Source organism: Garra rufa, chromosome 20 (genome assembly GCF_049309525.1).
Source record: "Garra rufa chromosome 20, GarRuf1.0, whole genome shotgun sequence".
NCBI lineage: Eukaryota > Metazoa > Chordata > Actinopteri > Cypriniformes > Cyprinidae > Garra > Garra rufa.
The window spans coordinates 6,162,034-6,230,925 of NC_133380.1; the positions used below are offsets into that span (position 1 = coordinate 6,162,034).

Consider the following 68,892-nt stretch of genomic DNA (forward strand, 5'->3'; position numbering starts at 1 on the left):
GTCATCCATTAGAAGCTGAACTCAATAGCCCAGGCTGAGCTAAGATAATAGTCCTGGAAGGGATTGCGTCTGTCGGATTCCTCGCATCGTTTACATTGTTCAACCGCTCGATGAGACCGGCGTTACTCACTGACCCCTTTTCCGGTGTAATAGAGGAAACAGTATGACTCAGATGGTTTGCCTAAACACCCACCCACCCGATTCGCCCAGTCTGGTCAGGGAGCTACAGTCATGCAATGTGCAGATGTTGTATATTTTCAACTGCTTTCAAGGAAACGACTCTTGAAAAGTGATATCCCAGTTGGGCTGGTCAAAAATAGACATCCTAATATTGCCTTTCTCCTGCATTTAGGAAGTACTTCACTTGTCAGCCTCAGAAGTTTTATTATAGTCTGGTGGAATAAGATCCATCAGAGTATAATAAGCAAGTATAGCCGTAAGTAGCCACAATTATATGTTTGCCAGCATGAGCAACCCGTGTAAAAAGAGTATATGTTGGCCGTAACCCGTAACTAAACCATCATGCATCTTTTATTCCATCTGAAAGATATGCTTTATGGCTCATTGGCACCAGGCTGTCTGTCCCAGGTACAATCATATCCTGCAGCTTTAAATCAGATGACAACTGCAAGTCACAAGAGATAATCCTGGAACCATGGATCAAGTGTATTTCCTTGCAACAAAAACTTTTTGGAGTTATAAATGAGTGCTGAACTCCAGTCAAGCCAGCTGTGTGTAATTACTGAGATAATTACAGTATTCTGCATTAAAAAAAACTGCAATATTGTCACATGTTTCCTTATGTTTCATGTCTTTTGCCTTTGTGTTTGCACTGTTGTGATTTGGTTTCTCCCTCTGTCTTCCCCCGTCCGTTTGTAATCATTTGGTTTAGTCCTTGTTAAGTTATTATCGTTTTCACCTGTGTGTAATCATCTAAAGCCGGTGCTCACCACATGCCTCATCAACGGCTCAGACCACCTGCCACGCCCCGAGCGCCCTGTCACTATCCAAAGCTCCGTGGCCTTCCTCAGCACTATACAGCTGGCCACCGTTCCTGATCTCCCGGTCGAGATGACCGCAGTTCCGGATTTCCCGGCCAGGATGGCCGATGTTCCTGATATTCCTGTCAAGATGGCCAAAGTTCCTGATTCCCCGGCCAAGAAGGCCGTCAAGCCTGAATCCCTGGCCAAGATGGCCGTTGTTCCTGAGTCCCTGGCCAAGCCTGAGTCCCAGGCCAAGATGGCCGCCAAGCCTGAATCTGCACCCAAGATGGCTACCGTCAAGTCAGAATCTCCGCTGGTTCCGCCCAGTCTCCCAGAGTTTTCGCTGGTTCCGCCCAGCCCTCCAGTGACTGCGCCGCCAGAACGCCCTCCAGTGACTGCGCCGCCAGAGCGCCCTCCAGTGGTCCCGTCCTATCGTCCAGAGCCTCAGCTGGTCCCGTCCGGCCGTCCAGAACCTCCGCCGGTCCCGTCCGGCCGTCCAGAACCTCAGCTGATCCCGTCCGACCGTCCAGAACCTCCGCTGGTCCAGCCCAGCCTTCCAGAGCCTCCGCTGGTCCAGCCCAGCCTTCCAGAGCCTCCGCTGGCCCAGCCCAGCCTTCCAGAGCCTTCGCTGGTCCTGTCCAGCCTTACAGAGCCCACTCTGCCAAACGGTCCTTCCAAACCCCTGAATTCCCCAAAGAAAATTTTGGGGGTGCGCTATATACCCCTAGCCAACGTGGCCGGGCCGAGGACTGAGGCCAAGGCCACGGGGGCTGCCCAGCCATGGCCACCTGAACTGCCTGTCCGGCCATGGCCTCCTGACCCACCATGGCCACCTGAACTGCCTGTCCAGCCGTGGCCGCCTCACCCGCCATGGCCACTCGAACTGCCTGTCCGGCCGTGTCCGCCTGACCCGCCATGGCTTCCTGTTCCGCCCTGGAGGCCTTCCCAACCCAGCAAGGTCCTGCCCCGTAACGGCCTCCAGGGCGCCCGCCCCACCTCCCTGGTGTTTCCATCACGGCGCGAGACGCGCCTACCGGGGAGATAATGTCACATGTTTCCTTATGTTTCATGTCTTTTTGTCTTTTGTGATTTGGTTTCTCCCTCTGTCTTCCCTCGTCCGTTTGTAATCATTTGGTCATCTCCCGTCTCATCAACCAGCACTACACCGTGACAAATATGCACTTATTTCTTTCATTAAGTTGCTAAGTTTGGAAGCTTGTTTCTGTCACTGAATAATAAAAAAAATGTATGATATAAACTGGCAATTCTGACTTTTTTTCTCAAAATTATCATATAAAATCGCAATTGTGAGTTATAAAATCAGTCACAACTGCATGTTAGAAATTCAGAATTGCGAGACATAAACTAGCAATTATAAGAAATAATATATAAGAATATATAAGATAAAACTTTTTCCTCACAATTGCATGATATAAACTCACAATTCAGACCTTTTCCTCACAATTGCATGATATAAACTCATAATTCAGACTTTTTTCCTCAAAACTGCATGATATAAACTTGCAATTCTGAGAAATAGTCAGAATTGCAAGACATAAACCCCCAAATCTGACTTATTTCTTAGAATTGCAAGATATAAACTGACAATTCTGACGTTTTTCTTAGAATTGTGAAATATAAACTCGCAATTCTAAGAAATAAAGTCAGAACTGCATGATATAAACTCACAATTTTGACTTTTTTCCTCATAATTGCATGATATAAACTTGCAATTCTGACTTATTTCTTAGAATAGCAAGACATAAACTCCCAAATCTCACTTATTAGAATTGCAAGATATAAACTCACAATTCTGACGTTTTTCTTAGAATTGCTATAAATAAACTCACAATTCAGACTTTTTCCTCATAACTGCATGACAAAACTCGCAATTCTAAGAAATGAAGTAAGAATTGCATGATATAAACTCACAATTTTGACTTTTTTCCTCACAATTGCATGAAATAAACTCGCAATTCTAAGGAATAAAGTCAGAATTGTAAGACAAAATTCGCAATTCTGACTTATTTCTTAGAACTGCAAGACATAAACTCCCAAATCTTATTTCTTAGAATTACTATATATAAACTCGCAATTCTGACTTATTTCTTAGAATTGTGAGATATAAACTCACAATTCTAGGAAATAAAGTCAGAATTGCATGCTATAAACTTGCAATTCTGAGCAATAGTCAGAAAAACTCACAATTCTGATTTATTTCTTAGAATTGCATGATATAAACTCGCTATTTTGACTTATTTCTTAGAATTGCATGATATAAACTCGCTATTTTGACTTATTTCTTAGAATTGCAAGATAAAACTCACAATTCTGATTTATTTCTTAGAATTGTGAGATATAAACTCGCTATTTTGACTTATTTCTTAGAACTTCAAGATATAAACTCACAATTCTAAAAAAAAATAGTCAGAATTGCAAGACAAAACTCACAATTCTGATTTATTTTTTTAGAATTGTGAGATATAAACCTCGAATTCTATGAAATAAGTCAGAGTTGCAAGATATAAACTTACAATTCAAATTTTTTTTCCTCACAACTGCATGATATAAACTCGCAATTCTAAGAAATGAAGTAAGAATTGCATGATATAAACTCACAATTTTGACTTTTTTCCTCACAATTGCATGAAATAAACTCGCAATTCTAAGGAATAAAGTCAGAATTGTAAGACAAAATTCGCAATTCTGACTTATTTCTTAGAACTGCAAGACATAAACTCCCAAATCTGACTTATTTCTTAGAATTACTATATATAAACTCGCAATTCTGACTCATTTCTTAGAATTGTGAGATATAAACTCACAATTCTAGGAAATAAAGTCAGAATTGCATGTTATAAACTCACAATTTTGACTTTTTTCCTCATAATTGCAAGATATAAACTTGAAATTCTGAGCAATAGTCAGAAAAACTCACAATTCTGATTTATTTCTTAGAATTGCATGATATAAACTCGCAATTCTGACTTATTTTTTAGAATTGCAAGATATAAACTCGCAATTCTGACTTATTTCTTAGAATTGTGAGATATAAACTTGCAATTCTGAGAAATAGTCAGAATTGCAAGATAAAACTCACAATTCTGATTTATTTCTTAGAATTGCACAATATAAACTCACTATTTTGACTTATTTCTTAGAACTTCAAGATATAAACTCACAATTCTAAAAAAAAATAGTCAGAATTGCAAGACAAAACTCACAATTCTGATTTATTTTTTTAGAATTGTGAGATATAAACCTCGAATTCTATATAAATATATATAAACTTACAATTCAGATTTTTTTCCTCACAATTGCATGATATAAACTTGCAATTCTGAGAAATAGTCAGTTTTAGAATTTAGAATTTACATCACAATTCTGAGAAAAAAAATGGGAGTTTTATGTTGCAATTCTGAGAAATAGTCAGAATTGCAAGATAAAACTCGCAATTTTTTCTCAGAATTGTGATGTAAATTCACAATTGCAAGTTATCAAGTCAGAACAGCATGATATAAAATCAGAATTTCAAGGTGTACACTTTAAATGATAAAAAATAAAGTCAGAATTGCAAGATATAAACTTTCAATTCTGACTTTTTCCTCACAATTGCATGATATAAACTTGCAATTCTGAGAAATGAAGTCAGAATTGCAAAATGAAACTCGCAATTCTGACTTATTTCTTAGAATTGTGAGATATAAACTTGCAATTCTATGAAATAGGTCAGAATGGCAAGATATAAACTCGCCATTCGGACTTTTTGCGAGTTTATATGTTGCAATTCTGACTTATTTCTTAGAATTGCATGTTTATATCTTGCTATTGTGACTTTTTTCTCACAATTGCATGTTTATGTCTTGCAATTCTGAAAAAAAGGCAGAATAATAAAGTCAGTATGGTAAGGTATAAACTCGCAATTTTAAGAAAATATTATATTTTTCCTCAGAATTGGACTTCATTACTCATAGTGGCGTCTAGTGGATATCTCAATTCTGAGAAAAGTCATAAGAATTGTGAGAAATAAAGTCCAATTTCTGAGAAAAATGCCGAAATTAGTTTCCATATTTATCTCCCTAACCTAACAAAAGTACTTAAATGCATATTCCTGAATAATAATGAAAGACATCCTGACATAATTTTACCTAGCTATGCCTTTACCAACCTCTCCAAACATTAAGACAAAACTACTAAAAAATACATGCATTGCACTTCTGCAATAGATGTGTTTTCAACAGCACAGTAAGAAGGTGCGTAAATCTCAAGCCTCGGAAGCTAAGGGCAATTCTAGAGGCTTGTCCTTGTGCACTTGCAGAACCAGCTCTGTCGGATATGTCAGTGTCCTTTCCCCTGTCGCTGTGGGTGAGGTTTGATTGAACCTTGGCTGTTGTTGCAAAAATGGTTTTCGCAGGATAGTCATCAATTGCAATACACCAGATATCACAGTTGCTTTACATAACTCTAGAACTTCCAGCACACCGCATAGAGCCAACACTTTCTGACGGCTGGCAAAACTGTCCGTGCTACATACATACGTAAATCATCATGCTCTGATTCATGGCTAATTTATCACCAAGTTGATTAGCGTAAAAACTTAATGTTCCTGACTAAGTCTGTGCTTCAATGAGTTTTCTTCCTGTAACATTTGTGGAGAAGTTAATATTTAGCTTTGCATGTTGCAAGCGCTGTTAAGTTCTGTTCTTAAGTGTGTTCACCTCTAGACGTATGTGTGTGTATCTCTTTGGGTGTGTGTTTGCATGTGTCTTCTATCCTGTGTTGTGTGTTTTTTGTAGGTTTACACATTTAAGTGGCTGCTTGTGATTGCAATGTGTGTGTGTCTGTGTGTACGTGTGTGTGTTTATGCTATTATCCACTCCTGTTTGAACAGATTAAGCCCTTCTTATCCAGGTTATCCATTTCTCTCCATATGTCAGAATCAAGGTCATGACATGTTTTAATGTTGCCAAAAGAGAGATAGATAGATGACAGATAGATAGAAAGAAAGAGAGAGAGACAAAAAGAAATGGTCAAACTGGAAAGTCAGGATTTATGAAAGCGAGAAAAAATGCACGACTGCAAGGATCTGATGAGAGACGAACATGACGTACCCTTCCTGCAACCTAAAACTAGAATCGGTGTCACTCTTCGTGAAGGTAACAGTATATTGAATAACTATTATCGAACGTTTCCTGTTACGGTGCCATTTACTATCACCCGTTTGGCCTCCCTGCTGTCCGTGTGGACGTCTCCAGGCAGGCTTCAAGGGTCAAGAGGTCACATTCCTAAAACCTCTTAGCATTCTTCCACGGGGATGTGCTCTGTGTGTGTACAGCAGAGTTTTGCACATGGCGTGTTGCATGTATGAGAACGTGTTAAAAGAACAACATTCCTGCAGAACAGTGCAAACATGATGCATGTGCTATAGTTATACTTTTATTTGCACGTCTGCTTGGAATACTTCATTCTGATTGGTCGGTTAAAGAATTCTGCTGTGCAATTTCTAAATTGCCTAAAATATCCAGGTTTTGACTTGCTTAAGGTAAAGACAGAAAAGTCGTTTGACCAATAGCATGCAGGTAATGTACATATTCGACCAATGGTGGTGTCTGAGAAGGTGGGATCTACATAGAACTGTCAAAACAATGCAAATAAGCTTAATACCCATACAAATTTAGGTTATTATATACACTGACATGTTCAGTTTTCTTGTCGTGATTATAATGATATTTAAAGGTTACAAAAACATTTCTAATAACATTCTATTGCCTTTATGTTTACCCAAAATAAAATGCTATTTGAATGCTTTTTTTTATATTCCAAGAATGTTAAAACGCCATTTACATCAGTATTAGAACAATATTTAAAGTTTACTTGTGTCTTACAACATTCTACTAACTTTATTTTCACTCAAAATAAACATTGTTTAAATGTTCTGAGAAAGTTTTCTCTGTTCAAATACAAAAATAACAACATAAGGATGTTCCCAAGAATGTTGTTCTGAGAACATTTTCTCTCAGTGTTATAGAAACTTGTATATTAAATATTAATAAAGTTATCATAACATCTTAAACATTACTTCAAGAACATTTTGTTCTAATATTTAAAACATTAGTAAAAGTTGTGAGAATGTTTCCTGTTATTTGGGTATAATGCATGAGGACTAGAGCATGTCAATAGGAAAATAAAGCCAAAACAGGCCAGGACGTATTGTCACCCTAACAATGCCAAACCATTTACAGTTGAGGTCAAAAGTTTACATACACCTTGCAGAATCTGCAAAATGTTAATAATTTTACAAAACATAAGAGGGATCAAACAAAATGCATGTTATTTTTTTTATTTAGTACTGACCTGAATAAGATATTTCACATAAAATACATTTACATATAGTCCACAAGAGAAAATAATAGTTGAATTCATAAAAATGACCCTGTTCAAAAGTTTACATATGCTTGATTCTTAATACTGTGTTGTTACCTGAATGATCCACAGCTTTTAGTTTAGTGATAGTTGTTCATTAATCCATTGTTTGTCCTGAACAGTTAAACTGCCTGCTGTTCTTCAGAAAAACCCTTTAGGTCCCACAAATGATTTGGTTTTTCAGCATTTTTGCGTATTTGAACCCTTTCCAACAATGACTGTATGATTTTGAGATCCATCTTTTCACACTGAGGACAACTGAGGGACTCATATGCAACTATTACAAAAGGGTGAAACGCTCGCTGATGCTTCAGAAGGAAACACAATGCATTAGAAGCCGGGGGTGAAAACTTTTGACATTTTTCTTATTTTGCCTAAATATCATATTTTTTTCATTCAGTACTGCCCTTCACAAGCTACAGAAGATACTTAACGTTTTCCAGAAGATAAAATAAGTGAAATTTAGCCTGATCTTCAAATTCCAAAATGTTTTACCCCCGGCTCTTAATGCATTGTGTTTGCTTCTGTAATAGTTGCAATCGGTTGTCCTCAGTGTGAAAAGATGGATCTCAAAATCATAGAGTCATTGCTGGAACGGGTTCAAATACACAGAAATGCTGATAAACCAAAGAATTTGTGGGACCTGAAGGATTTTTCTGAAGAACAGCAGGCAGTTTAATGTTCAGGACAAACAAGGGACTCATGAACAACTATCACTAAACAAAAAAACACAGCTGTGAATCATTCAAATAACAACAAAGTATTATGAATCAAGTGTATGTAAACTTTTGAACAGGGTCATTTTTAAAAATTCAACTATTATTTTCTCTTGTGAACTATTTGTAAATGTATTTTATGTGAAATATCTTATTCAGGTCAGTACTAAATAAACAATAACGTGCATTTTGTAAGATCCCTCTTATTTTGGTAAAATAATTGACATTTTGCAGATTCTGCAAGGTGTATGTGAACTTTTGACCTCAACTTTAACTGAAGATTGTCCATTTTTGAGCTTTTACTGTTAGTTCCTTCTACTGTAGAACATACGGTCATTTTTTCCCCACATACAAAGAAACTCAGCTGGGGTCAATGTTGTTTCAAATGCTTCCTTACATTATTATGTTTTTAAGTTATTTACACCATGATATTTACCAAAATATTAGTTTTACTTATATTTTCTTTCACTTTCTTTTCAAGAAAGTGCATTTAAAACTTTCAAAACTCAAATACATGAGTTAAAATTCCAAACTGTCTTAAATGGGTGGAAACAAAGACATTATAATGATGAAAAAATATTCTTTTCGATCAAATCACGTTTGACATCACCAATTAAGCATATATGTGACCCTGGACCACAAAACCAGTCATAAGGTTAAATTTTACAAAACTGAGATATATACATCATATGAAAGCTCAATAAATAAGCTTTCTATTGATATATGGTTTGTTAGTATAGGACAATATTTGGCTGAGATACATCTATTTGAAAATCTGGAATCTGAGGGTGCAAAAAAATCCAAATACTGAGAAAATCACCTTTAAAGTTGTCCAAATTAAGTTCTTAACAATGCATATTACTAATCAAAAATTACATTTTGATAGGTTTACAGTAGGAATTTGACAAAAAATCTTAATGTAACATGATCTTTACCTAATTTCCTAATGATTTTTGACATAAAATAAAAATCAATAATTTTGACCCATACAATGTATTTTTGGCTATTGCTACAAATATACCCCAGCGACTTAAGACTGGTTTTGTGGTCCAGGGTCACATATGTATCAATCGAGCATCTGCTCTGTCATTCCGACACGTCCACAAATCAAAGAATACATCCAAATGTCATTTAGTCATAACTTCTGCATTTGTCACCGAGGTGTAACCATGCTAGGGTGGCTCATTCATATTTTTTAGCAGTGCAATACAGACTTACAATGTGACAAGGAGGAGCTGGCTAATGGGCCTGATGCAGAGATAAAGGGTTTCCCCAGAATTCAGCAGATGAGCCGGTTCTGAATTTTTCAAGGTGGGCCAGGGAGGAGAAGGCCGACTGCCGGTGCTTTTGTGCACGAGTGTTTGTTTTGACAGCACGCTAAGAGACAAGAGGCCTGGCGAGCCAGGTAATCCAGACGCAAACACATAGAAGTACAGGGCGATATGAACACTCTTGCAAACGTACACTACTACGGACGCCACTTTAGACACACCAGGGTGTGGTGCATTAGTACAGTATGTCTCTCACTCGCTCTCCTTGAATGGGCCACTTGGGCACAGCTTATGTCATCATTTCCAACCTCTGCCACCCTGAAAATCAAAATAAACAATGACAAGAAAAGAAGGCTCATTTTAAGATAAACATGACGGGGAGGGTGCTAGACCTTGCTTACTACTCCACAAGATGACTCAGTGTTTAGACTGATGCTCTAATTCAGCACTAAACACGACACTGTTGAGAAACTTTGAAGACCCCCTTCCCGAAATCTCGGGAAACGGTTACCGGAAATCTGACGTAAGGCAACAAGTGACCCCCATTAAGGGGAGGAGTGTATGTGTTAATCTACACATACTGACAGACACATTGAGTCAGCAGTCACATTCCACTGGAGTCAAACAGCAGTATCTTGAAACATACACTCTTGCTGCTGTAATTAGTGGGGTTTGCCAGGACAAGCATCAGTATTACTGTTAGTCATACTTCATAGGGGGTCATAGGGTGCAAAAACCCTCTACGTATTAAAGTATAGTGCATAACAGTCTAAAATCAAGTTGAGGAGAGCATGCATTACTTTTATAAGAAATCAGAGTTGTATCAGCCTAAATTGTTCAAATTTATAATGTACTTAATATAACTGATTAAACTGAAATATGTAACATGAATGACATGGTGCATCAAAAAAAGCTCTCAATGTAAATACATATATATCTTGCTGCTGTAATTAGTGGGGTTTGGCCCCAAAAATGCAAAAAAAAAGAGGTCTCAATAATGCAACCATATAGCACCACACAAAAAACTAAGCTAATACTTTAAGCATTTAGATTTGCATGTTTTATCATCCAAAATTGTTCAAACTAGCAATGTATTTAAATAGACTTATTAAATTGAAATGTAATGAATGAATTAAAATGTTTAAAATATTTAGCACAGATGACATGGCTGCTCAAAAATGCCCCCGTTTTCAGCACTGAATATATATTTAAAGGTTATTGCTCTTTTTTTCACAATTGCGAGTTTATATCACACAATTCTGACTTTATAACATGCAATTGGAAATTAGTACGTCAGAATTGTGAGTATAAAATTACCAATTTAATTTTGAGAACATATCAGTCTTTTTTCCTATCAAAACTGGACTTTATAACTCGCAATTGCAAGTTCATATCACGCCATTCTGAGAAAAAGTCAGAATTGTGAGTTTTTATCTCACAATTCTGACTTTTTTTTCTCAGAATTGTGATATAAACTCGAAATTATGTGATAGAAACTCACAATTCTGACTTTTTCCTTAGAATTACATGCTATAAATGCACAATTGTGAGAAATGAAGTCAGAATTGCGAGATAAACTCACAATTCTGACTTTTTCTCAGAATGGCGTGATATGAACTTGCATTTGCCAGATATAAAGTCCAGTTTTGAGGGGAAAAAGACTGATATGTTCTCAGAATTGTTAGTTTATACTTCACAGTTGACTAATTTCCAATTGCATGTTATAAAGTCAGAATTGTGTGATATAAACTAACAATTCTGACTTTTTCTCAGAATTGCATGATATGAACTCGCAATTGCAAGTTATAAAGTCAGAATTGCGAGATGAACTCACAATTTTGACGTTTTCTCAGAATTGTGGGATATAAATGCACAATTGCAAGAAATGGAGTCAGATTTGCGAGATAGAAACTCGCAATACTGACTTTTTTCTCAGAATTGCATGATATGAACTTGCATTTGCCAGATATAAAGTCCAGTTTTGAGGGGAAAAAGACTGATATGTTCTCAGAATTGTTAGTTTATACTTCACAGTTGACTAATTTCCAATTGCATGTTATAAAGTCATAATTGTGTGATATAAACTCGCAATTCTGACTTTTTCTCAGAATTACATGATATGAACTCGGAATTGCGAGTTATAAAGTCAGTATTGTGAGACAAATGTACAATTCTGACATTTTTCTCAGAATTGCATGCTATAAATGCACAATTGTAAGTAATGAAGTCAGAATTGCAAGATAAACTCAGAATTCAGACTTTTTCTCAGAATGGCGTAATATAAACTCACAATTGTGAGTTATAAAGTCCAGTTTTGAGGGGAAAAAAAGACTGATGTTTCTCAGAATTAGTAGTTTATACTTCACAACTTACTAATTTCTAATTGCATGTTATAAAGTCAGAATTGTGTGATATAAACTAACAATTCTGACTTTTTCTCAGAATTGCATGATATAAACTTGCAATTGCAAGTTATAAAGTTAGAATTGCATGATAAACTCACAATTTTGACGTTTTCTCAGAATTGTGGGATATAAATGCACAATTGCAAGAAATGGAGTCAGATTTGCGAGATAGAAACTCGCAATACTGACTTTTTTCTCAGAATTGCATGATATGAACTCGCAATTGCGAGTTATAAAGTCAGAATTGCATGATAAACTCACAATTTTGACTTTTTCTCACAATTGCGGGATATAAATGCACAATTGTGAGAAATGAAGTCAGAATTATGAGATATAAACTTGCAATTGTGACTTTTTCTCAGAACAGTGTGATATACACTCACAATTGTGAGTTCTAAAGTCAGAATTGCAAGAGTTGCATCATATAATCGCACAACTGTGAGAAATAAAGTCAGAATTGTGAGATAAAAACGTACAATTCTGACTTTTTTTCTCCAAACTGTGAGTTTATATCTCGCAATTTTGTGATTTATTTTTTTTTTTTTACACGCAATTGGGAGCGATTAAGTCAGAATTGTAAGATATAATCTTGCAATTGTGAGTTCTAAAAAGTCCAGTTTTGAGAGGAAAAAAAAGACGTCACAGAATTGTGAGTTTATATTTTACAATTCTGACTTTATTTCTTAGAATTGCAAGTTTATTTCTCAGAATTACACAGAAAAAAAAGTCAGAATTGTGAGTTAATATCATGCAACTGATTTCATTTCTCATTTCAGAATTTCTTACGGACAAAGAAGTCTGAAATGTGACACACAAAGTCGCATTTAGCTTTTTAAAATGTATTTTTCAGTGGCAAAAACAGGCTTCCATAGTCATAGATATATGTATGTAGACCACAGTAAGTTCTGTTGTCCAACTGCCTTGGACCGTTCCACTATGTATATTTATGCAGCAAGCAGTTCTCTGTTTAAGAGATAGTTTACCCAAAATATGAAAACTGTCATCATTTACTCACCCTCATGTCATGATTTTAATTGTAAGTTGCATTTTGCAAATATTTAATCACTTAAAAAATGAATTAGGCACTGAAGTAGGTCATGTTGTGACCGAAATGTTTGCCGTTCCTCAGTAAAGCTGTGGTTTCTATCTTGCGTTTGCATTTTTGATTGTCTTTTTTTCTGAACTATTGTAGCTTTTTAGACTTTTTTAGAATTTTTTGGTGATTTCTTCACGTTACACTTTTCAAAATATCTTCTTTTGTGCTCCACAGAAGAGTCTCACACAGCTTCGGAATGACATGACGGTGAGTAAACGATGACAAAATATCCCTTTAATCTTAGACATCCTGGAGATTTCGAATCCATATCACTACCATTGTCTCAGAGGAAATGTTCGTCAACACGGCACATCGTAACATCTGCTGGAAAAGGCCGCCCTCAGACTAAAAGCCCCCTCTATCATCCAATCACCTTCAGGTCTGGATTAGGGGGTGCCAATGGCTGCACACTAAAGCCAATGGAATCCACATGAGTCACGGATGTGTGGGAAGTGACGTATAAAATGGAGGTATACCATTGCTAATGTGCGACACAACAGAGATCTGAAGTGCATCTCAGGACAAGTGGTTTCCTGTAAGTTTTCCACACTGATTATCAACAGACAACACAGAGAAAGTGGCCGAATCCCAAGAGCCGTAATTTCAAACATATGCGGCTGAAAACGTTGCCCAGACAATTCGATTCTGTTTAGCATCACCGTTTAAAACCAAATCTAATTTCTAAATGATGGAGTGGAACATTTTATTAATCAGAGGCTGCTCATGAGATTGATGGAGTTTTCTGTTTGAGTGAAGTATCAACACTGATTCAGATGTTTCTCCGGAAAAATAAAAACGAGAAGAAACAGGAAGCCACAAGTGAGTCAATAGCTGACATTCAATGAGAATAAAATGCTAATTGGACAGCAGTCAGGATCATTTATAGATTTTATTGATGACAAGCTCGCTTGGCATGCGATGAATCAGGCTGAACACATTGCAGAGACACAAACTGTTTATTCATTGACTCCAAGATGTAGTATTTCCTAGAACGGTTTGTCGTAGTTTTGTTCAGTGATTCAGACGGCTTTGCAAACAACTTAATTTGGAAGTTGAAAAATCGGTTTAGTCTCAAACGCACACTAAAAATCACACTGACAAACACAAACAGGATGTCAATTAGATCTGCGCTGAACCTTAAATGACCTTATTGCGATTTCTCGTTAACCCTTTCTCTTCAAGACCGCATATTTGAAGGATTACATTTCCGTCTCTTACAAACATAACTCGTTTTCCTCTTCGCTGGGCATGTGTGTCTTTCGCATGTATGTGTGTGCGTTTGAAGTCTGTCTCCTGTCTCCTCGAGGTTGCTCGGAGCGGTGGGCGTGGCTTCGGCAGAGGTGTGATTAACTCTGACTGACTCAGGTACAGGTGTTTTGAAAGTAGAGGGACGCACCTGTGACATCCTCCTGCTTATTTTAGTTTCAGACTGACAGTCGGCTCACTCCTTCACACGCAAACCTCTGACATGACCTAAACACACACACACATGCACGAATGGGCGCTGTGACCAAGTATATCGCCATTAGTAATTTTATATTACGGTAACGATATTATATTAGAACATAGTTGTTTAGCTGGAAATTCAACTGAAAATAGTTTATATGTTTATATTTATGTATGCACTGTTTAAGCTCAAATTATGGAATGGAAATACAACTAAATTTCTACTTTGCACAGTATATATACACACAATACCACCCAGCTTGAAAACACATGCACGTGTGCTCTGGCATTTTCAACAACACAAGCGCAGCTGCCGGAATATCTTAACTTTCTGACAGCTCATTTGATGAGCAGACTCCAAACAACTGCTTATAAATGTGTCATTATGCTATATTATCACCAAATATTGGATTCAATCTTTTTGTCAACTTGTTTTCTTTCATTTAGGACAGATTTTGTGTTTCTATTTGCATCTGATTAATCGTATGCCTCATTTATTTGAGAATAGGTACCTCATGTTTTGAGTGGCAAAATTATTTTTTATTAATAATTTTCACAAAATTAAACAAAAAAAATATATATATATAAAAAAGTGCACTGTTTATCACACTAGTGTGATTTGGCAAAATTGCAAAAAGCCACACTTGTGATGTTCCTGGGTCAAAAATGACCGGACTCCAAACAACTGCTTATAAATGTGTCATTATGCTATATTATCACCAAATATTGGATTCAATCTTTTTGTCAACTTGTTTTCTTTCATTTAGGACAGATTTTGTGTTTCTATTTGCATCTGATTAATCGTATGCCTCATTTATCTGAGAGTAGGTACCTCATTTTTTGAGTGGCAAAATTATTTTTTATTAATAATTTTCACAAAATGAAAAAAATATACATTTAAAAAAAAAAGTGCACTGTTTATCACACTAGTGTGATTTGGCAAAATTGCGAAAAGTCACACTTGTGATGTTCCTGGGTCAAAAATGACCGGACTCCAAACAACTGCTTATAAATGTGTCATTATGCTATATTATCACCAAATATTGGATTCAATCTTTTTGTCAACTTGTTTCCTTTCATTTAGGACAGATTTTGTGTTTCTATTTGCATCTGATTAATCGTAGGCCTCATTTATCTGAGAGTAGGTACCTCATTTTTTGAGTGGCAAAATTATTTTTTATTAATAATTTTCACAAAATTAAACAAAAAAATATATTAAAAAAGTGCACTGTTTATCACACTAGTGTGATTAGGCAAAATTGCGAAAAGTCACACTTGTGATGTTCCCGGGTCAAAAATGACCGGACTCCAAACAACTGCTTATAAATGTGTCATTATGCTATATTATCACCAAATATTGGATTCAATCTTTTTGTCAACTTGTTTTCTTTCATTTAGGACAGGTTTTGTGTTTCTATTTGCATCTGATTAATCATATGCCTCATTTATCTGAGAGTAGGTACCTCATTTCTTGAGTGGCAAAATAATTTTTTATTAATAATTTACACAAAATTAAACAAAAAAATATATTTAAAAAAGTGCACTGTTTATCACACTAGTGTGATTTGGCAAAATTGCGAAAAGCCACACTTGTGATGTTCCTGGGTCAAAAATGACCGGACTCCAAACAACTGCTTATAAATGTGTCATTATGCTATATTATCACCAAATATTGGATTCAATCTTTTTGTCAACTTGTTTTCTTTCATTTAGGACAGGTTTTGTGTTTCTATTTGCATCTGATTAATCGTATGCCTCATTTTTCTGAGAGTCGGAACCTCGTTTTTTAAGTGACAAAATTATTTTTTATTAATAATTTTCACAAAATGAAAAAATATATATTTAAAAAAAAATGTGCACTGTTTATCACACTAGTATGATTTGGCAAAATTGCAAAAAGCCACACTTGTGATGTTCCCGGGTCAAAAATGACCGGACTAATTTTTTATGAATCATTTTCACAAAATTAAACAGAAAAATATACAAAAATGTGCACTGTTTGTCACACTAGTGTGACTTAATGTTTAATCAAGAAATTTGCTTTTAAATGCTTTTATTTTGTACAAAATTGCAAAAAAGTCACACTTGTGGTGTTTCTGGTCAAAAATGACCGAACTCCAAACAACTGCTTATAAATCTCTCATGCTATATTATCACCAAATATTGGATTAAATCTTTTTGTTAGCTTGTTTTCTTTGATATAGGACTGGTTTTGTGTTTCTATTTGCATCTGATTAATCATAGGCCTCGTTTATCTGAGAATAGGTATCTAATTTTTGAGTGAAAAAAATCACTTTTTATTAACCTTTTTTACAAAATTAAACAAAAAACTATACAAATTTGCACTGTTTATCACACTAGTGTGCTTTAATGTTTACACAGGAAGTTTGATTTTAAATGCTTTTATTTTGAACAAAATTACAAAAAGTCTTACTTGCGGTGTTCCCGGGTCAATAATGACCGGACTCCAAACAATTGCTTATAAATCTCTCATGCTTTATTATCACCAAATATTGGATTAAATCTTTTTGTTAGCTTGTTTTCTTTGATATAGGACTGGTTTTGTGTTTCTATTTGCATCTGATTAATCGTAGGCCTCATTTATCTGAAAGTAGGTACCTTGTTTTTTGAGGGACACAATAATTTTTTATGAATCATTTTCACAAAATTAAATAGAAAAATATACAAAAATGTGCACTGTTTGTCACACTAGTGTGACTTATTGTTTAATCAAGAAATTTGCTTTTAAATGCTTTTATTTTGTACAAAATTGCAAAAAAGTCACACTTGTGGTGTTTCTGGTCAAAAATGACCGAACTCCAAACAACTGCTTATAAATCTCTCATGCTTTATTATCACCAAATATTGGATTAAATCTTTTTGTTAGCTTGTTTTCTTTGATATAGGGCTGGTTTTGTGTTTCTATTTGCATCTGATTAATCATAGGCCTCATTTATCTGAAAGTAGGTACCTTGTTTTTTGAGTGACAAAAAAAAACAAGGTACCTACTCTCAGATAAATGAGGCCTACGATTAATCAGATGCAAATAGAAACACAAAACCAGTCCTATATCAAAGAAAACAAGTTGACAAGAAGATTGAATCCAATATTTGGTGATAATATAGCATAATGAGAGATTTATAAGTAATTGTTTGGAGTTCGGTCATTTTTAACCGGGAACACCGCAAGTGTGACTTTTTGCAATTTTGTACAAAGTCAAAGCATTTAAAAAAAAAAAACTTCCTGATTAAACATTAAAACACACTAGTGTGATAAACAGTGCACAATTTTGTAAAAAATATTGATAAAAACAGATTTTTTTAGCTCAAAAAATGAGGTACCTACTCTCAGATAAATGAGGTGTAAGATTAATCAGATGCAAATAGAAACACAAAACCAGTCTTAAATGAAAGAAAACAAGTTGACAAAAAGAACAAATTCAGTATTTGGTGATAATATAGCATAATGACACATTTATAAGCAATTGTTTGGAGTTCGGTCATTTTTGACCGGGAACACCACAAGTGTGACTTTCTTTAGCATTTTTTTGTTTAATGTTGTTATTCCTAAAAAATATTTTTTTACTCAAAAAACAAGGTACCTACTTTCAGATAAATGAGGCCTATGATTAATCTGATGCACATAGAAATACAAAACCAGTCCTATATCAAAGAAAACAAGTTAACAAGAAGATTGAATCCAACATTTGGTGATAATATAGCATAATGAGAGATTTATAAGCAATTGTTTGGAGTCTGGTCATTTTTAGGTGAAATAAAACCCACAGAAAAATTACGAAAATGAGAAAAAAATGTGAAGTACTTATACCCTGTGTGAACAAAGTCAGTGAGTTTGAGTCCAATGAAATAATGTTAACTAGTATTTTCCAGAAAAAGAACATCTTCTCCAGGTCAATTTGACCAGAACACAACCAGAGGGTTAAACTGAGGTTTTGGCCTTTGATTTTCACTTTAGTAGAGCAAATGACATTTGTATCAGTTTGGCACAATCTATGTGTGCTATTGTGATCAGCACTCAAGTCATGTGGAATTTCCTGAAAGATGGCCATTGTGACGTAAACCGCCTTGAGAATCAAAAGAGCTGATTGAGTCATCAGGCACTACAAAGTGAAGGGAGGTATACTGGAGGAGATGGACTATTGTTTGAGAAGCGTGCCCAGCTAGTGTGCTTGAAATCATCGCCATCTGAAATCAACCTGATCATTCATTCAGATTTTTGACATACGCACTTGCGTATAAGCACTCGATTTACCATACCTAAATAAGACCAGTTGCAACTGCATACAAACATTGCATCAGGACTGCAGGCAAATCAGATTCTTATTACCTCCTCCACCTTTTCAAATAACAGTATTTAATGTTATGCTGACATGGCAACAAGGCACGAGGTGACAAAACTCATTTTAGCCTTATTTGGAAGTGTTTTTCATGCCATCATAAGCTAAACTGCATGCTTCTGTCACCTTTTGTCCTTTCCTCGCTTGTTCTCAGCTGCCCTTGGCACCATATTGCTAAAAATAATTAAAAACCAGGGAAGACGTCTCTGCTGCTGCTGCTGTTACGCTCTTAATTATAGAGTAGAGAGTGAAATAAAGCAAACTGGGTGTTCTTTACCTTTGTCTGACTACAGTCAGGCTGGGATCTTTTAATGGCGACCGAGTGGAAAACGCTCAAATGCTTGGTTCTTTCATCACTCAGGATACTTAGTGGAGATTTCAGTCATATTTCATTGAAGTATGGATGACTTCTCTGATGTTTGTTCTAAAATACCATATGAAGAATAAAAACAAACACAATTAGGATGATTATTAATGCACACTAAAGAAAATTTGGTGTAGAATTTACTTCAAAAGATTTTTTTTACTCAGAAATTGCTAGTAAATTCCACAAATAATTACAACAAACAGCAAGTAACAATCACTGAATTAAACACAAAATTTTGAAGTATAAAGATCGAAAAAGGATTTTCTTATAGCTAAAATAAATTCCAATAATTCCAAGTAAATCTCATATAGAATTTTCTTGTAGAACATCCATATAACATCCAATCCTACATCCAATAATCTTTTTTTTTTTCACAAATTGCTAGTAAATTATGTGAAAAATTACAAAAAAGGTGAAACAGCAATGAATTAAACATGAAATTCTGAAGTATAAAAGACCAAAAAAGGATTTTCTTATAACATCCAATAATCAATAAATATTTTTTTACTCAGAAATTGCTAGTAAATTCCACAAATTACAAAGGAATGGAAAGTAACACTGAATTAGGCATAACATTTTGAAGAATAACGACCAAAAAAAGATTTCTTTGTAGCTAAAACATACTCCAATAATCTTTATTTTACTGGATTTTTTTAACTCAGAAACTGCTAGTAAATTCCACAAATAATTACAAAGAAACGTAAAGTAACAATGAATTTAACATAAAATTTTAAAGTATAAAGACCAAAAAATTTTGGATTTCTTGTGGCTAAAACATACTCCAATAATCTTTATTTTATTGGATTTTTTTTTCGCTCGTAAATTGCTAGTAAATTTTACAAATAATTACAAAGAAACGGCAAGTGACAATTAATTAAACATGAAATTTTGAAGGACAAAGACCAAAAAGGGATTTTTTTGTATCTGAAACATACTCCAATAATATTTATTTTATTTTAAAAAAACTCACTAAGAAATTGCTAGTAAAATTCACAAATAATAAAAAAAATGGCAAGTAACAATGAATTAAACATTCAATTTTGAAGTATAAAGATACATACTTTAATAATTCATAATTTTATAGTATTTTTTTCACTGGCAAGTAACAAAGAATTAAACAAGAAATTTTGAAGTTTTAGTTCATTTTAGTTTTAGTTTTTTTTTTTTTCACTGAGAAATTGCTAGTAAATTCCACAGATAATTACAAAGAAATGGCAAGTAACGCTGAATTAAACGTGAAATTTTTAAGTATAACAACCAAAAAAAATGTTGTAGCTAAAAGTAAAAATGAATTAAAAACTAAATTTTAAAGTATAAAGACCAAAAAAGGATTTTCTTGTATCTAAATCTCCAATAATATTTTTTTTTACTTTTTTTACTAGTAAATTCAAATAATTAGAAACAAATGTGGCAATTACCAATAAATTAAACATGAAATTTTGAAGTATAACGACCAAAAAAGGAGTAGCTAAAACAAATAATCTTTATTTTACAGTATTTCTCATATAGAAATTGCTAGGAAATTCCACAATTAAGAAACTGCGAGTTACAATGAATTAAAAATTATAAATATAATAATCTTTGTTTTATTGTTTTCCTAGTAAATTTCGCAATAATTACAAATAATTAAATTAATCTTGCTAGTATAGCTCAAACTATTTTGTTTTTAAAAAGAATAAAATATTTATTTCATAGCAAAATCTTGATAAATCTGGTCACAGTTTATGAGGATTTTGTCTGAAACTTTAAAGAAGGCTCGTAAGATTACTGGTATCTTACTCATAGTAAATTCTTAGAAACAATAAAACATATCTAGAAGATGCTACTGAGATATTAAAGTCATCTCACTGGGGAATTCGCTGTGAATAATCCAAAAATTGACCTGTATTTAAAGGGATAGTCCACCCAAAACATCGTCATCATTTACTCGCCCTCATGTGGTTCCAAACCTGTATGCATTTTCTTTTCAAGGACTACAAAATGAGATCTTTTGAAAAAAAATTGGAACAACACTGGAGTGCATTGATTTCCACTGTACGGACATCAAAAACACTGAAACATTTTTCTAAATCTTTTATGTTCCGCAGAAGAAAGAGCGTAATACCGTTTTGGGATGACATGTTGGTGAGTAAATAATGGCAGAAATTTCTAATCCTTTAAGTGCACCAACTATACATTGTTCTCGCAACATTCTTCCCTCATTATAATTTCCACCCCAGGCTATCTTTGCACTGAAATTAGCCCTGTAATAAAATCACACATTTAATGAATGTTCTATTTCTAAATTACCCAATAGCGTGATCTCGATGACAGGAGTTTTATAGTCTCAAAGTCAGATGGTAGCGCAAAATCACACCCACTCTTATCCTACAATTATTTTTCCCTTTAAAACGAGAATATTATTCTCCCGTCTGTTATACAGGATGCGTCTACACATCTGACAGATGACTAACCGCTCACCTGGAGTATAATTAATTCCCTCCGTTCTATTGAGAACGCATGAGGCATAGAGGGTCTTGTGACTCACGACCAGTCAGGTAATATCAGCCCGCCTTGAATGAACAGGACAGTGGCGAAATCAAATCCAGACCTGCACCAAGGAGCTTAAAAAAAGCCTGGGGGGAAAAAAGCAACTAAAAAAAGCTCCACATAAAAAGCGTCCTGTTTCCAGACTCCAGGTGGGAATCTGGGAAAAGTGGTTACGTGAGTCATAAGGGGTGAGAATGTGTCTCGACAGGTGAGAGTTTCAAAATTGAGATTATTCAGTCATCTTATTTAATATGAAAAAGAGGAAAAAAAATGAGAGAAGAAAAGGAGAAAAAACATGAACATACAGTGAGGAAAGCAATTAAGTCCCAGCTGATTTTGTACATTTGCCCACTGACAAAGACATTATCAGTCTATATTTTTAATGGTAGGTTTATTTGAACAGTGAGAGACAGAATAACAAAAAAAAAAATCCAGAATGCATTTCAAAAAAGTTATAAATTGAGCATTTTAATGAGTGAAGTAAGTATTCCTTCGCAAAACATGACTTAGTATTTGGTGGCAAAACCTTTGTTGGTCAGACTTTCAGGATTTTTGTAGTTGACCACTAGGTTTGCACACATCTCAGGAGGGATTTTGTCCCACTGCTCTTTGCAGATCCTCTCCAAGTCTTTAAAGGGATCATCGGATGCCCATTTTTCACAAGTTCATATGATTCTTTAGGGTCTTAATGAAAGTCTCTAATATACTTTGGTTAAAAATTCTCAATAGTAGTGTAAAAAAAAAACACCCTTTTACCTTGTCTAAATCAGCTCATTCTATTGCATGTTCCTTTAAATGCAAATGAGCTCTGCTTGCCCCTCTCTGCTGTGATGAGCCGTATTGTTTACTTTAGCTGCATTTAGCCGCGAAACTTGCCAACAAGCACATTATTAAAAAAGGCTATTTGCAATGATGCATAAAAACCCTTAAGGTGCGTTCACACCGGACGCGAATGAAGCGGCAAGCGCGAGTGATTTACATGTTAAGTCAATGCAAAGACGCGAATAGCCATCCTGCGGCGCGAAACGCGCGAATAGCGCGAATGGCGAGGCGCGCATTGAGCGTTTCAAGCGATTGCCGCGCCATTCGCGCGAGTTCAAAAATCTGAACTTTGGCGAAAATCCGCGCCGCGTTAACCAATCAGGAGCTTGCTCTAGTAGTGACGGAGGCAGAAATCCGAAACAACAATGGCGGACAAAATCACCGTTGCTGTCTGTGGTTCCTCGGAGCTGTACGATACATCTTTGGACTTTTGTAGAAACAGGAATAAAAGGGATCTTGCTAGGAATAAAGTGAGTGAAGAGGTCGGACAATCTGGTTAGTTTTAAAAAACGCTCTTTACTCAATTTGACCTACATATACATACATATTGAGACTACAAGCAAGCTAAAGCTGGCAAATTGAGCTCATTCACCTATTTTACAACTACTTTCCCGCTGACGAGTGGCAGAAGCCCCTCCCTTGACGCGAATTCGCGTCTGTTGTGAAGAAAATGTCACGCGCGAATGACGCGAATTTTACCGCGCGAATGGCGCGAGTAAACTCAAATGTTCAAGCGTTCAACTACGCGCGAATAGCGCGTTTTTTCCGCGCAAGTCGCGTCCGGTGTGAACGCACCATTATACTCACTTCTGCTGTGGGTGAAGTTGCATCACGAATGATTTGCATGAACATTGACCCATATGTAGATCGGGGATCGGCACTGTCCTTTCAAAAATGAAAGTAACGTTAATTCTCTGCGTCTTCAGTGACTCAGCAGCTGAGGACTGCTATGTTCATTATTACGTCCAACAATTAATCAGAGACATTCTTGTCTTCCCCTGCACCTGAGTGAGGGCAGGTCTACGGTAAGGCGCTCATGTCAATCAACTATCGTGGGAGTGGCTTCTGTCGGTGTGTCGTCAACATGTGAAAGTGAGTTTTGTATCCGATGACCCCTTTAAGGTTTTGAGGCTGACGTTTGGCAACTTGAACCTTAAGCTCCCTCTACAGATTTTCTATGGGATTAAGGTCTGGAGACTGGCTAGGCCACTCCAGGACCTTAATTTGCTTCTTCTTGGGCCACTTCTTTGTTGTCTTGGCTGTGTGTTTTGGATCACTGTCATGCTGGAATACCCATCCACGACCCATTTTCAATGCCCTGGCCCTGACGGTACATGGCCCCGTCCATCATCCCTTTGATGCGGTGCAGCTGTCCTGTCCCCTTCGCAGAAAAACACCCCCAAATGTGTTAATGTGCATAATGTTTCTACCTCCATGTTTGATGGTGGGGATGGTGTTCTTGGGGTCATAGGCAGCATTGCTCCTCCCCCAAACACGGCGAGTTGAGTTGATGCCAAAGAGCTCGATTTTGGTCTCATCTGGTCTCACACTTTTACCCAGTTCTCCTCTGAATCATTCAGATGTTCATTGGCAAACTTCAGACGGGCCTGTACATGTGCTTTCTTGAGCAGGGGGACCTTGCGAGCACTGCAGGATTTCAGTCCTTCAGTGTATATTATGGACTATGGTCCCAGCTGCCTTTAGTTTAGATCATTGACAAGATCCTCCTTTGTAGTTCTGGTCTGATTCCTTAACGTTCTCATGATCATTGAAACTTTACGAGATGAGATTTTGCATGGAGCCCCAGATCAAGGGAGATGGACAGTTATTTTGTGTTTCTTCCATTTGCAAATAATTGCACAAACTGTTGTCACCTTCTCACTAAGCTGCTTGGTGATGGTCTTGCAGCCCATTCCAGCCTTGTGTAGGTCTACAATCTTGTCCCTGACATCCTTGGACAGCTCTTCGGTCTTGGCCATGGTGAAGAGTTTGGAATCTGGTTGATTGCATCTGTGGACTGGTCTTTTATAAAGGTAACAAATATAGATTAGTAGGACTCCCTTTAAGAAAGTGCTCTTAATCTCAGTTTGTGACCTGTATAAAAGACTCCTGGGAGCCAGAGATCTTGCTGATTGATAGGGGATGAAATACTTATTTCATTGAAATGCAAATTAATTCATAACTTTTTTTAAATGTGTTTTTCTGGATTTATTTGTTGTTACTTTGTCTCTCACTTTAAAAAAATAAACCTACCATTAAAATTATTGAACTGATCATTTCTTTGTCAGTGGGCAAGCGTACAAAATCAGCAGGGGATCAAAAAAAAATTTCTTTACTATATTCTGTAACACTTTTCTGTTATAAACCACTTAACTAGTGTGCAATGCATTTCCTATTTTAAAAAGTGATGTTGCTGTCTTTAATGTCCTGTTGCTTTTCTTTCTTTCAGACTGGAAAGATCCCCAACACTCACTTTTTAAATTTAATTCTATGCATTAATGTCCCATATGGACCACTGATCTAGAAAAGGACAGAGAACTTGCATTGCATGCCTGACCGCTCTTGGGCCACTTCTACTCTTACATAATCCTAATAATTGCACTTACACATGCACACACACGCTCCTCTTGGCTTCAGCCTGTGGCTACAACACAGGGGTTTGTACAGTTGTCAATTAACCTAGAATGTTTTCACCCCTGCTTCTCCGGTTTACTTAGGGGTGTTCTGTGCTACAAATTTCCAAGAATAACTACCTGGGGAGGTCTATGCAATTATGTCGAACACTAGCCTGCAGAGGTCATTCTTACTGCTTGTCTTAACCCTTAATATGCCTCTCTAGCTGGGTTTTGTGAAAGAATTTGAATGAGTGCATATAAATATTTCTTTTGATTCTGCTGCTGTTAAGGGCATTGAAAGACAAGCATCACTATCATTGTGCAATAAACCCTTTAAAGCTACAGACATGAAACAAAACACCTCAAATTGAGTGTATTGTTATGAAGAGGTGTGCAATTGTTATTTTAAGCAGCTGGATTTATGATGATTGCCTGTCTTTGGATAAAACTGGTGAGAAAAATCTCATAGACAAACAATGGAGGAAGAAGTTGAGCTTAAAATTGCCTTTACAGCTATTGCTACAAATATATCCGTGCTACTTAAGGCTGGTTTTGTGGTCCAGGGTCACAAATCTAAATATAAACCAAACAACCAGAGAGACTTGATGACAGTGTTTGACACAAAACAATAGACGTTAACAATAGGGCTGTGACAATAAATCAATGCATTGCGATTGGTTGATAGATTCTTAGATTTTCAAAATTGAATTGCAACTCTATTTGGAATCGATTCTGAGCTCAGTTTTTAACAACAAATGGTGCTTTAATCTAGTTTTTAACCACACACTTAAATGCTCACAAAGAGGTTTGGCCAAGTGTGTGTAAGAAATTGGAAGCAAGCAGAGTACGGCTGTTTCTAAAGCATGGAGTGCCATCTGCTGTTAAAATGTAGGCTCAGAATTGATTCAAGAGAAAATTGCGATGCATTCAGAATATCTCAGAATCTCAACCTGATCTCTTTACATGTAGGAACTTTTCAGCAAGGCGCAAAATACGTACCGCCATGTACATTTTATGACATATTCGATCTGAATTGTCCACTGAGTAGCACTAAAAGTGTGTTCTTTTTTCTTTCCTGGAACAGATAAACATACATAGAGTACGTTTTATGTGACGCTGGTAGGGCTGCACGATTAATCGCACGATGTTGTGAGGCGCGTTTAGTCAATGAAGCCGGTACTTTGATTAGTAGTAAATCTCCATCACGTGCGTGTTTAAAAGCACTATAACTCTAATACTTTGTGACGTTTTAACGTACCATCTAAATCTCTATCTAAACCTACCTGATACTATGAACAAAAGTGAATGTGACATAAAAAAAAAACGCAATCGCAAACAGCTTGTTAGCTTGTTATTCGATCTTTTAGCTCTTTCATCATGAGTCATGTTTTGCACATGATTTGTACCCAAGGATTCAACATTCTAAGTCCAGTTCCATGCTGGCTGGCAAGTTTGTTTCATCTGGACAGCAAAGCGTTATCATAACTGTGTACGAAAATGATTACAAGTGCTCGCTGTTTTACTGCCTCTAGTGTTTATTTCTGTTGAGAACTGCAGTATATGTACTTATTGGTACGTATTTCGCATTTATAAAAGTTTTCGTCATTAAACCATATTGAAAATAACGTACCATCTGCACTACATCTAAAACTAACCGATGAGATATACAAAAGTGAATTTGACGTAAAAACGCAATCACAAACATGCTATTCTAGCTTGTTTTTCGATCTCTCACCTTACAGCTCTTTCATCGTGAGTCATATTTTTAACCAGATTCGTACCCAAGGATTCAGCATCCTAAGTCCAATTCCATGCCAGCTGAGCTACCGAGCAAGTTTGTTATGTCCGGAAAACTAAACATATGGAACTGTAATCATAACTGTGTACGAAAATGTTAACAAGTGCTCACTGTTTTACCACCTCTAGTGTTCATTTCTGTTGGAAACTGTAGTGATGTGTACTTACTGATACGTATTTCACGTCTTGCAAAACAGTTTCAGAGATAGGTTTTTGACATTAAACCAGGTTGAAACTAACATAGCATCTGCACTACATCTAAACCTAACTGATAGTATAAACAAAAGTGAATATGACATAAAAACGCAATCGCAAGCATGCCATTTTAGTTTCATTTTCAACCTCTCATCTTTCAACTCCTTCATAGTGAGTCATGTTTTTCATGGGTTTCATAATGATTCCTCATCCTAAGTCTAATTTCATGCTGTCTGAGCTACCGAGCAAGTTTGCTTTGTCCGAAAAGCGAAACATAATCATAACTGTGTACGAAAACGATAACAACTGCTTGCTTTTACTGCTGTTCATTTCTGTTGGAAACTGAAGAGATATGTAATTATTGGTATGCATTTTGCATCTCTCAAAAAAGTTTCCAGAGGTATGTTTTCACAATGATACCAGACTGAAAATAAAGTACCATTTGCACTACACCTAAACCTACCCGATAGTATAAACAAAAGTGAATATGATGTAAAACCGCAATTGCAAGCATGCCATTTTAGCTTGTTTTGACCTCTCATCTTTCAACTCCTTCATAGTGAGTCATGTTTTTCATGGGTTTCATAATGATTCCTCATCCTAACGGTGTACGAAAACGATAACAACTGCTTGATTTTACTGCCTCTAGTGTTCATTTATGTTGGAAACTGCAGTGATGTGTACTTATTGGTACACATTTTGCGTCTACTTTTTCGTCATGAGACCAGGTAGCAGAATCATTGCAGAATAATTTCTCGATTTGCGATGCATCGATTTATTTTGTCTTTATTCTGACTTTGAGACTGATAGCACCATGCTCTTTTGTTTTAGTTACAGAAACACAAGCAAAAGCCAGTTCTTTCATAACAAACCTCTACAGATAAATCACAAAATCTAAATTTCAAGAACTGTAGCAATTATAGCTGTTCGCTATTCGCAAACTGTAATCTGTAACTATAATGGAGGTTGCTGGAGGTCCTTAATGGTCGTGGAGGAGCCTAATGATTTACTATTTTACAGTAGAGAGCAGCTGAATTACATTACGACAGCTCATAATGTATGCTTCATTAAATCTGAAAACTAAATTAAATGAGCAGTGCTGAATTCATCCGAGTGTGTGTGCCAAATGGGAAGCTCAGAGTGGATTATATGCATATGTGCGCGTTTGAGCGTGTGTCGGTAAGCAGCAGCACCTATTCTTGTTGCAGGGTTAGAATGCACATCGCCGTTTCTATATTTGTAGGTGACAATTGGGTGTTCAATTCTGAGCTCTTTTAGAACTGATGAAATGCTGTGTAATTATAACACAGAGCGGGAACCTGCAGTCCTCGCTCTCGCTTTATCTCTCTCTCTCTCTTCAAAAACACTTTTGGAAGAAAATAAAGATGCAGTCATTCTGTTTGCAAAGGGTCAGATGATGTGCAAGACTAAGTATTTGTTATTTTCACTTGGCTTGTTTTGTTTTCTTTACCTTTTCCTTCTATTAAGCTGTAATTTGTTTGAGTTTGTATTTGATGACAGGTGGGTAAATATGGTAAGACTGGAGAAAAATAATCATCCAGTTCATTTTCTAAAACATAAGCAGTGTTTATTTATGTTTGTGCCCATGACTATGCATGTGTGTGCGTGTGCCACACACATACATAGACACACATTCACAAAGTGCATACAGTTACACACAGCCCATGGGAACCAGAAGAACAGGTCGGACAACTGTAGATAAAGGGGGACAACAGGAAACGAGGATGAGTCGTCTGTGTTTAACAGCGGGTGGCAGGCTCAGCCAACACACAAAACCATCATTAACACACTTTTAACACAAAAACACTCAATTTGGTTTATTACAGGTTACGGCCCTAATGCATGCGCCCAATAAAATGATTGACTCTGGTTAAGATACGTTTTACATCATTAAATATCATATCTGTAGAAGGCCAACTAGTACATTCGGACTGTCAAAAGAAACCTTCCTGTTCTTACCTTCATAAAGTAGCATTACGCACATCCTACTAAAGTTCTAGAAGCATATTATTCTGTGTTCTTATTTGCACTTTGCAATCTTATCTCAAACCCCGAAGGTGATGCAATTGCTGCGGTTGCAATCATACTGGTACTTTTCCTTAAAGGTGCTGTGTGCAGTTTCACTCAGTGTAAAATATGTTTTTCTGTTTTAGTTAAATATATAAAGCAACTGCAATGGTGCAATATAAAATGCAACAGTATTTATTAATTTTCTTAATGCATTCATGTTCGTTTCTATATATAATAATAGTGTTTGTACACTTACAATTTGTAAATGATGTAGAAATGAACATGAGTTTTTATGAATGATCATGAATGATATATATATATACATATATGTATGTATATGCACTACTGCTCAAAAGTTTGGGATCAGTACGATTTGTAATGTTTTTTAAAGACCTTACTTATCAAGGCTGTTCATTTGATCAAAAATACAGAAAAATATTGTGACATATTATTACAATGTAAAACAATGTTTTTTTCTATATTAATATACATAAAAATTTAATTTAAGTTGAATTTTAGGCAGTCTTCAGTGTCACATTCCTTCAAAAATCATTCTAATATGCTGATTTATTATCAGTGCTGGAAACAGCTGTGTTGCTTAATATTTTTTTTGAAATGTGAAACTATTTTCAGGATTCTTTGATCAATAAAAGGTTCAAAACAACAGAATTAATTTAAAATACAAAGGTTTTCGAACAATATACACTACTGTTCAAATGTTTGGGGTCAGTGCATTTTTATGCTTTGTTTTTTGAAAGAAAGTAATACTTTTATTCACCATGGATGTGTTAAAACAATAAAAAAGTGATAGCATCGATTTACATTGTTAGAAAAGATTTATACTTTGAATAAATGCTTTTTAACTTGTTATTCATCAAAGAATCCTGAAAAAAAGAATCACAGGTTTGAAAAAATATTTTTACCCAAGAACAGAAGACAACAGCCACATAAAAACCAGTTATTCTAAAAGATTTAAACACGTGATTAGTATTTTTTACTGATTTAATTTATTTTTTGTACATTTACAATTGATTATAAATAATGTAAAAATGAATATAAGTTATTATGAACGATCATGAATTAATCAACTAAAGTATATTTCTAATTAAAATTATATTTCCAAATAAACATAGATTATTAACTTTACTGACAAATTAATAAACTGAAATTAATAAATAAAAATAATAATTCATATGTCTATAGACCATTTCAAGGATGTAAACAATAACAAGCGCGTTGGAACGCTACTGCGCATGTCCGGTCCTGAAACATTTCCGGTAGCGCTATTTCTCCGATCCGTCACTACGAACACATTCTTTTAAAATCTAGCGAAAAAGCTAGTTAAGGTAAAAAAGCTGCTCATTAACTAATCGATGCTGCGTGCGTGTACACGGGAGATTGCTAAAAGCATATCACATGAACAGAAATATTGTGAACATTTATTCGTACAATGGATGCCATCAGTCTGAAGCAAGCAGTGCAACTTACTTCATGTTTTGTTCCCAAGATATCCGGAGGTTGTTCGTGATTAATTTACTTGCATTGCGTGGTCTGTATTTCTGTTTAAATATTTGTTTTCATTAGTAGATTACTTTTCACAATACATATCGTTCCAAACAACGCTAAATGTATGCTATTAAACTAAGCGCTCGATGCTATTATTACGTGTTGAATTTCAACATGTGTTCAACGTTAGTTTGGTCAAGTTTGTTGCTGTGGGACAGTGCAAGTGGAGGGTATGAATGCTCCGAGTCATCATGTGATCACAAATAAACAAGATCGTCGCAATTCAATGCTGGCTAACGTGTTTTACATAAACCTGTATATCTGCAGATTAATAAATGCACACACAAACACACATAAAGCATTCATATATGTTTTTATGCACGTATTTACTGTTCACACCCACACAAATTATATATATATATATATATATATATATATATATATATATATATATATATATATATTCATGTGAAAATGAATACTGGTGTAATGTAAAGGCTGATGCTAATTCAGTTTTGCACAACATATTTTTTATAATAGAAATCATTTAAATAATTAATCATGTTAATAAACATAAAAGACTTATTTCAAAAACATAAAAAAACTACTTTGTCCAAACTTTTGACCAGTACTGTATATAAACAAAAAGCATTCTCTCACTTTCAACTGTTTTTATTTCCAGCACATGTATTGATATGTAAATATTTGTATGAACATAAAATGCTTCAACAAATGAAACAACAACAACTGAAACAACATTTGAACTGAAATGGAGTACAAAGGGGGAACAAATATCAAAAGCAGCAGTCTGTATCTGGCCTGGTCATCAGTCGCTTTAAGTACTACACTAAATTACTGAATACTACACTCAAGTTCTCAATCACATCTGGGTGTTGATATGGTCAGATGTGGTTTGTCACTGCAGGATGATCAGCTGTCATTGGGTGTCTACAGATGATGGTTCTCCTTACACTGCCTTCTCAGATTTGGTGACCCTTCTGTATTTCTGCAACTGTTTACATCAGTTTAGAATGCTTTCTAGAAAACAAAACAAAGGATATTAGCCATCATTATGAAAATGTATATAACATTTAACCAATTCTATGGGAATTACAGGGAGCTAACAAATTTCAGTATTACACTGTATTGTCAGATTTAGTGACCCTGCTGCATATTTACAACTGCTTACATCAAAATGCTTCCTAGACTAAGAAACAAATGATATTAGAAATCACCTGTATAAATTTTGTTTACATTATATAAGGATAAAAGTAGAAAAACAATTATTTAATAGAATGCACAATATAAAAAAATAATGCTATTATTGCTTAATAGGTCAGTACATCTTGGAATTAACATTACCAAAGCTTATGTGATGGAAAATAATATTTACCATAAACATTACGTTTTGTAAACTACTGCCGTTAACTGTTACACAATACGACATTCACGTACTTTCATGTTACTCACTGCATTTGTTAACTGACAAAATAACTAGACTACTAATATGAATTTAACCCACATAACACTTAGCAATAAAACAGAAATAAAACAGAAATAAAAAAACTTGCCTTTTTTCATTAACGTTACACACGAAAGCTAGATGCATATGTAAACAATGACAAAATGCTACTTTAAATTATGCAGCATCATACTTGAAGAGTTAACGTAAAGATATACAAATAAACCGATTAATTAAAAACGATATTTACTTGCCTGAATCGAAATGTGCGCTGTATATCCTAGAGTTGCTTGTTGTTATCCAGCCTTCTCCTTCACTGCCGCAACACGGGTACGTTTCGCGGAAATCTACCGTTAAACACGTCTCAGAACGTTAGTACCGCCCCAGAGGGAGCACACAACCACCGAACGACAAGGATCTAATTTTAATTTAGACATTTAAGCAGGATGCTTGTATATATATGACCGCAATCCCACTGTTCATAAAGCGCTTCTCGCCATTGTTTTGAATGCGCTGGATCACTAACCGGAAACGTCCTGGGACCAACGACGTCACTTCCTTAAGCCGCCGAATAGCGCTTGAAATGGTCTATATGAACATGACATATATACCTGTACTTAAAGGAGTAGTTCACTTTCAGAACAAAAATTTACAGATAATGTACTCACCCCCTTGTCATCCAAGAAGTTCATGTCTTTCTTTCTTCAGTCGTAAAGAAATTATGTTTTTGAAGGAAAACATTTCAGGATTTCTCTCCATATAGTGGACTTCTATGGTGCCCCTGAGTTTGAACTTCCAAAATGCAGTTTAAAGGCAGCTTCAAAGGGCTCTAAATGATCAAAGAAAGAAAGACATGAACATCTTGGATGACAAGAAGCTGAGTACATTATCTGTAAATTTTTGTTCTGAAAGTGAACTACTCCTTTAAGACATTTAGTCTTAGTTTTTGCTTCTTAATTCTTCACACGCTCTTTTTTCAAGTAACAAAAATTTGCAAAAAAAAATGTGAGAATTCCCCCAAGAACAGAAGAAAACAGCCACACGTTATTCTAAAACACTCGATCAGTATTCCCAAACTATATTCATTCTTTAGAAAAACATCTGCTAAAGCACTTATGTACATCCAAACATACTGCAAAGCATCACTTTTTGTCTTATTAGCCGAATATAAAGACAAAGGAGCATGTTGAAGGAGAAGGATTGTCAGAGAAAGTGGGAAAAAGAGCAAAGTTAGGATCAAGTGAAGCAGAGAATGAAGAGTCTAGTTAATAATTTGTCGGCGACTGTGGTGGATCTAGCCAGCGTGTTGACAACGGGCCCAGTGTTCTCTGGGTCCGCTGATGGAGATTAGAGCTGGTCTCATCCAACCATTCACGGGGTGGGGAGAGAGAGGAACACGAGGGGTCTGGTGGGAGCGGGGGGTTTTGGATGCAACACAAATGGAAGTCCAGCAGAACAAGGCAGTGAGTCCACAGGGACTCAGGCTAGAACAGCATTCTGGACGATCAAGCACTAGCTTTCAACACTCCCCCAAACACTCTATACTGTGACTGTGCACCTTTCTGACGTTTGCAAACTGATGCGTTCTGGATAAAGTTACATCATGTATGCGTTCTTCACTGAAAATACAATTCTATGCAACACAACAAAGCCGCAGACCTGAGCAATAGCGGCAGCAGAACATTCTTACGCAAGCTGTAAAATCTCAGGCGTAAACTAGACACCGGGGAACAAACCAAACACACATGATGTTGACAGAGTAATTATCTGCTGATAGGACGAGCAGACTCATAACCGGTCACATCTCCGTTCCCTGAAAGCAGGTACATTCAACCCATGATATCAGCTGTCCAAACACGGTCTGGCTACACAGTGTACCCTTGTACGGCCCCGAGGCCATCAGCGTCCACCCACGCATGTCTTTTTCGCCCTCTCCGTGCATATCACTAGATCCGTGTGCTTTCCTAATCAGATTCATATACCCAGCTGATAAAATTTGCAATAACCTGTTTTTGTGTATTTTAGTTTGCTGATTAGAACAAAAAGTAAAAGCATACTGTTGCAGTCATTAACCCCTTACTCTGGAATATTGTGCAAACAGGGCACATCAGGACGCATGCTAAGATGCATCCTCAACCCATGTGCTCTGTCTGCATGCTGTTTGGCAGACACAGTACTGACACCTAGTGGCTTCCTGTGTAGAAACAACCGTGCTGTACATGATGGTACGTGAAAGGTCAGGGCTTTTGACTGGGGTAAATGATTTGTGCACTAAATATGTGACCCTGGACCACAAAACCAGTCATAAGGTAAAATTTTACAAAACTGAGATGTATATATCATATGAAAGCTCAATAAATAAGCTTTATATTGATGTATGGTTTGTTAGGATAGGACAATATTTGGCCGAGATACATCTATTTGAAAATCTGCAATCTGAGGGTGCAAAAAAATCTAAATACTGAGAAAATCACCTTTAAAGTTGTCCAAATTAAGTTCTTAACAATGCATATTACTAAACAAAAATTACATTTTGATATGTTTACAGTAGGAATTTTACAAAAAAATCTTCATGGAACATGATCTTTACTTAATTTCCTAATGATTTTTGGCATAAAAGAAAAATCAATAATTTTGACCCATACTATGTATTTTTGGCTATTGCTACAAATATATCCCAGCGACTTAAGACTGGTTTTGTGGTCCAGGGTCACATATACATAATCTTTTTAAGTACATGCCACAAATGCATTTTGGTTGCAATGTTAGCATGTTAGAAACTTTTCAAAAGCCAATGGATGAAGTCTGTCTGACTAAAGAAACGGTGTATTCACTATAGAAAAGATACATGTGCAATGTGAGAATATGAGAATGTATTATGCTGCTGAGAAAGGGACTTAAAAGCATGACAAATATGGAAACATTGTGAATATTTTGAGGTATTTCCTGTTAAAAACAAGCTTTTTCTACCCATCAGTGATGTAAATTAGTACTAATATGCACAAAAGTGTACAATTTTTTGTGAAAATGTTTTGATGAGTTAAAATTTACTTTCCTATGTTGATGTATTTTCGAACTTCAAAAAGAAGTTTGGTGCAAGATACATGATTTATATACCCAATAATGATGCAAATTGGTACTAATAAGCACATTTTAGTTATATATGAGCTACAAAACAAAATTGTCACAATAAAGAGCTATTGTACCACTAAAGGTACCATTTTTTTGAGAAATCATTTCAATGAACTAAAATTTACTTTCCAATGTTGACATATTTCCAATTGAAAAACACACTTGAGGATAGATACATCTTTATCTATCTTTACATGCTTTATATACCCACAAATGATGCAAATTGGTACTTATAAGCACATTTTAAATATATTTATGAGCTACAAAACAGTACATTTTAGTTATATATGAGCTACAAAACAGTACAATTCAGATTATTGTCACAATAACAAGCTATTGTACCACTAAAGGTAACATTTAAAAAAAAAAAAAAACATTTCAATGAACTAAAATTTACTTTCCAATGTTGACATATTTCCAATTAAAAAACACATTTGAGAACAGATAAATCTTTATCTATCTTTAAATGCTTTATACCCATAAATGATGCAAATTGGTACTAATAAGCACATCTTAATTATGTTTATGAGCTACAAAACCGTACAATTCAGATTATTGTCACAATAACAAGCTATTGTAACAGTAAAGATACCATTTTTTTTGAGAAAACGTTTCGATGAACTAAAATTTACTTTCCTATGTTGATATATTTCCAATCGAAAAGACGTTTAAGGCCAGATACATGCTTTATATACCATAAATGATGCAAACTGGTACTAATAAGCACATTTTAATTATGTTTATGAGCTACAAAACCATACAATTCAGATTATTGTCACAATAACAAACTATTGTACCATTTTTTGTAAAAACATTTCAATAAACTAAGATTTACTTTCCCATGTTGACATATTTCCAATTGAAAACAACTTTGAGGCCAGATACATGCTTTTTCTATCCAGAATTAATGCAAATTAGAAATAATATTCACCTTTTAGTGGCATATAAAAGGTACATAAATCAGATTATCACAGTAAACTGTTGACCACTAAAGGTACCATTTCTTGCAAAAATGTTTAGATGAGTTCAAATTTGCATTCTGATGTTCATGTATTTCCAATTAAAAATAAGTTTGAGGCCAGATACATGCTTTATACTCATAAATTATGCAAAGTGCACATTTCCGATTACTGCCCAAAAAGGAAGCTGTTGTACCACAAAAGTTACCATTTTTCTGTCATTAAACTTCTGTCATAAAAGTTTATGGAAGTGTTTGCGAAAACATTTTAAAATTATTTTTTCAATTGAAAGACATTTTGGGTCATGCTTTGTCTACGCCTAAATGCTGCGAATCAGTTTTAATATGCACCTTTTAGTGGTATATAAAGTCTAACTTTCAGATTTTTACTGCAATAGCAAGTACTTTTTTGTTGCTGACAGTGTAACAGACATGCAACAAAAGACCTTAAACTCCAATTTTATGTGTACTGTAAGTCACTCAACAACTTCCACGGTAGATGTCAATATATTATCCTGTTTTCACATAGTATATAGCTTGTCAGAGGAAAAAAAGAAACATTTCCGTGCCAGATTTAATGAATCAACTCTAAACCTGCATGTTTAATGCAGCCTCAGAGCATAAAACAAACAGCAATCATGCAGCTTCATAATAACTCACTCAAACCCACACCTACGCACACACCCGCCCATCCACACCTACGCATTCAGGAAGAGGAAAGGTGGAAGGTCCACCTACGCACACTCAAAAACACACCCGGTGCACTTGAGGAAGGCCGTCCAAACATGCAGCTTCTTTTGCAGCACCTGGGCAATGTACGCATACCCCTATGCTGACATCCCCATCTGAACATCAAAGCCAAAACTCAAAGGGGAAAACTTGTTATATATCATATGCTCCGGTCAAAGACCACCTTCTCTCTTCTAAAATAAAAAAAGAAAGCAATACTTTCAAAACTAAGAGAGAGAAAGCAAAAGTAAAGATCAAAGGTAGCAAAAGCTTTGAGGCAGATTAAAAGCGGGATAGACGATCGTGTGTACCAGTTGACGTCAAGATTTCCAGGAAGATACAAAGAATTCTTTCCTTTTCTCTTTAACGAGGGAATACCTTGGTTACTAATTAAAAACATTATTTTGCCGTCTGCTGGTTAGTTACATAAGAGATACGATTAAGGTTGCCTGAAGAGCCAATAAACCAACTCTAATAATGTGTCTGAAAGGTTTTAAAATGCCATATCAGGTTGCATCCGTCAATTATCTAATGGATCTCTCATGTTTCTCATTTCAGGATTTAAAGGATTAGTTCACCCAAAAATGAAAATTTTATGTTTATCTGCTTACCCCCAGAGCATCCAAGATATAGGTGACATTGTTCCTTCAGTAGAACACAAATGAAGATTTTTAACTCAAACCAGTCATATAATGGCAGTCAATGAGCACCAAATCTTTGAGAGTAAGTTAAGACACTAAACGATTGGTCTGTGCAAGAAACTGAACAGTATTTATATTATTTACCTCTGATCCACCGCACATTGAACTGTCCTGAGCACGTTTTTTGTCTTAACACCTCAATGTATCGCCACGAGCCCCAGGGTTTAATTTGGTTTTGTCTGTGTATTTTTTTTTTTTTACTCTCAAAGATGTGGTGCCCATTGACAGCCATTATATGACTTACAGACTGCAACGGTTTGAGTTTAAAATCTTCATTTGTGTTCTACTGAAGAAACAAATCACCTACACCTTGGATGCCCTGGGGGTAAGCAAATAAACATCCAATTTTCATTTTTGGGTGAACTCTCCCTTTAACCCATCAACCACAATAATCTGTCTGAGATTTACAAAAAAGACATAAACAAAAACTAAGACCAATGAAGATGTAAGAGGGAAATGCTACGTCCTGCGCTCCAAATGTATGCAAAGTGCTTTTAAACATGTGGCTGAGGCTGGAATTCATTTGAACAACAGTCAAATTGTCATGCAAATATCTGACCGACAGTTTTGACATTATATGTCTGATGTAACATTTACGCAAATCCACTAGGCTCCCACAGTATTAAGAAGAGTATGTACGTGACTTTACGTAACTTGCAAATAGAGTAGAAATGAATTACAAAAGCATATTCAGTAACATAAGTCTTAGGTCACAAAATTCTAGATTTCTCAGTTTATGAGTTCTCTGATAGTTGTTTAAAATAAATCATAAAAACATTTGGATGGATATTAAACAATCCGAAGATTGAAAACTAAGATAAATAATTTCTTAGTTCTCACTGTGCATATTTGTGCCAGAGGTCTACGATGACGTCTTTCAATGTTTAAATCACTATCACTCATGCATGGGCCAGCATTCATCATGAAGCAGTTTGAATCAAAGCCACAAACAAATATTATGGAAATTCCCACAATTCCTGTACAAATGCATTGTGCAAGCTGCCGCATTTCCATTGTTTATTCAACACTCATTTTTCCAGACAAATATTTTGACCCAGATCTCTCTTCTGGGCTTGTGTTCGGTCACTGCATGACACAAAGTGTTTCTAAACAAGTACTGTGACTGAGAAATAACACCTTGTTTAAGAACAATAAAAATTATAACATTATATCCAGTGAATGAAAAATTCTGACCTTTGCATAAACAGCAAAAAAAAGCCCAACAATTAACAAAACAGCACGGACGAAGTGAACGAGAGCTTTACTCTGCGAATTATCAATGTCATTTAAAACTTTCTTCGAACGTTGAGGAGAAACCATAACATTTTCATGTGAAGCCGGAATGAAACTTGATGTAGACCCCTAATTTCCATGCAAAGCACATGTAAGCTGATCACAGAAGTGTGGGTTGGGCGTTTCACGTGTTTACGTGTCATCAGTTGACCGTCAAACCATCATAATCATAGCCTCTGAGGGAATCACAACATATCAAAACTAGAAGAGCCTAAGCAATACTTCCATTGAGGTCAGTCCAGCTATTTGACTTTTAATTAATAGCTTCCATGATATATTGATGCAATTCTTCATTCCTTCTGGATTCAGCATGGCTAAAGAGTGGACACTTTTGGTGCTCTGTGGCATTTTTGGATCTGCATTCAGCGAGACGCCATCGTGGTTCAAGAACATCTCAACAAGTCTTTTTCAATCGCCTGGAGATGTTCTGATAGGAGGACTTTTCCCCATTAACGAACTCACCAGTGAACTGAGCAAACGGGTGAAGCCTGATGATCTTGAGTGCAACAGGTAAAATCCTGAAAGATAGTTTAGAAATCTGAAAATGCTCCTAAAATCACTTTATATCCCTCTGTTTTGGCAGTATAAGCACATACGGTCTGTCTCTGGCATTGGCGATGAAGTACTCTTTGGACGAGATCAACTCTAAACCAAATCTTCTCCCTGGAGTCACACTGGGATTTGAGAGTTATGACACTTGCATGCAACCAGCCGTTGTCATGAGACCCGTCCTTCAGCTTCTCACAAAGGAATCAACAGAAGAATTAGACGTCGCCTGTAACTACACCGACTACAAGCCTCGTGTTATAGCTATCATAGGACCGAACAACTCTGAGTTGGTTCCAGTTGTTGGCAAGCTGATTGGGTTTTTCTTGATGCCACTGGTGAGTTGACATTAAAGGGATAGTTCACCCAAAAATGAAAATTTTATGTTTATCTGCTTACCCCCAGGGCACCCAAGATATAAGTGGCTTTGTTTCTTCAGTAGAACACAAACAAAGATGTTTAACTCAAACCGTTGCAGTCTGTCAGTCATATAATGGCAGTCAATGGTTTCCAAATCTTCAAGAGTAAAAAAACTCAGACAAAACCAAATTAAATCATACGGCTCATGACGATACATTGAGGTCCTAAGACACAAAATGATCATTTTTTTCCATCTGAATTAGGGTTGTGCCGATAGACGATAGTATCGTGTATCGACGATAGTCAAAGATATCGCCTGTTGCTGATGCCTTTGACAATAGTAAGACGATTATTATTATTATTAGGGCCCGAGCACCGATGGTGTGAGGACCCTATTGAATCTGCTCCGTTTATTATTATTATTATTATTATTATTATTATTATTATTATTATTATTATTATTATTCTCCAAAATGAATCGCATTTTTGAGGACTTAGACATACCCGAAAACTCATGAAACTTCGCACACACATCAGACCTGGCGAAAATTTACGTCTGATATGGGTTGTAGAAGTGGGTGTGACAAAATGGCTCGACAGCGCCACCTTTACACGTTCCGCGGTGTGCGCATTCAGCTGTGATTCACGTACATGCACGAAAATCGGTACACACATGTAACACACCAATACCTACAAAAAAGCCTCTTGGAGCTAAATTTGACACCCAACCGGAAGTCGGTTATTTTTAATTTTCTCAACAAATTTTGTGTCATTTTTGCCATTTTCAGGCCTTGTATCTGAACGAACTCCTCCTAGAGATTTATTCGGATAAACGCCAAATTTGCTGAGTCTAATCTAAAGCCCTTTGTGACTTGTAGCAAACTCCTCCTAGAGATTTAATGATATCAACATTATATTTGGTCAGTCTGATCTAGAGGCCTTAGAGATGTTAAATTGCGAAGATCTTGAGTTTTCGTTATAGGGCGTGTCTGTGGCGGCGTGACAACGTTTGATGTTTCGCCATGGACATAGAAGTTGTTATAACTCAGCCATAAAATGTCTGATCTGCCTCAAACTTCACAGGTTTGGTAAGAGTCCTGGCCTGAAGATACCTAAAGGCCAATATTCAGATATTATCATAACGCCACCTGTTGGCAGCAGGATATATCATATCTTTCACTAACTCAAACATACCAAGGCCAATCTGCACCAAACTTCATATGTTTGATAAAAGTGCTGGCCTGAACACATCTACATGCTAATAATCAGTTATAGGCATAGCGCCACCAGCTGGCAGCAGGAAATTTGGCACTTTTAAGTGACTTTCACATATTTCTCCTATTTTTACTGTATTAAAAGCATACTGCCCACCATTAGCTGTGTTCCTAAAGAGGCGGTGAGCCCGTGTGCGAGGGCCCATTCATCGCTGCTTGCAGCTTTAATTATTATTATTATTATGCATCAAAAAGGCACCTAACTTTAGCGATGCAGCGCGGAGAGTCGGTTCTAGGATGCCTCAGAAACTTGCCGCGGTATAAACGTGCAGTGAAAATGGGTAAGAGATTTATTCATCATACAGTGTACATAGATTAAGTGTCAGTCATTAGGATAACAGAGGTAGTAAAGTGTGGTTTAGGCTGAATTAAATACGATATATGAGAATCTGTCTGTATATAGTAAACATAAACATTCACCTCAGTAACATCTGTATGCGTTAACTAGAATTACGATGCGATAAAATGGCGCTAAACATACGCACGTGAATTACACGGGCACCGTTTCTCCACAATCAATATGAACTGAACTATAACATGAACTGATGACAACAATCAGACATACAGCGGTAACATTATCGAAATATGACGGGTATAGAAAGATACATTCATTTACATTCACGCACGCACATTTACCGCTCCCTGAAGATAGCAGAGAATGAAACCGAAAGTAAACTTAAACCTATCCAACAGAACTACCGTCAGCGCTCTGTACACGCACAACTTAGACACATGCACTACCCTAACAAAAAGAATAAGGAATTTATTACATACTGACATATTTACATATCATTAAAGAAATTAGCACGATAGTATCGTGTATCGGCGATCTCACAGGCTGACGATAGGACGATATGAAAATTGTGCATATCGCCCAACACTAATCTGAATCCAGAAAGTTCTACTATCCTGAGCATGTCACTCATTGTTTACACAAAGTCACTCATTGTTTACATGAGTGCATATTGGCCTTTTTAAAATGGTAATTACTTGTGCTTGTCCTGATTCTGGCAACCGATTAAAAACTAAAAGATAATGTTTCCTTGAGCAAACTCATCTGGGAGTGTTGGCCAGAGCAAGTTGAGTGCACACGCTTCAAACAGCTGAATGTTCTGGTGGATCAGAGGTAAATAATGATACAAATACTGTTCAGTTTCTTGCACAGACCGATCGTTGTGTGTCTTAAGACCTCAATGTAATATCACGAGTTGCAGGGTTTAATTTGGTTTTGTCTGTGTATGTTTTTTTACACTTTGGAAACCATTGACTGCCAAGACTGACAGACTGCAACGGTTTGAGTTAAAAATCTTCATTTGTGTTCTACTGAAGAAACAAAGTCACCTACATCTTGGATGCCCTGTGGATAAGCAGATAAACATCAAATTTTCATTTTTGGGTGAACTATCCCTTTAAGTGTTACTTTTACCGATAAGCAAAATACTGTTTGTTCCTCTTGTTTTTCAATTTCTCTAATTGTTAAACATTTTTAGATTAGCTATGGTGCCACAAGCGACATGTTCAGTGACAAAGAGACCTTCCCGTCCTTCATGCGCACAGTTCCTAGTGATCGCTGGCAGGTTATGGCCATGGTGCAGCTTCTGAAAGAGTTTGGGTGGAACTGGGTGTCTGTAGTAGGTAGCGACGATGAATACGGACAGAAGGGTCAGCAGCAGTTCTCCAGTATGGCCAATGAGGAGTCCATCTGCGTGGCATATCAGGGCTTGATTCCTGTATACAGTGATCCAGAGCAAGCGGTGAAAGAGATTGTCAATCGCATTGTGGAAGCCAAAGTGGGAGTGGTGGTGGTTTTCTCTCTACCCAAGCCGGCCAGAGACTTCTTCATAGAGGTGAAAAGCTTTATGCAACTTTAAACAGGTTGTATGATGAAAAAATGACTTGATGACTTGACTTGAAGTAAAAGTTTGCAATACACTCTTAAAAATAAAGGTGTGTCAAAAGGTTCTTCAAGCAATGCCATAGAAAAAACATTTTTTTTTGGTTCCACAAAGAACCTTTCAGTCAAATGTTCTTAATTAACCAACAGAAAGGTTCTTTGGATGATAAAAGTTCTTTATGGAACCATTTAGACAAAAAGGTTCTTCTATGGAATCGTGAAGCACCTTTATTTTTAAGAATGTACTGTGAAATAGCTCTGTAGGATTGCTGGATTCCCAAATACATTAACATGACACCAACAATTGTGGTCACAATTTAACAAAAGTTTTGGTATTTCTATAAATTCACATAGAGGTACAACGTTTCTCTTTAAAAGCTAATACACATTGCTCACCTAATCTACAACCAAAAACAAAGGAACTTACTTTAAAATTGCCATTCTGTACTGAAAATTTTGTTCACTTTTATGACCAATTGCTTGTGATGTTCCTCATTTGTGAGTCCCTTTACATAAACAATTATTGGTTGTTCAAATTTAATGTATTTTTTGTTTATAAATTAGAAAAAATGATTTTTTTTCTCAAAATTCTGACTTTTTAAGAATTGCAAGTAATCTCACAACTGCAAGAAAAAAAATCTTTTTGACTTCTTTTCTCAGAATCTTAAGACAGAAACTCAGAATTGCAAGTTTTAAAGTCTACTTTTGAGGGGAAAAAAATTCCTTACAATTGTAAGGTTAGATCTTACGTTCTGTGAGTTTATATCTCGCAATTTTGAGAAAAAAGTCAGAACTGTAAGTTTAAATCTTTTTTCTCAGAATTGCAAAAAACAAGTCAGAATTGTGAGATGTAAACTCACAACTGCGAGAAAAAAGTTAGATATTTGCGAGATATATAATGGCAATTCTGACTTTTTTCCTTTTCTCAGAATTGTAAGATATAAACTGCAAATTGCAAGGTTTCATGAAGTCTAATTGTGAAAGAAAAAAATATTTTCTTACAATTGAGAAAAAAGTCAGAACTTCATGTTCATGTCTCATAATTCTTGAATTTTTCCTCTGTGCACTCTTAAAAATAAAGGTGCCTCACAATGCCACAGAAGAACCTTTTTTGTCTAAATAGTTCCATAAAGAACCTTTAACATCTGAAGAACCTTTCTGTTTCACAAAAGGTTCTTTGAGGCTAAAGAAGGTTATTCAGATTATGAAAAGGTAAGAAATGATGGTTCTTTAAAGAACCTTTGACTGTATGGTTTTTTGTGGAACCAAAAATGGTTCTTCTATGGCATTGCTTGAAGAAACTTTTAAAGCACCTTTATTTTTAAGAGTGTATTCGGAGTTTAAATCTCACAATATAGATTTTTCTCTGACTTTACATTTAAAGCTCAAAAACTTAATAATAATAAAAAGAATAATAATAATAATAATAATAATAATATTAACATATAATTAATGATCCTCTCTTTTTCATTCAATGCTTTATATTCATAATAAGTCTACAGGCTTTGTTGGTCCTAAATGCTTTTGTGATCTGATCAGGTAATCAAACGAAACATGACTGGCGTTTGGGTCGCAAGCACAGCATGGGGTCTGAGCGATGTTGTATCCACTCTGTCCGGGATCAAATCAATAGGAACAGTGCTAGCATTTGCAGACATCTCCAGACCTCTTGACTTATTCACTCCTTATGTCCGTGAGCTTTTCACCAAAATAGAGCAGATGCCATTCCCCCAACAGCCAGATACAGAAATCTCTCCTCTGGACAACCCTTGCCCAAGATGCAGCTATGTAGGTCAAGCCAACGTGAGCATGGTGGAGATAGAACTCGTGCAGCAATCAGCTTTCAGTGTGTATACTGCCGTCTACTGTGTTGCACATGCACTGCATGACTTGCTCGGATGCAACGCCACCCACTGTGCTCTAAATCCTAGGACTGACAATGTTTATCCATGGCAGGTAATCACACACAAGCTATTATTTCTGTAAATCTGCTGGTTTTATCCTAGAAGATGAAGAGTGTACTAATAGAGCACTTTATGATCCTTTCTACAGTTGCTACGGAGTCTCCAAAAAGTTTCTGTAGATCTTCTGGGGGTCACATTTAAGTTTGATAAAGAAGGTAATCCAAACTTTGGCTACGATGTCATGCAATGGAACTTTAATGACAGCACTGTGCGCTTCGAAGTAATTGGATACTTTTTTCAGAACCTCACAATTAATAAAAACAACATGAAATGGCACACGGTAAACGGAAAGGTATGAATAGAATCATTAACACTATTTGCTGTTTTTTTATGCAAAGTGCATCATATTACTTTGTTTTACTACCAGCCAATAGTTTTGACACACTTTCTCATGATCTCAAAATGCCATAAAAAGGCAGTTCACACAAAAAATGTAAATTCTGTCATTCATTACTCACTCTAATGACGTTCCAAACCCGTAAGACCTTCGATCTTCGGAACACAAATTAAGATATTTTTGATGAAAACCGAGAGCTTTATGACCCTGCATAGACAGAAATGTAATTACTATTAAGGACATCATTAAAATATCCCATGTGACATCAGTGGTCTCTTTAAAAGGGATTGTTCTCCTAAAAATTTTAATTCTGTCATCATTTCTCACCCTCATGTAATTCCAAACCTGTATGAATTTCTCCTGCTGAACCCAAAAGATTTTTTAAGAATGTAGGCAACAAAGTTTTTGACAATAGCCATTGACGTCAATAATATTTTTTGCTATACTGTGAAAGTCAACTACTTGGCTACCAACATTTTTCAAAATATAAGTAAATAATGACAGAACTTTTTTTTTTTTCTTTTTTGGATGAACTGTCTGTTTAATTCAAATATTTCAAGTTAATTTCCAGAATAAAAATTGACAGATAATTTACTCTCTTTATATAGTGGACTTTTATGGTGCCCACGAGTTTGATATTCCAAAATACAGTTTAAATGCAGCTTCAAATGGCTTTAAATGATCCCAAGCTAGGAAGAAGGGTCTTATCTCCCCAGAAGTCAAAATAAGTTAAATTTACCCTGATCTTCAATTGTAATGCATGTTGTTTCTTTCTGAAGCATCAGTGAGCATTTGAACCTTCTGTAATAGTTGCATAGGAGTCCCTTTGTGTGAAAAGATGGATCTCAAAATCATAGAGTCATTGTTGGAAAGGGTTCAAATACACAAAAATGCTGGAAAACCAAAGAATTTGTGGGACCTGAAGGATTTTTCTGAAGACCAGTAGGCAGTTGAACTGTTCAGGACAAACAAGAGACTCATGAACAACTATCACTAAACAAAAAAAAAAAAAACACAGCTTATATAGGTAACAACAACACAGTATTAGGAATCAAAGGGATGTAAACTTTTAAACTGGGGAATTTTTATAAATTCAGCTATTATTATCTTATCTAGCAAAACAATTGGTTATTTTCTAAAAAGAATTGACAATTTATATACTTTTTAACCTCAAATGCTCATCTTGTCCAGCTCTGTGTGTACTCTGTGTATCCAGGTTCATCACACTTAGGGTATGTCAAAAAATTCTGATCTCATTTTCTCCTCCAACTTATTTTACCTTTATTTGTAAAGAGCGTTTGATGATCTTTGCACGTTCACTTTGTTAACACTGGGTCGGTACTTCTGCAGCAATGTAGGACGATTTTGAAGTTGGAGGAGAAAATGAGATGGGAGTACACACAGAGCTAGACAAAAAAAGCATTTGAAGTTCAAACTCACAGGCACCATAGAAGTCCATTATATGGAGAGAAATCCTGAAATGTTTTCCTTAAAAAACAAAATTTCTTTACGACTGAAGAAAGAAAGACATGAACATCTTTGATGACGAGGGGGTGAGTAAATTATCTGTGCATTTTTATTCTGAAAGTGAACTTCTTCTTTAAAATTAGTTTTGTAGATTAATATAAATCTTGTAATAGAGAATGAGTAGGTGTGTCCAAACCTGTGACTGGTGCCTCCAAGAGCCAACACCTCTTGACAAATGATCTCTGTAACAGGTCCCAATGTCCACTTGCTCCTCAGACTGTGGGATAGGACAGGTGCGCAGAGTTAAAGGCTTCCACTCTTGCTGTTTCGACTGCATTGACTGCAAGGATGGAACGTTCCTGAACAGCTCAGGTCTGTGACTACAACAAATTAGGATTTCAAGTCATTCTTAACAATACTAATAAGGCTCTAACTACTGGCTCTGACCATAACCACTTTATCCAACATGCCTGTGATACTGTAGTAAATAGAAATGCATGCATTTAAAGCGATAGTTTATTCAAAAATGAAAATTCTGCCATTAATTACTCACCCTAATGTCATTCTAAACCTGTAAGACCTTTGTGCATGTTTCTAACTCTGCATAGACAGCAACTGACATGTTTAAAGTCCAGAAAGCTAATAAGCACATCAATGTGACATAATGACAGACTTTTTCATTTTTGGGTGAACTATCCCTTTAAGAGCTTTTCGGTTTAATGTTGACTAACCTTTATCTGCCTCCTCTTTTGATTATAGATGATATCCAGTGTACATTATGTCCTGTTGGCCAGTGGTCCACCCTACGAAGCACAAGCTGCGTCTATCCCATCTATACGTACCTGGACTGGGGCAACTATGAGTCAATCGGACTCATTCTGGGAGGAATTTTGGTGCTAGCGACGCATGTTTGGGTAGGGGCTCTATTCTTCAGGCACAGAGGAACTGCACTTGTGAAAACTGCAGGTGGACCACTGAGTGGCCTTATGCTGTTGAGCCTAGCGGGAGCATGCATAAGCCTAGTGCTGTTCCTGGGTCAGCCAGGAGACATCGTGTGCCGTCTGCAGGAGCCACTAAACGCCTTTTTTCCCACCGTGGCCCTCTCGGTCATTCTGACCATTTCCCTTCAGGTGATCCTAAAAAAAAAGCATCAATGCATGTTATAAGCCATTTTAATTTTTTGCAACAATAAACATTATGAAGACAAAGTGTGAACAGTAACTGGGATATAGATGTATATACAGTATACATATGTATTTGATCATACAAAATGCATGTTATTGTTTACTTAGTACTGACCTGAATAAAATATTTAACATAAAAGATGTTTATGTATAGCCTTCAAGAGAAAATAATAGTTTAATTGATAAAAAATGACCCTGTTCAAAAGTTTACATCCCCTTGATTCTTAATACTGTGTTGTTACCTGAATGATCCACAACTGTGTTGTTGTTGTTGTTTTTTTTGTTTAGTGATAGTTGTTCATGAGCCCCTTGTTTGTCCTGAACAGTTAAACTGCCTGCTGTTCTTCAGAAAAATCCCTCAGGTCCCACAAATTCTTTGGTTTTCCAGCATTTTTGTGTATTTGAACCCTTTCCAACAATGACTGTATGATTTTGAGATCCATCTTTTCACACTTTCAAACTGAGGGACTCTATTACAGACTATTACAGAAGGCTCAAATGCTCACTGATGCTTCAGAAGGAAAAACCATGCATTAAGAGCCGAGGGGTAAAAACTTTTGAACAGAATGGAGATGTATACATTTTACTTATTTTGCCTAAATATATTTTTTACTGTCCTTCAGAGGCTACAGAAGATGCCTACATGTTTCCCAAAAGTCAAAATAAGTTAAAATTACCCTGATCTTCAATTTTAATGCATGTTGTTTCTTTCTGAAGCATCAGTGAGCATTTGAACCTTCTGTAATAGTTGCATATGAGTCCCTTTGTGTGAAAAGATGGATCTCAAAATCATAGAGTCATTGTTGGAAAGGGTTCAAATACACAAAAATGCTGGAATTGGTGGGACCTGAGGGATTTTTCTGAAGACCAGTAGGCAGTTTAACTGTTCAGGACAAACAAGAGACTCATGAACAACTATCACTAAACAAAAAAACACAGCTTATATAGGTAACAACAACACAGTATTAGGAATCAAAGGGATGTAAACTTTTAAACCGGGGAATTTTTATAAATTCAGCTATTATTTTCTCTATGCAAACACCTTTTATGTGAAATATCTTATTCAGGTCACTACTAAATAAACAATACCATGCATTTTGTATAATCCCTCTTATTCTGGTAAAATAATTGACATTAATGTTGCTGAAAGGGCAATGTAAACGTTTGACCTTAACTGTATATATTAAAACAAGACAGCATGATATTTATATCCACTATCATCTTTTACTTACCAGATTGTGTGCATCACAGAATTCCCTGAAAAGTCTTCTGAACACTTGGAGAACATACGAGGACGAGGAAGTTTGTTTGTGATTCTGGGATGTTGCGGGGTCCAAGCGGGACTGTGTGGTTGGTTCGCCCAAGAGGCTCCTTCTCTGACCCAATACGTCGCCAGTTTGGAGGTGACCTACGTGAAAACCTTTTTGCGTTGTCCAGTGGAGCCCATGCTAAACTTTGGCTTGATGCTTGGTTTCAATGTTGTGCTGGCACTGGTGTCATTCATGGCCACTTTCATGGCTCTAAAGCCGCCTGGACAGTACAACCTGGCTAGAGACATCACTATCTCAACCTTGAGTTACTGTGTAATGTGGGTGATGTTCATCCCCATCTACACAAGTTTAAATGATAAGGATAAGTCAATTGCTCAAGTAGGAGTCAGTTTACTTAGTAATTTTGGGTTGGTAGTGACCTATTTTTACTCTAAATGCCAACTGTTGGTCAAACACCCAGAACTTAACACGGATGATCACTTTCGTACATTTTTAGAAGGGGTCCCACCAACACCACCTGAGGAAAGCTAGAAACAATTGCTAAATTATCATTTAATAATTAATAATTATTTTAAAAAAACTATTATTATTATTAACATTTATAGCAGACATTTCATAAAACAATTAAAAAATGTCACATTAATAAAAGAAACATCAAAATATTACATTGTGTATACTTTTTTTTTTCTTGTATGAATTATTAGAAACAGTTGTCACATTTGCACTTTGACTATCACTCTGTATAGGCTACAAACAGATACAACAGCAATTTCTCAAATAATTATTACAATATAGGCTATACTGATAAATTAAACATTAACTTAAATTGTGTGAGATGACAATGCAAGTGGTAAAACTATATAAAATATAGTCAATTAAGCTACAAACTCGATCTTAATGCACAATGTTTCCATCTAACGTGAATTTTGAGGTGCACCTTGTCATTTTAATGGAGTGTTTTTTCCGTAGAGTTAACGTTAGCAGTAAACCGGTTAGCTCACCTGAATATGTTGGTAGATTTGTGTTGGATGTCATCTTTTAAATGAAAATATGGATATTTTATTTGAAAACCTCATACATTTTCGTTTATTTCAGTTAATGCCATGAAACTAGCAAGCTAAGCCAGTAGTAGTGAGTACTGTGTCTTGTAAACATGGCTGAGGACGCGAATAACAGAAACAGACAAAACGATTCATTTTAGTGAGTCATTTACGCTGGAACCGCTCCGATTGATTCAAACTCGTGACTTCGATCATTCAGTTCAAGCGATTCACTAGAAAAAAACAGATCTAGAGCCGTTCGTTTTCGAATTTCGGCATTGCTTGTAATTATTTCAAAAACACGTATAGTGATTAAAACACTGTTTAGAAGGGCTCCATTCAGATCGCATATCACGAATCAATTGATTCACATCTGGACGCGCATCGTGATCCGAAGTGCCACTCAATGACGGTTCCTGAATCATTATTCAGATCGGAAGGAGCGGATTCGCGAATCTTTTGTTTCAGATCGGAACTTGGTTCAGATCATCTGTTCAGATCGCGATTTCGGAGCGGGTTCGCGAATCATTTTACAAGTTGAATGATTCGCGATTCGCATTCTGAAGTCCCTAACTAAAATGAAGATTTGGAATGATTATTCAGATCAGGACTACAGAGTGCAGATCGCAAATCTTTTGATTTATATCTAAACTTAAAAGTGCTGATCAAGAATCATTTAATTCAATTCGTGACTTTACAACGGAATTTCGGTGCGGGTTCGTGAATAGTTTGATTTAGATCCAGACTTCGGGGCACATATCAGGAATCATTTGACTTATATCGGAACTTCAGAACAGGTTTGTGAATCTTTTTATTCGGATCGGAACTTCGGAGTGGGTTGGCCAATCATTTTGTGAATTTAATGATTTGCAATCTGCGCTCAGAAGTCCCGATCTGAAATGAGGGTTTGCGAATGATTATTCAGATTGGGACAGAGCGGATCTCAAATCATTTGATTCCGATCGGATTTTGGAATGGATTTCTAAAATGAAATGATTCGCGCTCAAAAGTCCCAATCTGAAAAGATCCGGTCTGTGAATCATTATTCCGACTGGGATTTCGGTTCGGGTTTGCGAATCGTTTGATTCAGTTCTGTCCTTGAGGTCGTATTGTGAATCGTTTTTCTGTTTTTTTTTTGTTTTTTTTTGTTTTTTTTTATTAAACGGTACAAAACAAACCATTAAAGCAGTACAGTTATAGAAACAACAAAGAAAAAAGAAAGAATTCACAAATTCAAATGCATGGTTTTAGTAGGCTAAAAGTGTTTGTTTGTTTGTTTGTTGTTTTGTATAACCACAGTTTTACTTCAAATACCATGGGTAAACTATGGTTAGTGTAGCAAAACTATAGTAACCATGTTTTTTCACCTTAAGAGGACACATAGATATGTCAGATTCCATGTACTTGTCTATTTCATTTTTAAGTAAAGAAAGAGAGGTGTAGAGACAGATGTATGTGAAATTTAGCAGGACACACAAATTAAGTTATATTTTTCTATATTCTCTTTCAAAGAGTCGAACAATCCAAAGAAAACATCTTTAAAACAGAAAAGTCACTTAGATTAGATGAACACTGAAAATGTCTCTGGGTGCAACAAATGAATGACATCTTCCTCAGAAGAGTGACAAAAATAGCAACTCACTTCGATGTATGACATATATTATAAATACGCCCATAAACTTTTTGTGAAATTTGGATTAACACATTAATCTCTTGTTTGACCTCTTCATATTTAAGAAGAGAAAGAGAAATGTTGCATTGGCAGGGTGAGTAAAGTATGCAGAATTTCATTTTGTAAATAGTTCCTAACAACAAACAGAAGAGGGCAGCATTTAGCTATATTAGCAACTCAATCAGCTCGAACTAGAGTTCCCACAATGCTTTCACACAGGCATAGAGTGCCCTCCACTAATATTGGTACCCTTGGTAAATATGAGCAAAAGTGGATGTGAACATAATTCTGCATAATTTATCCTTTTGATCTTTCATTCAAAAAATTTACAAAATTCTAACCTGTCATTGAAAACAATAGAACCTAGGGGTGAAATCTCATTATGAAATAAATGTTTTTCTCTAGTTCAGGTTGGCCACTATTATTGGCACCCAATTATTGCAACATCCTTTTCCCGAGATAACAGTTCTGAGTTTTCTCCAACAATGTCTAATGAGTTTGGAGAACAGCTGAGAAGAGATCAGAGGCCATTTGTTCATACAGAATCTCTCTAGATTCTCCAGAATCTCTCTCTTCCCAGGTATGTTGGTGCTTTTTCTCTTCAGTTTTTTATACAGGGTACATTAAAGACCCAGCAGTATTTTTAACCGTGGACATGGGGTACTTTTTTATCCCTGTCTGCACCAAAACCATCTGGAGGGTTAGCTGCCAAAAAGCTCATTTTTTGTTTAATCTGACCATAGAAGCCAGTCCTGTTTGAAGTTCCAATCATGTCTTACAAGTGAATATGCTGGAGTTTGTTTTTGGGTGAGCCAGGAGGATTTTTTCTTAAAACCCTCTGGGACAACATGTGGTGATGTAGGGGCTGTTTGATCATTTTATTTTAGGACAATTTTATACTCCCAGCCACTCTGGTGTGCTAAAAAAAATTTATATTAATGGGAATATACTTTAGAGATATTTTACTTAGACAAATTTTTAGGGGTACCAATATTTGTGGCCAACGTGAACTAGAGAACAACATTTATTTCATAATGAAATATCCCCCATTTTCCATTGTTTTACTTCAAAGAAAGGTTTCACAGTCACCTTTGCTCATGTTTACTGAGGGTGCCAATATTAATGGAGAGCACTTTATATCAAATATCCATTTTTTTTTTTCATTACCACAGTTTTCTTTGTACTTTCTTTGTTTCTATTAAGGATGGGTTTGCTTCAGAGGGACAACAATAAAAGTTTGGCAAAACAGCAATTTCCAGATATTGTGTTTTTGACTTTTTGTCCGACATCTAGCAAACCTGTTTTGCAGGCAGTATATCTCAATCACTATATTATGACCAAGTGTGCAGTATCTAGGCAATAAGGCACTTGAGAGGTCATGTTATATTGTAAAAAAAGTTAAAGAGTTAGTGAAGTTTGTAATCCTTTAAATTGAGAATATATATATATATATATATATATATATATATATGTTTACAATGCAGCATCACCATGAAAGATTTATTGCTATCTATCTATCTATCTATCTATCTATCTATCTATATATATATATATATATATATATATATATATAGCCAATTCTACATTAGAAGACACAAATATATTTAAGAAATTAATATAAATAGAATGCCATTAACCAATAAGCATCAAATAAATATGAGAAATATCTAATAAAAAAAAATTATTTTATTTTTAAGTAAATTAGTATTTAGAAGAGAGCATAAAGTTGCATTGGCCATCACATAATTATTATTATTTTATTATGCATATTTGTTTCTGTCCTCAGTCTCAACTAAATATTTGATTATGGATAAAAAAGGAACCTTAACCCTTTAAGGGTTTATCCTATTTGTGTCTCTTTTGATGCCAGCGCTGCTTTGAATACACATTCAGTGAGAGCAAACGCGGCACAGATAATGCATCAGGCGCAACTCAAGACGGAAGTTTAGATGCTTTGAAATTCGACCCCTTTTTAATCCCCTCCATTTGCTGCTAAATGTTTTGTGCACACGGCCCACCGGGTTACCATGGCAACGCTCCCCCTTTTTTTTTTATCAGAAGTGGAGCTCATTTCCTCATACTAACAACGGCTCGCTCTCACCCACTCACAAGGACCGCCCACACTGCAAAAATACACCAATCAGAAATCACGCTGGCACAAAGAAAAACAGTGACTACTAGAACTTAGCTTTTTTACTATCACGCCGTCTTATCTCATCCTTCCTCTGCTCTTTTTGTCTTCCCGTGATGCATAGGGTTCCTTCCTCTCTGTCTATCTGCGTTTTTGTTTGTTTTAAAAGCTAGAATCTAAGCTTAATCTTTAATTTATTATTAGTAGCCTAGTGAATCTATTAGTAGTTGTTTGTAGTTAGGCCTACCTTACATTAAATTGATCTAAAGTGAATAAATGCTTTTCATTACTTTCTATTCACCAAAGATATTAAGCAGCAGAAAACTTATGAACATTGTTACTAATTATTAACCCATTATTACTAATTAAGCACCAGTAATAACTGATAATCATTGAGCAGCAAATCCACATATTAGAATGATTTCTGAAGAATCATGTGACACTGAAGACTGGAGTAATGATGCTAAAAACTCAGCATTGCATCACAGAAATAAATTACGTTTTAACATGTATTCAAATAGAAAACTGTTATTTTAAATTGCAATAATATTTCACAATTTTACTGCATTTTTTCAAATAAATGCAGCATTAAACATTAATTGTAGTGTGTATTTTTGTGTTGTATGTTCATGTGTGATTTCTTAATTGTCTTATTGGCCCATTGCTTTCAAACTATGTGCACTTTCAATGACATATAAATGGTTGCACTCAAACACACCAGACATTTGCATTCACCGTTATCTTATGCACCCAAACAGGCCCATATCCTGTTGGTTTTGACAGCATACTCTCTAGCCCTCAGAAACACATCCTGTTTGGTCACTCACATATTCAGTTTTTTATCAAATGCTTTTCATCCACGTCTGGCTACATTTGCTTCTTATGGAAGCCTGTTTCTGCCACTAAATAAAAAATAAAAAAGGTATTTGAAAAAGGACTTTCTCTGTTAATTTTGACTTTTTTCCCCCCTCGGTATTGTTACTTTATTTTTTTTCTCAGAATTGTGACTTTGTATCATACAATTCTGAGGGAGAATGTCAGAAATGTACAATTAAAAGTTGCTAATACCTTTCTTTTTCCCGATTGTGAGTTCACATCGCACGACTTTTTTCTCAGTACTGCGAGATAAAAACTCACCATTGAGAGAAAAAAAGTCAGATTTGTGAGATATAAATTCAATTGCAAGAACTGAGGTCCAAATTGTAGTTTCAAAGGGTTCTACACAATTCCAGTTGAGAAATAAGAATCTTATCAAGCAAAACGATCTGGTATTTTCTAAGAAAAATACAAATGTATACACATTTTAACCACAAATACTTGTCTTGCATTAGCTCAACTTCACGCATTACATCGTCAAGTTGGAAAGTTCACACGTGACATAAGCGGAAGTACACTCTTAAAAATAAAGGTGCTTTAAAAGGTTCTTCAAGCGATGCCATATATAGAAGAACCATTTTTGGTTCCACAAAGAACCATTAGTCAAAGGTTCTTTGAAGAACCATCTCTTTCGTCACAAAGAACTTTTTCTGAAACAGAAAGGTTCTACAGAAGTTAAAGGTTCTTTATGGAACCATTTAGACAAAAAAGGTTCTTCTATGGCATCGTGAAGCACCTTTATTTTTAAGAGTGTACCAACCCAGTGTTTACAAAGTGAACATACAAAGAAAGTCAAACGCCCTTTAAAGGTAAAACAATGATGATGGATGATTTTGAAGTTGGAGGAGAAAATGTGAGTTTTTCGCTCTACCGTACTTTTTTTAATCAAAGTACACAGATGAAGAACCATGTGGGACCTTTCCAATGTGATTCTGTAATGTGTGAAAACAAGCATTTGTGGATAAAGAGTATATAAAATGTTTTTGTAGGAAATGGCCAATTGTTTTACTAGATTAGACCCTTATTCCTTGGCTGGGATCGTGTAGAGTCCTTTGAAGCTGCATTGAAACTGCAATTTAGACCTTCAACCCATTGGCCACCATTGAAGTCCACTATACGGAGAAATATCCTGGGATGTTTTCCTCAAAAAACATAATATTTTTGCGACTGAAGAAAAAAAGATAGGTACAACTTGGATGAAGTGGGGGTGAGGAAATGATTAGGAAATTTTCATTCTGCAAGTAAGTGAATCCAGCTCTGAGTGGTTGCTTACCGGCCCAAGCAAAAAATAAATGAATAAATAAATAAATAAATTTGCAAAGTTTTCAAACTATGTTTGCATTTATGGACCGAGAAAAAGACTAGGGGAAAAAATTAACATTTACCCCTAAAAATGTGTAGCAAAAATGCTGTCACCTTATAAACACCATGAGACTCTAGACTCCAGGTTTTTATATTTTAATTCTGTATTTTAATGTTTTATATCTGTGACCCTGGACCACAAAACCAGTCTTAAGTAGCACGGGTATGTTTGTAGCAATAGCCAAAAATACATTGCATGGGTCAAAATGATTGATTTTTCTTTTATGGCAAAAATCATAAGGATATTAAGTAAAGATCATGTTCCATGAAAATATTTTGTAAATTTCCTACCATAAATATATCAAAACTTAATTTTTGATTAGTAATATGCATTGCTAAGAACTTAATTTGGACAACTGTTAAGGCGATTTTGTCAATATTTGGATTTTTTTGCACCCTTAGATTCTGGATTTTCAAATAGTTGTATCTTGGCCAAATATTGTCTATTAATCATACCTCAATGGAAAGCTTATTTATTCAACTTTCAGTTGATGTATAAATCTCAATTTTGAAAAATCTACCCTTATGACTGATTTTGTGGTCCAGGGTCATATAAAATTAAAAATTGAAAGAAGTATTTTGTTGTGGTTTGCTTCTAAAGGCTGTGTTTTTATCGTCAGGTCGTATGCTTAATAATGCACTTTACTTTCTTTACAACTTTATTAGGTCTCTCTCTCACTCTAACTCTCTCTCTCTCTCTCGCTCTCTCTCTCCTTGTTTAGTTTTCTTGGCAGAATTCCAAGTATTTCCTTCCATCCACAAAATGTGTTCCCAGCGGCCCTCCCCCGATTCTGATTGCGTTGTTAGGCAACCTGAGATCTTGCATTGACCTGACCAATAAGGGGCTTTGTTTGTTTTTGAATGTGAGTTGAGTTTTTGATTGTAGTTGTAAAAAAGAGCCACTGGACCCTATTCTGATTTCAAAGCTGACACCCTTACAACGTGATTTGGGCAGTACGCTAATGTTAATGACAGTTTTAAAAAAACATGGCATGATATTTGAACAAAGCCATAGAAAAATGTTATCTGTCACCATACATGCATGCTCTGTTAGTTTTATTTGCATGATCTCATCAGAGATATGAGAAATTTCCTGTTGGTTTTAGGGTCATATAAGGTGAAACATACATTGAATGGTTTAACAAGTTTGAAAGGAACAGTTGAAAATGGTTTAGTTGTGAATATGCCATACATTTACTATCAATCACATCACTGCATGTTGCCACTAGATGGTGTGGCTAGAATGAAGGCTGCTGTTGCTAGGTGATCCATCTGCACCTGTTTGTCATGCTGCAGGGCTCTTCACCACTAACGCTTGTATCTGTTAATCTAATAAATAAGCACTTTATTCGGTCTAAGGTATTTGCACTGGCTTACATAATAGTTTACCATTGTTTAAGTGTGTTGTGATATGATTCCAAGATGTATACAGTGCAGCAACATGTTTTATATGATTATGTATGGATTGTCTTTGCATGCTTTGAGTTTGGAAACTATATTTACATGCATAATGTCAACAGATATGTAAAATCCAGTTCAATCATAATTAAAAACAGAACAGAATATTTCTGAAAAATTTTTTTGCATAAATATTACTAAAATATTTATTAAATATTTAATCTTTTTTGCTTAAAGACAATTAAGGTTACATTTAGGGTCATTTTACTATTTTATTTTTATTTTTTATTTTTTATATATATGATTTTTTTACTTAAAATGTTTTTTTTATATAAAATATTTATTAATATTTATAATTTAGTATTAAGATTTTCACAAAAAGAGAGAATAATTAAATTAAATATTAATTGTTATTAATATTAATTATCATTTATTAATTATTAATTTATTTTTGCTTCAAGAAATGGTGTTTTTTTTATTTTCAGGGTCTTTTTCACAGAAAAAATAAGCGAAATATATTTTAATAAAATATATTTTTTTTATTGTATTTTTTTTTGCTTAAATTAATTTATGATTACTTTTAGGGCCCTTTTTTACGAGTTTTTATTACTTGCCAAAAAAAGAGAAATTATTAAATAAGAAAATGTATTCATTAAATACTTACTTTTGAGATAATTTTGTAACAAATTTAATTTTTCTTTAGAAAAGAACTATTATTAAAATGAAATATTTATTAAATATTTATTATTTAGTTTTTGCTTAAAGAAAATAAAGGTTACTTTTAGGAACATTTTATTTCTTTTTTTTTTCTCCAAAAAAGTGTAAAATAAATAAGTAAAATAAAATAAATATTTTTTTATTTGCTTAAAAAATGGGGGTTAGTTTAGGATTTTTAAATGATTTTTCACAGAAATTTTTTTTTTAATTAAATATATATATATATTTTATTATTATTATTTTGCAGAATGAAGATTATGTTTAGGACCCAAAACAAAACAAAAAATGTTATTTAAAAAAAAACTATAAAATAAGAAAATGTATTCATTAAATAAAAAATAAGGTTTAAGGTTACTTTTAGGACCCCTTTCCCCTCAAGAAAACAAGAGAAAATTTTGAATAAAATATTTCTAAAACATATATATTTTTTTTTTTTTTTTTTTTTTTTTTTTTTTGCTTAAAGAAAAAGGTTACTTTTAGGACCATTTTTATTTTTAGCCTTTTTTTTTTGGTGACAGCTAAAGACATTTCCTCATTACTTTAATGCTAAAATATTATTTTTACTATTTAAACTGTACAGTATATTATAAGCACACACTTCAGTGTTTTCATTAGCTCTTAACAGGATAAATTCTGATTGGCTGGCAATGTTTTTTATCATTTATTGGCGTAGGTAATGTGCTTAAAAACTCTATTAAATTTTTTTTACTTTTTGTTGATTAGACCTTTAAAACCGATAACTGTGCCATGTATCTCGACTTCTCGATCTTCACTTCTGCTTTGCATTACAAATGTACATGCAGAAGTAGCTGTTAAATGTTTTATAGGTATACAGTTGTGAGCTCATGCATTTACAAACTTCTCAGAGTTTGAATTCTTCTGAGATTTAGAGAGAGAGGCTGTTAAAACCAGTCATGAAATGGTTAACCAGAACCCAGCCCCCGAAAGCTCTAATTACTTTCATCCAGTCCTGTTAAGGAAGTATGTTTGCGAAAGATTACAGGAGCCCTCCATTTTCTTGACCGTGTGCAGGCTTTCGTTCTGTGCCCTCATTTGAGAAACCATACTTGGTTTACCCGTCACCGCAAAATTACCTCATTGCATATTTACAGATCTGCATAAGGAGCCCACTGATCCCGTTCCTCACTTTCTCATCTGTCTTTGTTCCTGTTTCTGCATCTTTCTCGGACTGCCGTCCCTCCCCCAGTCAGTCCTCCATGTTTCTGTCTCTTGTCTCAGCTTCGCTTGCCCTGCAGATGGCTCTTTGTTGGAGCCTCACAAAGGGGGCTGAGGTCAGTGTGGCCTAAAACAGACACATAAACCCAATCACATCAACTTTAGCTGCTTCTCTGCTTGCACTGCTTTTTCTGCACAATGATACAGTACTTACTTTAGTAGTGCTTGCACTAAACTTGCAAGGTTAGAGATTTAGGCAAACTATGAAAAATGTTGATATGTTTGTTCTCCAAACATGAAAGATTTCCTAAATCATGAAGATGATTTGGTTGATGATATAGTCTTGCATTTAACCATACACTTTGTCATATTTGTGACCCTGCACCACAGCAGTCTTAAGCAGCACAGGTATATTTGTAGCAATAGCCAAAAATACATTGTATGGGTCAAAATTATTATTTTTCTTTTATGCCAAAAATCATTAGGATATTAAGTAAAAATCATGTTCCATGAAGATACTTTGTAAATTTTCTACCGTAAATATATCAAAACCTAATTTTTGAATAGTAATATGCATGGCTGAGAACTTCATTTGGACAACTTTAAAGGTGATTTTTTTCAATATTTAGATTGTTTTGCACCCTCAGATTCCAGATTTTCAAATAGTTGTATCTCATCTAAATATTGTCCTATACTAACAAACGTACATTAATGGACAGCTTATTTATTCAGCTTTCAGATGATGCATACATCTCAATTTCAGAAAATTGACCATTGTGAGTGTTTTTGTGGTCCTGGGTCACATTTGATATGCAAAGGCCTCTAAATGATCAACAAGGTTACAGTTTTGCTTAAAATCTATTACAGAAGCTTTTTACCGCCACTGAATAAAAAATAAAAAAGGTAATTGCGACTTTTATCTCATAATTCTGACTTTTTTCACACAATTGCAAGTCTAAATCTCACAATTCTGACTTTTTTTCTCCGAGGTGTGAGATATAAACCTGCAATTGCAAGAAAAAAGTCAGAATTGTGAGATAAAATGATGAATGAAATTAAAAGTTAAAAATCATGTTGAAATTTGAGTATCAAATATGATTGTTGAGAAATATAGAGACAACTGAAATGTAGATAAATGTAATGTAGATTAAAAAAGTATCTGAATAGTGTAAGCTCCATATTATCACTATATCATAATATATGAGCCATAAAAGCATTGAATAATCAACAAAAACACATATGTGACCCTGGACCACAAAACCAGTCTTAAGTCGCTGGGGTATATTTGTAGCAATAGCCAAAAATACATTGTATGGGTCAAAATGATTGATTTTTCTTTTATGTCAAAAATCATTAGGATATTAAGTAAAGATCATGTTCCATGAAGATTTTTTGTAAAATTCCTACTGTAAACCTATCAAAATGTAATTTTTGATTAGTAATATGCATTGTTAAGAACTTAATTTGGAGAAGTTTAAAGGTGATTTTCTCAGTATTTGGATTTTTTTGCACCCTTAGATTCCAGATTTTCCAATAGATGTATCTCGGCCAAATATTGTCCTATCCTAACAAACCATATATCAATAGAAAGCTTATTTATTGAGCTTTCATATGATGTATATATCTCAGTTTTGTAAAATTTTACCTTATGACTGGTTTTGTGGTCCAGGGTCACATATGAGCCTGGAACACAAAACCATCATAAGGATCAATTTTCTGAAACTGAGATTTATACAACACCTAAAATCTGAATAGATAAGCTTTCCATTAATGGTTTGTTAGGACAACATTTGAAAATGTGGAATCCGAGGGTGCAAAAAAAAAATATACTGAGAAAATTGCCTTTAAAGTTGTCCAAATGAAGTTCTCAGCAATGCATATTACTAATTACTAATAAAAAATAAGTTGTGTTGTATTTATGGTAGGAAATTTACAAATATGTTAATGAAACATGAAACATTTTAACTTAATATCCTAATGATTTTTTTTTTTTTTTTTTTTGGCATAAAAGAAAAATTGATAATTTTGACCCATACAGTATATTTTTGGCTATTTTTGGTTTTGTGGTCCAGGGTCACATATTTGATATGAAAGACCTCTAAATGATCAACAAGATAAAAATTTTGTTAAAAAACTTGTTGTACACAGTCTATTACATATGGAAGCTCGTTTCTGCCACTGAATTAAAAAGAAAAAAATAAGGTAATTGCAACTTTTTATCTAACAATTCTGATTTTTTTCACGCAACTGCAAGTTTAGATCTCAATATATACAGTATATATATCAATTCTGACTTTGTTTCTCAGAGTTGTGAGATATAAACTCACAATTATGTTATAAAGGCATAGTTGCAAGATATGCTATTGCAAGAAAAAAAGTCTGACTTGTAAGATAAAATGTTGCAAATTTTTATTTGATTTTATTTTTTATCTAGAAGTGGAAATGGGCTTTCATTAGCAAGTAAAATGCCTTTTTATATAATTATGAACATGTTCCACTTTAATTTGTTATACATGTATTTTCGCTGTGAAATCTTAACTGATTTTCTTAAAGTAAACTAAAAAATAACTTCAATATTGTTAGTAATATTTCAAGATGAAGACTTGCTGGATTAAAGCAGTTTATATTTTTCTACCCACACAAGGTTTTTTTGCTATCAAATATGATCATCAAGGTATTTAAGGAATATTTATTCATTCATCTCTCAATCAACTTGATATTGTATTGCATCATAAGTTTAGAAACTACCATTAAAACCATTTAACTATTATTTTAGACACATTATTAGCAGATTTCATCTCACTTTTTGACTATATAAATATCAGCATCTGTAACAAATTGCATGTTTTTACTCAGTTTAAGCCTCTGAATAGTATAAGATCCATATTATCACTATACCATAATATATGAGCCATTAAAGCCCCAAATGCTCATCAAAAAATGCTTTTTTAAATTTATTGTCTTAATGTTTAACTATTTCAATTCATATGTCAGGCATTACCGGGTTAAAAGACCCGTTTAATTAGACCAGGTTCAGATTCATCTGACCCCAATCAGACACGTTTGTTCGGGACTGTTTATATAAGACTTGTTCTCACGTTCAACCTCACTGATGGAGTGCAATGGCATGAAACAAAATTGGTTTTTAAAGTTGGGTTATTTATAAAACTTGATTCACTGTCTTAAAAATAGTCTTTGGCTGGAAGTTCAAAAATGTCTAAATGGAAAAAAAGGATTGCTTTCATCACATAACTTAAAATAAACTACTAAATTAAATTAAATTATAATAAATTATATTAAAATAAATTTAATTAAAATTAATTAAAAAAATTACATTAAATTTAATTAAATGTTAAATAAAATCTAAAAAATAGTAATAAATACTAATGAATATAAATATATAAAAATACTAAAAAAAAAAAAAACTTAACATAACATAGACAACATCTTAGAGTGATTTATCCAAGCAAACTGTTTAACAAGTCACAGCTGACTAGAGAGGTTAGCTATAGGCAAACACTCACATTTCCTTTAGAAAATCTAGTTTAACTATTAACTTTGCAGCTGTACTCTGTGTTTTTAGTAGAATGGACAGATGAAATGGTTTGATATTGTATGTAGTATGTGAAGGTTGCACACTGTGCCATAACTTCTTAGCAGCTCTGGCTGTGTATAAAGACTTCTTTGTCCTGTAAAACTAATGTGTATATGGCAGCTCTTGCGGGTAGCATTTCAGATTAGCTCAACACTGCATCTGCCAGTGTTCCTCTGGAAAACTCCATTTCAAGTAAGCAAACCTTGCAGTTTGCAGATAATTTAATTGGTATGAATATCTCATTGTATGTTTGAACTTGCATCCATCCTAAATCAAATCCAATGGGAGAAATGTCAGCTGCTGCTTGAGGAGGGAAATGCTAATTTGCCATCTGGATTATTGGGCATTTGTTTAATTCCCTTGTGCATTATCATCTGCTGCAAACGAAAGCTACCATACAGATCTGGGTAGGACGAAACCTGATTGGCTACTTTTTTAAACTGTTAAAATATCCAATGACATTGAGGGACGCAGACACTGGATAACTGTAAAACATTAGGGGTTTAACATACATTAAACGTCCACATGTAGGAACATGAGGACTTGGTTTTAGACCGCCTTCACTTTGACCAAGACCTGCTAAGACCTGCAGACTGTTGGAAAACTGTTTAGCGAGGAGTGGCTTTGGTGATGAGATCATCCTCCTGAATATGGGCACAGCACAGACGCATCTAAGTGATCATCACAGGTAAGGAGGAATTATGGGAGGGAACTCTTTAGAAGACCCTCCCTTTGGTGAAAGAATGGAAATTTCCACTCGAAATAGGGGTAATCGAGTCTCTAGGCTGAAAGTAGCAGTGCTGGTAAAACTTATGTCATTGACTCACTAGCTGCATCTTTATATTTCATTCAGAGAGAACTTTATTGCACTGCAAGCAATTAGTGTTGCTCAATATAATTGCTTCTACTTACACTACCGGTTTTTGAAAACTCTCATGCTTACCAAGGCTGTCAAAAATACTGTAAAATAGTGAAATATTATTACAATTTCAAATAGCTGTTTTCTATTTTAATATATTTTAAAATGTAATTTATTCATGTGATGCAAAGCTTAATTTTTAGCATCATTACTTAGTCGTCAGTGTCACATGATCCTTCAGAAATCATTCTAATTTGCTGATTTGCTGCTCAAAATTTGTGAATAGAAAATAGAACAGCATGCATTTCTTTTTTAACATTATCAATGTATTTACTGTCACTTTTGATTAATTTTAAGTGTGCTTTGAATTTAAATTTTTTTATTTTAACATTTTACCCAAAAAATCTGAATGGTAGTGCACCACAGTTTCCACTCAAATATTAGCAAAAACTGTTTTTGACATTGTTAATAATCAGAAATGTTTCTTAAGCAGCAAATCAGCATATTAGAATGATTTCTGAAGGATCATGTGTCACTAAAGACTGAGGTAATGATGCTGAAATTCAACTTTGCATCACAGGAATAAATTACATTTTAAAATATATTCAAATAGAAAATGGATTTTTAAAAATGCAATAATATTTTACTATATCAATGTTTTTACTGTATTTTTATTTAAAAATTGCAGCACATGAAACAGCTTAATTACAAAATCTTAATTATTCCAAACATTTTTTCCAGTGGGTGAAATATGGACAAACCCAGCGAATAGGTTGTTTTGATCCAGCATTAAATCGACTATTGCTTATAAATTACTATATTTCTTGCTTAAAAATTAACCCAAAATAGGTTGGAAATGAATATTTATTAATAAGTTGAATAAATAGTCATTAAATAATACACATTTAACCCAACAGCTGGGTCAAAAAACAACCCAGTTACTGGGTTTATCCGTATTTTATCCACACTAGGTTGGTAATAAACCAGCATTTTTTTAGAGTGTTGATTAGTTTTATAATCAAAGTTCAGTCACTCTAAAATGCTGAGTTAAAAACAACCCAGCGTTGGGTGAAATATGGACAAACCCAGCAAATAGGTTGTTTTGACCCAGCATTTGGGTTAAATGTTGAACCCAACACTCTGGGTAGTTTTAGTTAAAAATGACTATTTCTTGCTTAAAATGAACCCAAAATAGGTTGGAAATGAATATTTATTCATAAGTTGAATAAACTGTAATGAAATAATACACATTTTTTAACTGATTATTAATAAATGTTCACCTTTTGATTTTTGCTAATGCCTCTAGTAATTTTGTGACTGATTTTCAAGTTGCAACCTATTTTGGGTTCATTTTAAGAACCCAAAATCCAGCCATAAAGTAATTTGTAAACAATAGTTGAGTTACATAAAACTACCCAGAAGGTTGGGTTAAACATTTAACCCAACCGCTGGGTCAAAACAACCCAGTCGCTGGGTTTGTTGATATTTCACTCAGTGCTAGGTTGTTTTTAACCCAGCATTTTTTAGAGCGCATTTAAACAACACCGAATCCAAAATATGAAACTTTAGCATGTAACTCATCCTTTGCATCAAACATAAATCCAGTGTTGGGGAAAGTTACTTTTAAAAGTAATGCATTACAATATTGTGTTACTCTCTCAAAAAGTAAGTAATTACATTACTTAGTTACTTTTTTATTAAAAGTAATGCATTACTTAACTTTTGTGTTACTTTTTAAATCTGGAAAGGGCTTGTTTGTTTGTTTGTTTTTAATATAAAAAGTCAGATTTTTAGCAAATGCAAAAGCCCTTTCAAATCAAAAAGTGAAATAAACCTAAGGCTGAAGGAAAAGTAAATTCATGTCTGTACAGAAGAACTGAGAAAGTATCTAAAGAAAGTTTTGCTAGTAAGGTGAGCAGCAAAGACATTGGTTAATAAAATGGGATTAAATACATAAAGGAAATAAAAAGTAACTGGTGTTACTTTTTTGAAAAAGTAACTTTTTTTCTTGTAAATAAAAAAAAGTAATGCGTTACTTTAGTTACTTGAAAAAAGTAATCTTATTACGTAACTCGTGTTACTTGTAAAACGCTGCATAAATCATTCCTCAAATCATGTAGGTTGTTTCTTGAGAGCTGTGCTATTGTGATCAGCCCATAAAATAATATGCAAAAAGCCCCATTACTTTAGCTGGCCTTGCTTTGTAATTCATTCATCTACATCTCAGTCTTTGTTATGGTAACTGGCAGTCCAGTGGACACACTTACTGGAGTACCCAGCATGCCTCATTGAGCGTCACCATTCAGGACGGGGGGCAAATTGGCCACATTCCACAGCATCATCCCCTATTAGAAAGTCTGTGCTTGGATAGAGGACACAAAAGACTGACCCTGGAGTTTTACAGTGTGCACACAGAGCCTGAATGAGAGGCACAAATAAAAGTTGTTAGGACAAAAGTTCAGGTTAAATGTGACTATGTCAGATTGTAATTGACTTGTACAGATTTTACAGAATTTGATATGAAGGAATAAATGTTGTACATTGTCATTAATGATCTGAACTCAATTAAATTGCAAGAGACTTCAAAAAGGTACAAGTTTTTGTAGTATATTTTACAAGATAATACTATTTCAGTTTTTCTACTTCAAAATTGTTTTTTGTACATGACATTAGCAATTTCTGAGTTAAAATTGTTTCTACACCTTTGTTTCAATGTATATGTGTCTGATTTTCAGTGTTAAGAGTTACCACTGTTCAAGACAAAGACACACAGTTGGAACACCAAGCCCTCCCTTTGATTTTTCCAATTACGGTGACCTTTTCTTCCCTAATCCTGACCCCTGATCTTTGACAAACTCCTCCTCAAGCTCCCCAAAAGCCCTCAAATTCCAAAGGTCAGGTTGCAACTCTTTGTCTTGAAAATTCAGGTGCGACTGCAAATTACTTCCCTCACTGACCAAAGGGGAAGTTACAGACTTTTGACGACAGGTCTCTATAGTAACCACAGACATACAGGGTTAAATGAGGTTACTATGAAACCTGAAGTTTGATTATGAGCAACTATCTCATTGCTCACTCGATAAGAGTTGATGATTTGCTTACAGCTAATCCACATAGTGTCTCACAGAGGAACTGTAAATATCAGCTTTGAATATTAAAGATAGTAGAGCATCAGCTCTACTGAAATGCCATTCACAACTCATTTTATTGCCAAAATCGGATGTAATTATGAGTTGAAAGGGGATATTCAAATTTACAAATGTAGGTGGGACGTGATTTTATTCACTGGGAACCAATACCAGAAGGTTTCAGAGCGGTTGAGATGTAGGGATTTGTGATGTCAGCTGAAATGTAAAATTGTAGCCAAAAACATTAATTAAAGGGACAGGTCATCCAAAAATGAAAATTCAGTCTTCACTTTTTCATGTCATTATGAGCTTCTTTCTTCTGTTGAACAAAAAAAGAAGATATTTAGAAGAATGTTGAAAACCAAACAGTTGCTGGTAGCCATTGATTTCAATAGTATTCCATACTATGGAAGTCAATGGCTACTCTTAAGGGTGAGTAAATAATAACAAAATGTTTATTTTTGGGTGAATTTTCCCTTTAAGACAGTAAATTGTGTGAATTTTGATTTTATTTGCAATTACAATGAAAATGTTCCATTGACCACTGTCATAGCCACAGTATTTTTATTTCCATACTTTGGAAGTCAATGGCTACCAGCAACTGTTTGGTAAATCTTCTTTTGTGTTCAACAATAAAGAAACTCAAAAGTTTTGAAGCAATTAAGGGTTGATGATGACAAAATGTTTATTTTTAGGTTTACTATCCCTTTAAGACAGTAAATTGTGTGAGTTTTGATTTAATCTCAGATTTGTTTTTGCAATTACACTGAACATTTGCCATTGACCATTGTCATAGCCAAAGTATTTTTGCCATAGCCATTGAGTTCCACAGTATTATTTCCATACTATACAAGTCAATGGCTACCAGCAACTGTTTGGTTACTGACATTTTTCAAAATATCTTCTTTTGTGTTCAACAGAATAAAGAAACTCTAAAGTTTTGAAGCAACGTAGGGGTGAGTAAATGATGACAAAATGTTTATTTTTAGGTGAACTCTCTCTTTAAAACAGTAAATTGTGAGAATTTGGATTTAATCTTAGATTTTTATTTGCAATTACACTGAAAATTTGCCATTGAACATTGCCATAGCCATTGAGTTTCACAGTATTATTTCCATACTATGGAAGTCAATGGCTACCAGCAACTGTTTGGTTACTGACATTTTTCAAAATATCTTCTTTTGTGTTCAACTGAATGAAGAAACTCTAAAGGTTTCAAGCAACTTAAGGGTGAGTAAATAATGACAACATTTTTTATTTTTAGGTGAACAATTCATTTAAAACAGTAGATTGTGTGAATTTGGATTTAATCTTAGATTTTTATTTGCAATTACACTGAAAATTTGCCATTGACCATTGCCATAGCCACAGTGTTTATGCCATTTGCCATAGCCATTGAGTTCCACAGTATTATTTCCATATAATTAAAGTCAGTGGTTACCAGCAGCTGTTTGTTTTTTTACATTTTTATTATTTTTGCCATTTGCCATAGCCATTGAGTTCCACAGTATTTTTTCCATATTATGGAAGTCAGTGGCTACCAGCAACTGTTTGGTTACTGACATTTTTCAAAATATCTTCTTTTGTGTTTGACAGAATAAAGAAACTCTAAAGGCTTAGAAAAAATTAAGGGTACGTTTTTGCGTTTTTTGGGTGAACTATCCCTTTAAGTTATGTGGATTTTGATTTAATCTCAGATTTGGGGTGTATAAACAATTTTCACTTGAAATTGCAAAAAAAAATTACAGTGTAACTATGCCCTTTTTGATATCCCATGAAAGAAAGAAAGAGTAACAAGTCGCACTGC

The 68,892-nt window shown here is 35.0% G+C and overlaps 1 protein-coding gene across 1 annotated transcript; it reads left to right on the forward strand.

Moving 5' to 3' along the window:
• Positions 1 to 39,144: 39,144 nt before the first annotated feature.
• On the forward strand, positions 39,145 to 49,662 carry LOC141294200 (taste receptor type 1 member 3-like). Its single transcript, XM_073826287.1, has 8 exons — positions 39,145 to 39,344; positions 39,418 to 39,718; positions 42,505 to 42,861; positions 44,448 to 44,864; positions 44,961 to 45,164; positions 46,928 to 47,048; positions 47,436 to 47,806; positions 49,096 to 49,662. Exons 1-8 carry the CDS (start codon positions 39,145 to 39,147, stop codon positions 49,660 to 49,662), a joined length of 2,538 nt encoding a protein of 845 aa, XP_073682388.1.
• Positions 49,663 to 68,892: the final 19,230 nt, after the last annotated feature.

Coding starts and splice junctions, on each gene's coding strand:
- LOC141294200 (XM_073826287.1), top strand. CDS start 39,145: ATGGCTAAAGAGTGGACACTTTTGGTGCTCTGTGGCATTTTTGGATCT. Junction 39,345..39,417: donor GATGATCTTGAGTGCAACAG/GTAAAATCCTGA, acceptor CTGTTTTGGCAG/TATAAGCACATACGGTCTGT. Junction 42,862..44,447: donor CCAGAGACTTCTTCATAGAG/GTGAAAAGCTTT, acceptor TGATCTGATCAG/GTAATCAAACGAAACATGAC.